The sequence below is a fragment of the Hemitrygon akajei genome, chromosome 30 (genome assembly GCF_048418815.1).
Source record: "Hemitrygon akajei chromosome 30, sHemAka1.3, whole genome shotgun sequence".
Lineage (NCBI taxonomy): Eukaryota > Metazoa > Chordata > Chondrichthyes > Myliobatiformes > Dasyatidae > Hemitrygon > Hemitrygon akajei.
In genome coordinates this window covers 8929996-8990810 of record NC_133153.1, presented here as the reverse complement: position 1 = coordinate 8990810, position 60815 = coordinate 8929996, and the positions used below count along the sequence as shown (strand labels likewise).

The following is a 60815-nucleotide window of genomic DNA, read 5'->3' as shown; positions in this document are numbered from 1 at the left end:
ATAAGATGATGAGATACATTGTGTGGATATCCAGAGGTTTTTTTCCCAGGGCTGAAATGGCTAACATGACGGGGCATAGTTTAAGGTACTTGGAGGTAGGTACAAGGGGGATGTCAGAGGTAAGTTTTTCACACAGAAAACTGTGGGTGTGTGGAATGCACTGCCAGCAACAGTGGTAGAAGCGGATGGAATAGGGTGTTTTAAGAGACTGTTAGATAGGTAGGTTGAGCTTAGTAAAATAGAGGGCTATGTGGTAAGGTAACTCTAGGCTGTCTCTAGAGTAGGTTACATGGTCGGCACAACAATATGGGCCGAAGGGCCTATACTGTGCTGTAGATTTCTATGTTCTATATAGATCAAACGAGGGCAATGGAACTAGCTTGGGGTGGGCATCTTGGTCAATTGTATCTATGACAAATACCGACCGTGGGTGAATGTAGAGTCCACAGCGCCCGCCTATCCCACAATGCAGGAGAATACGCGTCCAAACTATAAAACGCAGCCGGTCGCTGCCTTAAAATTCCAAAATAACTTGGAAATGGAAACAGTGCCAACGTGGAGCATGCGGCCAAAAGTCGGCAGGGGAGTGTTTCCGAGACTGGCCGGTGTGGATTTTAGCTTCTCATTAACTACCGCAGCCAGTAACCCGGGCAGTGAGTGGCCGGAGGGCAGCGGCGGATCACCGGACTGGCTGAGGCCGAGAGCTGGGCGGTGCGGCACCCCGCGTCGCGATTAGTCCTTCCCGGTTTAGTGTTCACCGGCGCCGCCGTGCTGTCACAAGTGCCACCATGTCCTTCCTGAAAGTAGCGGAGAACTCGGACTTCCCCATCCAGAACCTTCCTTACGGAATATTTTCCACGGCAGACAATGTAAGTGTCATTTCACGCGGGAACGAGGTAGTTGATCTCTTTGGGTCCACAACTGACGCAAGTTCTCGCCACAACTCGGTTTCAACTTCCAGCCGCCGCGAACATCTGGGCGCAGGACACCAGCTGAAATAGAGTTTCCCAACCTTTTCTTTAACCCAACGCCCCCCTAAAGGATCTTCATATTTGCCGATACCCCCTTACTTTCCGGAGCCCCCATACTGTAAAAGCATGCTAACAATAGAAAAATGATTCTGCTTTAAATTTTTATTTGTCTTTAAACCTCGCTTACGCAGTACCTGTGCGCTGTACAGCTGCTTCAATATCAATGTGATCCTTGAGCTTGATGGTTTTTAGCAAGAGTTGAAATATCTGGTTCAAGTTGAGACAGCAAAAGCCTGAAGTCCCCACCTGTAACAATGTCCAAGCAGGTTCTGAATTTTGTGAGTATGTGGTTCACTGCTCTGAACCCTTTTTCAATAAGGTAGGAGGATGGAAATGCAATGAAGAGCAATTCCGCTCTTCTCCAAAGACCCAGACAGCGTAGCCACATATCACAAAAGCCGACATTTTTGAAAAGCATTTTTGCTTCGTCATCATTCTGAATTTCGATCATTTCTTCTTGCAAGCTCTCTCTCTTCCTGTTCTTCCGCCTCGCAAAGAAATGGGTTTATTACCCAGTTTGGAATTTCCAGATTGCTCAAATCCTTGAATCATTTGAAAACCCTTCTTCAGTGACTGCAGGTGTAAACAGTACTCTTGCAAATCACCATCTTTGAAAGAGAATGCCATACTTTCCATGCAGGGAATCTGTGAGAACATTCTTCTCCCAATGATTTGCTTGTATATTTGCAGTGTTGCAATAAAAACGGACACTCCACTTTTGGCCTGGATTCTCACCTTGCAGTTTCATATTTAGAATGTCTTACAGATCGGCTAGGTATGCCACATCTCTATGTAGAAGTTCAATCTTGTTTCCCAAGCTGCTGTGGACTTCGAGCAAAAATTCAACCACAGTGACAAAAAGATCAAAGAAACATTTTAAGCAGCAACCCTTTGATAGCCAATATGCTTCAGTGTGAGGAAGCAAACATTCAAACTCTTCGTCATTATCTTGGCCTAACTGGGGAAATATTCTGCTCTTTAATGGACGAGCTTTAATTTTGTTGATAGCAGATATTACAAGATCGAGCAGATGCTTGAAAAAAGACACTGGCTGAGTTTTTTGGCAGCAAGATGTTGACGATGAATTATACAATAGATTGCAAACAGACTTGGAACTTCTTCTTTCATAAATGTCACTAAAGCAGCGTGGTGACTTGTCATATATTGTGCACAAGAAATCATATTGCTAATCAGAATACTTTTATCCTCAATATATGTTCTGTGCTCATCGTATATTGATTCTCCGTTGATATTTGTTTTTAATTTTTTAAGAGAATCTCTTCATAAACTTTCCATTTTTGATAAAATGTACATGTGCCGTTAGCAATTCCTCATTGTCTCACACAGTTGAATAATTCAGTTGTATCCTAAATTCTGATTTTTGTAGCTCTGCGCATAGTTGATACTCAATGTCTTCACTCATTTCATCAATACGACAAGCTACAGTTGTTACTCAGAAGAATTGATTTTAAAATACTGGCAACACACACAAAATGCTGGTGGAACGCAACAGGCCAGGCAGCATCTATAGGGAGAAGTGCAGTCGACGTTTTGGGCCGAGACCCTTCGTCAGGACCCAAAATATCGACTGTACTGCTTCCTATAGATGCTGCCTGGCCAGCTGCGTTCCACCAGCATTTTGTGTGTGTTGCTTGAATCTCCAGCATCTGCAGATTTCCTCCTGTTTGCATTAAAATACTGGTGTCCATTATGAGAACAGTGGTGAGCACTTCTGACACCAATGATCAGATTTTCCACACTTTGCTGTCATTTTGGAAATGTTATAAGAAGCAGTGAGACCCCTATCCAGGTCATTTTTAGCTTTCTTGGCAAATAACACGAGTGTGCAATGCTTTTCCAATGCTTCTTTCATCTTCTGGAATTCAGAAATACCACAATTAGGCTTTTCAGGATGTCTTTTATGGAAGTGTTCCTGCAATCTTCATGGTTTCATTAGACAGTAGAGTATTACAAATAAGACACATGGGGCGTCAATGATCTGATGGGAACAGAATAAAACCATTGTATTGACAAACTTTCTGTAGTTTCTGTTTCTTAGCAGGATTAGAATTCAAGGCTTCACTGCCTTCAGACTTGTAGAGATCGCGCAGTTCATATTTATCCATCATTAATAAAAAATTAGCACCAACTGACGATAACAGTGAGTTGAGACGGATGGAATGATGGTAGCGGCACACAAAGGAACGGCGAGGTGAAAATGAAGATGATCACAACAGCGAACATTAGGGTAACAAGGATTCAGATTGGAATCTGAGTGTTAGTCGAGATAGAGCTGGTGTTCAGCAAATGACCTTTATACTGTTCCAGTTAGTGTGATTGACCAATCACATAAGGTCTCATAATCTCCAAAGAAGTCTCTTGACCACCTCAAGAGGAATCCTCATGGTCAGCAGGTTCACTGATCGGCTGTATTTCACCTTTCGGTTTTGGCCAGTGCTGTATCGTTGCGCGACCTGTTTTCTGTAGATCTGTTGAGAGGGTGTACTTGACCTACCAACTGTTAAATTGCATGAACTGGTTTTGTGCTGCGGGTCAAGGGGAACTGTTGGGCACCCAGGTTGCTAATTCGTGCATCCCCAGTAAATTCTGGTTGGTAAGGTGGGATGAGATTGCCGAGTTTCAGGCACGTTGTGACGATGAGAGCTCACCGCCTGCAGAGCTTTGGTTCTTCCTGTGTCCCAGTGCCTCATCCTTCTCTTTGGAAGTGCCTGCTCCACTAACAGTTGGCCAGGTCTTGTGCCTCAAGTTAGGGTGCCACTTACCGCCCACTCCAAGAATCTTGAATGCTCCCTGATGACTTCTCTTTCCCCCAATGCCCCCTTAAGATATGTAACTGCCCCTGTGGTGGGGGGGGGGGTGAGTCTAACTGCCCTCCTTGGGAATCACTGAGTTAAAGTAAAACCAGCAACCTCCAGAAACTCTCGGTGTGTCAGGCAGGATCTGTGGAGGGAGAATCGAGGGTAACATTTCTTCTGAATTCCTGCCTGGTGTTATCAACACTGTAACACTGCAGGATAGAAATTACTCAGAGTACAGGGTGATCTTTTAAAATGTTAACTTTTTAAATCTACAATATTAAAACCTTTACAACCAGTTTGTTTATTTTTGTTTCTAAAGTCAAGAGTTTTAAAACGTGCCCTTGCTAGAGATGTAGGTCTGTGTACAAAGATGAAAGTGAAGGCTTGTAAGGAGGCAGAATTTTCATATCCTGACCAAGTACAATCTCTCGTCCTGTCTGGTTCCTGTAATGGAAACAGAAATTGCTGGAAAGTGTGGGGAGTCAGGCAGCATCTGTAGAGAGAGGAACATGCCACTTTCAGGCCTATAGGGGCAGGGCAATCAGATCCAAGTGGCGGGGAAGCAAATGATAATCTGCTTTCTTTCATGTGATGCTGTTTGAGTGGGAAATGTTGGCTCGGGCTGGGAAAGAGCTATTACCGACTTTCTCTGAAATAGTCTCCACTCCAGAAACGGCTGAGACCACAGGTGCAAGGGAAGCAGTTTGGACTCTCCTAGTGCTGGCGGGCAGGATTGAAGTAGCTTTGCTTGGGCTGTCCATCCTCAGAATTTTTTCATTAATCCCAGAGCTACTGTCGACCAGTTAGAATGGAGACAGGCTACATAATGTACAGTATGAACATTGTGGGGAAGGTGTGCACCCTTCACATACAAGAATATCTGCTATATATCATTGTCTTTCATTAATTAAACTGCATTCAGTGATGAGGTATCCTGAGATAATTTTGAGAAATGGTGAAAGAAATTTGAAGTTGTTAGGCAGAGACTGCTGAAAATGTTCATCAGGTCTGCAGAGAGAGTTAGTTAATATTAGGTCAATGCCCTTTCATGAGAACAAGGAAAAGTAAGTTGTAAGTGACAGAAAAAGTGGGGGCAGCTGGACACCAAAGGGAAAGGTCCGACGGAGTGGAAGTGAGGACGTTGAATGGGATAGATGGTGAAGGAGGCTGCTGTGAGACCACAGTGAAGGGCAGTGATTAAACCTGAGCTGTGTCTGATTAAATTACTGTAAGAAAGGCAGAGAAACAGTGACTGCTAGAGATGTGAGATTAAAAGATGGAATAGTTGATGAAATGAAGTTGCAGAATTGCAAGTTGATACCAACAGGGTGTGTAATAGTGGACGTGAATGATCAACGTAACTCCAAAAAGTCAGACATCTTTAAGGATTGTGACTAACCACTTTATAGGTTCCAGCAATGTTCTTTTGTAAATTCTGAAGGCTGGCTTAAATAAATGAGCTCTCCCATAGTCAAACATCTGTAAATGTAAATGTTTGTACGTTTGTCGTACAGGTTAGAACCTCATTGTGGTGAGTCTTTGAGGCTGATGTTCAATCGAAGGTGTTCAGATTGGAGGTGAAGAAGAAAGGGAGCATTTATAAAGATCTGAATTTTAAAACAAAAAGAATTTTCAGTCTTTATTTCAGAATTCCAGCATCTACTATTTTTTGATGTTCTCCTTCAAAGTATGGTATGAACATGGCAGCTAAGGTCAAAGGAGAAGACAGACACAAATGTTGCCCTGGTCACACCTCAACCATGATGAGAATCTCAACAGTTGCAAGCAATGACGGAGTCCTTCCATTCCAACTGGCCAAGTAATGCCATTAAAGGAGAGACTAAAGGTGAATGTGTTGACCTTCAGGGTGAGAGAAAGGGAGAGAGATCTGAGCAGGACTGAAGCAAGCACCATTTCATGCATGCCACAGAAAGGTTCACATAACTGGGAGCGATGTGGGTTCCCTTTGCTACAACATTGATTTGGGAGCAAGTGTGAGGACTTAAAGGGAAGTTGTTCAATGTGAGAATAAGTTCAGCCAGGTGAAGGAGGATTGTGAGGCAGGAGGGTGCATGGTGAAGACAGTGGCTGAGTGAGGAAGACGGTGGATGATGAGGGTTTGGCTGAAGAGAGAAATGTTGGGTTGGGGGCCGCTGGGTGAGGAGGAGGGTGGGTCATGAGAGCACTGGGTTGGGGGGATGATAGGAGGATGATGGAGGAACTGATTGGTTTCACTACTAGGGAGAAACAAAGGGCCATCAGGCCATCCTGTTGTGGGATGGAGGTGTAGAGGAGAAACAAAGCAAGCTTCAGGGTGTAGATTGCTCAAAGTGCAATCCAATTAGGAGTACATCTGGTCCAGCAACGTGTAGTCAGAGTGTGCAGTAAAGTGATACTGAAGTGGTTAAACTGGAAAGTTTATGAGCGACCCCACTGTAGTAATCAGTGACCGCATTTTCAGTGAGTGCAAAGGCTTACTGTACTTTGCCAAAGAGCGTTATATAGTTTGCAGTGTAAGTTTTATCTGCTGGCCCATTTGGGACCTTGATCAATGTTGATCTGTTGGCCTTGGATTGATCATCAAGGGTATATGTCCTCATCAATCATTGTCAGACCAGTCAACAAAAACTGCTTGAAATAAGGGAAACTGCAGGCAATATGTAACTGATTTATACCCCTGATGGACCTAACAGGCAGAGAATATAACTGCTAAACTATTCAGTCTATGAGACGAAAGTTTCCTACGTCTAAACCTAGAAAATACTTAGTCTCGAATGCAAGGGATTCTCCAGATTCTGGAAATCTTGAGCAACACACACAAATTGCTGGAGGACCTTAGCAAGTCAGGCAGCATCCATGAAACAGTCGACGTCTTGGGCGGAGACCCTTCTACAGGACTTAGTACTTACGCTTGTTCAGTTTACTCATGTAATGATTGAATGAGTATTCTGTCTAACGTGAGTGAGATTGTGATGTTTTGCATCATCTGAAATCACTGAAGCTGATGTTGGGAGAGGAATCTCTCTGTGGTGCTGCTGTTGCTTTTCACGCCTTCTGGCACATCAGGCGGCCTTCTTGCTGTTCCTGTGGTATTTGACCCTCAACTCAGCACAGACAGAAAGCGTGCAGGAAGCCGGCCGGATTCGAACTCAGGACCATTCACCTCGAAGTCCGGTGCTGATGCCACTACACCATCGACCGGCTTTGCAGTGCTGTTGAAGAGAAGGAAAACATCGGGTACGTTGGACAAGGGGGGAGAGTGCTGAAGGCCTTCCCACAACACCCAGTCACCAGTAGTATCACAAGCTGTTGTATTATCCAAAGCATAGGCAGGTGGGCTAGGGGAGTCAAGGGAAAAGGTGACAGCAGAGCAGCAAACGGCAGGATTGATCAAATGATGGATGGCGTCCAGCTGACTCCCATAATAAAGGCACTCACCCTGATCAACACCACAGGTTAGTTCCTATTTATAAAGATATGCTGCATAATTCTTTAGGTTTCTTCTTCATGCAACAGATGGTGAGGTAATTTAACTCCCAGAAAGAACAACACTAGGTTTTTATTTATTTAAACTTCATCGGGCAATTAGAAAAAGAAGTTTCCGTTCACGTCACTTTTTTCTGAAAAGCCCAACCAGAATATGTTGCAATATTGGGCAGATTGGGAGAGGCAGGTTCACTGGTCACACAGTTCTGAAACAGCCCCTCAGTTAACTGAGCCCATGCTGACCCTGAAGGATTAGTCCCGTTTTCAGTCCCAAAAACTACCCCTGGCACCTTCCACTCACACACAAGTGGAACAATTTGTGACAGTCGGTTGAAGTACTAACCGGCGTGTCTTTGGGATGTGGGAGGAAGCTAGAGCAGGCACACAAAACCCACATGGTCACTGGAGGAACGTGCACACAGTTTGGAGATCGGGATTGAACCTGGATCACTGGAGCTGTCGGCTCCGCCCTCTCCTGCTGCAGCCACTGCGTACAAATAACTCCAACATTTTATCCCCATTACAACAGCAACTTCTTGAAAACATTTAAAAGATACTTCGCACGTTAATCTCTTTTTCACTGCTGCAGTTAAAGCCTACCAAGTTTAACTAGTAACCAGTGAAAGGGCAGTGTTTATTGCACATTTATCTACTTCCAAGAGGACTACAAACTTGTCACAGGGTTTGGAGGGTTGCGTGCCTCAATGGCCCAGAGAGCTCTGTTGGCTGGAGTCGGGGCCTTGTGCTTTAGCTCTTGGTGGGGTCACCCATGCCAAACAGGTCAAAGGGTAGAGGCCAGACTAAGAATGGTGCACTGGTCCTCCAGGTTCCGGGGTTCAGCACAGGGCTAACAACCCTGACTGGTCAAAAATATTGTTGTGGAAACAGCAATGAAAAATCCTTCTATATCTACGTGCAACTAAGGATACTGAACCATCCCAGGGGATGACCAAAGACAAACGGAGGTACAGGATCTTCATTGCAGTGCAGCGGGCAGTAAGTATTAGTTACCTTGAACTGTCCACATTGTCCTCACAACAGTGTTGTCCACATCGCCCAGAGTTTGTGTCCACCAACACATCTCCACTGAGCATCCCTTCCAGTGGGACATTTTGGAACTGCTGATGCAGATGATGGATTCCACACTTAAAGTTTTCTACAGGCTTTTTCTCCAGGAGGATGGGATAATTGGAGCAGAAAAGTCTACATTAAACTTTCTAAGTGTTGCAATGATCAGTGGAGTTGGAATCACCTTCATTAATTTGTCTCAAAGGACACCCAGGTCCCTCTGAATAGCCGTACCTGTCAGTCTCAGTGGATTGCGATGGCAACTCCAGCTTTTCCACACGCTACATTGAGATGTGGTCACGGTGTTTGTTACCTGCCGCTGTGCCGGGCTGTGCTGTCTGGAAAGGCAGTGAAATGATCAGTAATGGAAGGGTGCATCTGCAGTGATGTGAGCTGCACATATTTTTTAGAGCAGGGCTGGTCTCCATGTGGAGAGAGGTCTTGACCACTTTGAACATTCTGAATGTTGGTGGCTTTAATCCCATAAGATATCAGAGCAGAACCAGACCATTTGGCCCATCAAGTCTGCTCCATCATTTCATCATGGCTGATCCAATTTTCCTCTCAGCCCCAATCTCCTGCCTTCTCTCCATAACCTTTCATGCCCTGACCAATCAGGAATCTAAAATCAAGAATCCCGCCACTCTTCTGTTGTAGATTTATTAATGTCTGTCTTTTATAATCTCTACATTTTTATCTTGTCCAGCCTATCCATAGAATTGGTGTTGCCATTGGAGACCAGATATTGGACCTTAGCATCATAAAGCATCTCTTCACTGGCCCTGTTCTGTCCTCAAGCCAACATGTATTCACTCAGGTAACAACTGCATGAGGCACAGGTCTTGGTGCAAAATAATTGCTGGTTCTTTGGATCTCATTGAAAGGGTGGTTTTACTTTTGATGCAGAAGTCTTACGGGGTTGTGCAGCAGTGTAGCTGGTGGAGTTTGGAGAGCATGATTTCCCTTGGTCCACTTTCCTATCCATCCCTCCCCCATGGGAGTGTGGCAGAGGGTCACGGGTCAGGGTTTGACTGGAGACAAGGGCAGGGTGTCAATGGACAGGCAGAAATTACTGCTCTCTCAAGATATGTTGGAGGACAAAGGTGACCTGGGTCAGATGTCAAGGAATTCCAGGATGGGAGCGTCCTTCATTGGGGATTGGAAGCTTTGTCCTTTCGGGGATCAGGTGGCTGGAATCTAGGGACAATGCCTACGGTTTGGGACCCTGGCTAGTGAGCTGGGTGTGACTGGCTGAATGGTTGTTGGGGAGAGAAGCTGGTTAATTATATTCCGAGCAGGTTTAAAAGTCAAACAGGTTTGAAGTTGCAGTGAGGGAGGAAGGGTGGAAAGAACAGCAGTGATCTGTTGTGTAACCATTTCTTCAAATACTAAATAATTCAAGCAGCACTCTTGGATGATTTATTTGTGACTCGGACATTTGCAAAGGCATTCTGATGTTCCCAGCAGAGGGCACCCCAACTTCATATGACAGCGTATAACCTCCTGTAATACTGACGACGGGCCCAGCACTGCGAACAGACTGTGTTTTACTGTACATCACATGCAAGTCCAGCATTTATTACCCGTCATTAGTTACCCTTCTGAAGGTGGTGGTGGGCTTCCTGCAGTCCTTTGGGTGAATTGTTTCAGGACTTAAACCTGGTGGTGGTGGTGAACTCGAGTGCTCGTGTTGCCACCAGCAGGTGGTTGTTCTCCAATGCCCCTGCTGCCCTCGTCCTTCCTGATACACTGAGCTCCTGGGTTGGGATGTGCTGTCAGGGTAACCTGGGTGGGTAAGTACAGTGAGTTTTGTAGCCCACTCGCCAGTAGTGCAGGGCGGGAGTACTTAGGGTAGTTGATGGAGGGTCAATCAAATGTCCTGGATGGGGTTGAGCTTCTAGAGTTATTGGTGCTGCACTTGTGGAGGGAATTCCACCAGGAGGCACAGATCAGGAAGGTGAATGACAGTAAGTCTTTGGGGTGTCAGGAGGTGCGTCACGCCAGAGAATACCTGGTCTTTAACCTTCCCTAGTACTCGATGGCATTTAGGTGCCTGCTTCAGGTGTGGGAAATGGTGACATCAAGAGTGGGTGGTCAAAGATGCTCCTCGTTTGGCATTTTTGTAGAATAAATATTACTCTTCACTTATCAGCCATGGCTGAGTGGTGTGTGTGTGTGTGTGTGTGTGTGTGTGTGTGTGTGTGTGTGTGTGTGTGTGTGTGTGTGTGTGTGTGTGTGTGTGTGTGTGTGTGTGTGTGTGTGTGTGTGTGTGTGTGTGTGTGTGTGTGTGTGTGTGTGTGTGTGTGTGTGCAGAAGTATTGGTGAGGAGTTGCAAACGGAGTTGAGTGTTGTGACCTTTGAAGGTTTGTGATGATGCTGGTTTAGTCCAGGACGCTGCTGTGAGGAGCTGTTCAAGTGGATGGAGTGGCAGTGGGAGAGCATTTGGAGAAAGCGATCATAACTCAATGCATTTTAAAGTGGTCAAGGGTAAGGATAGGCTGGACCAGTAATAAAGGTTGGGATGGACAATTTTACTAACACGAAGGAGTACCTGCCAAAGGTAGACCGGGAGCATCTATGTGCAGTAAGTCTACAACTACACAATTAAAATTATAACAGAGCTGATGAGTGGATCTGCTGGTTGCAGTTTGCTGCTCCAGGGCTGTCTTGCCACAGGATGGGAGGATTCCAAAGGAGAACTAACAAGAATTCAAGGCCCAAAATGCCCCTTTAAGGGTAAGGGCTCAGGATAGGGAATAGGAAATAGGTATGCAGAAACCTGGATATTGAGGGTCGAATAGGAGAGAGGAGGGACGTCAGACAGGTTTGGGGACCTAATTGCAGAGGAGGCCTGTCAAGAGAATAAGCAAATGGAGGCGCTCAAATAGAAAATTTAGAAGGCACAAAGGGGTCGTGAAAGCTCAGTGAGAGACAGAGGGTGTTCAGAGCAAAAGGGTAACTGAGGCAAGAGTACGGCCCATCGGGGCAACTTGAGTAATCTATGCATGGACCCAGAGACACAGGTGAGGTCCTAAATTAATAATTTGTTCAGTGGATTCCAGTTATTTGGGAAACAACGGGACCAGTACATTTTGGCCCAATTAAGTGGCTGCCCTAATTAGTTGAAGTTTCATGGAAATTGTTAAAAAGGTATATAAAACTACTGAGTAATCAACTAACAAGTTATGTATTTAAATGAAATGCAGAACAAATTAGCACACCACCAATGCCATTACAGTACTATAAAACTGATAGATATCGATGGAGGAATTCATAATGTGTACGCTGCCGTATTCTTTTGACCGAGTGTAAATGAACGAAATCAGCACAGACATCTCGTGCAGGTAGTGGACTGCTTTCACACCATTGCATCCTCCAAATTTTCATTTTAATCGTAACATTCAAGATGAATATTGTTACCTTCAATATATTCGTAGTTCCTAACTTGTGGAAGTTGTTTCATTTTCACTCCCGGCCGTTTCTGGCATCTACAAGCCTCAAAGCTTGAACGAGCAAAGCTGTTTTGAATTGTTTTTGTGCTTATTTCTCATCAACTATCGGTGACAAAGCTCACTGCTTTTTTGAACAGAATCACATGCGACAGACTATTTGCTCTAGGCACAGTGTAATGATTAATGCCACACAAGTGAGTGTGAGTGATGCTAGTTAGAAGTTGTTCAATACCAGTCTTCTGTCCCAGTTAAGCAACATGTGTCCCAAATAAATGAAAGGAACCCCGGCTATTTTCCCGATTTTTGTTCTTTAAGAATTGTCCCAAATAAACAGCGGAGCTGATTAAACAATGGCCCAATTAACTGGAATCTCGTGTATTTGGAGAGTTCGGAAAAGGGCAAAGTGAAAATCTAGTGCAGGTTTCCATAAATAAAGAGGAGGTACTCAACACCTTGAACTGAAGGTGGATAAATCCCCAGGACCAGATGGGGTTGATCCTAAGTTATACGTGAGTGAGGGGAAGAGGGTGCTGGGGTTCCTGCTCAGTTCTTTAAATCCCTGCAGCCTTGCTCTGTAGCAGCTCAGCCAATTAATTTCCAGGGTTCCCAGGAAAAAAGATGTTGCATCTGTACACACTGGAGGGTTATACTTGCACGGACTTAGATCCACAGTAGGCAGGAGGTTACTTGACTCATTGTTTCCTGGATTTATTTTCCAGCCGACTCTGAACTCCTTCATGTCTCTGGGACGGGATGCCTGGAGGGAAGCTCGATCCTTTCTCCAGAAACTCCTGTCAGCCAGTGAACCAGCTCTGCGGGATAACAAGGAGCTGAGGAAGAAGTAAGTTATGGACCTGATCATAAGATGATTTTGATGCCGGTTTGAATCTGATGTAGCCTGTTATGGTAACATGAAGTTAGGAACTGCAGTGTAAACCCACACAACTTGTTACTCCTTTCATTAATGCTGCAAAAAGAACCAAAATTTACTATTTTGTATTTAGTATTAGCAAACTAAATTTAGTGCTGGACTATGCCAGGGGAAATTAGATACCATGAACAGAAACTAAGTTTAGAGACAGAAGTTTTGACGAGGGGGAGGGGGGAAGGTGTGTGTGTGTGTGTGTGTGTGTGTGTGTGTGTGTGTGTGTGTGTGTGTGTGTGTGTGTGTGTGTGTGTCTGTGTGTGTGTGTGTGTGTGTGTGTGTGTGTGTGTGTGTGTGTGTGTGTGTAAGAGAGAGAGAGAGCTGGCAAGGAGAAGTTAGTTGTGTGGTCTTTGGTCTTGGTATCTGAGAATCATAGAATTACACAGAGATACAGCAGAGACAAAGGCTCTTCACCACTGAGTCCACATCTATCTTCAACCACTCACTTTTGCACTAATTCCAAAATAATTTACCTTATTTTTCCCACATTCCCATTAACTCTTCCAGATTCCACCTCACATCCACACTCTAGGGCAATTGACAGCAGACAATGAATTTACCAGCCCACACAGATGAGGGAGGAGACCAGGGCACATGGAGGACACACACAGTCACAGGGAGAATGTGCAGACTCCACACAGACATTACCCGATTGACCCTGAGAGCCTGGCACCATGAGGCAGCAACTCCACCAGCCGCGAATGTGGGCTGTCTTTACAGTGCAGCCACTAATGGTGATGGTATCATAGTCCAAGGTAAGAACTGAGACACATCGACATTGTGAAATTCTGTAGGTCAGTGGGAGATGATGGAGATGGAAGGGTACTGACGAGCTTGAAATGTCGAGCTAGCGCTGAACCAGAAGGCAATACTGGTCGGTGAGGAGGTGGTAGTAAGATTTGGTGCATTTTGAGAATGATCTTATTGGGTGCATTAAAACACAAACATGACCTTGTATTCAGTCTGTCTGTTGAGTTCATCCAAAGATAAGATTGCTCCTCTCCATTGCTCTCAAAGCAAGGCCATCAACCACTTTGCCTCAGTTACTTCCCGCCAATCTATTGTCTCAGACTTGTCCTTGAACCCTCCCCACCCCTTCTGCTCCTCCTCACTGTCAAGGGTAACCTTAAAACCAGCCAACCTGTGCATCTTTGAGATGTGGGAGGAATTCGGAGGAAATGCACACGGTCAGAGGGAGAATATAAAAGGCCCACAAAGACTAGATCGGAGGTTGGAATTTAATCCAGGTCACCACGGTTGTGAGGCATCAATGTTTGGGATTTTCCTCAGCACAGGAGGACAGCTATAGCTGAGTGGCCCTCCTGTAGTCCTCCTCTCAGTGGAATAAAACCCGGGAGAGGAAAAGGAAGAGGGGACCAACAGGATTGACTTTGGAAAGTTGTAGTTGTGAGTTTGAGAGGAGGAGGAGGAGGAGTGTGGGGAGTTGGTGATGGATGGATGTCGGAGAAGTTGGAATTGGAAAGGGAAACGACATGCCTCTAATGTGTGAGAATGTTGGAGAGAAGTGTTCTGCAGCTTTCTGAATGTGGGATCTGTCCGTGGGGAGAACCAAGATGTTCAAAATATGTCCCTCTCATTGGGGTCTGCACCCCAGCCACACATGTGGGGTTAGATCTAAGATACTGCTCACGTTCTCTGTTGAGTGGCAGGGTTGGGTCCAGCAAAGGATCTGAACAGTGTCTGGCAATATCTTTTCTGATGGGGGACAGTTCAAAAATCCGCTGTCTGAGAGTGGTGAATGCTGGATCATTAGAATTAGTTAAGTTGGAGATAAGATAAATATTTTTTAGATGAAGGGACTGAGGGTTTTGGGGAATTGGTAGAGAGGGCAGTTGACAGCAATATGGATTAACCGTCAACATGTTGACTGCTGGGGTAGGTGTGAGGAGACTGGGGAACACTGCTCCATTTAAACTGTGTGGCTGTGCAGTTGTGTACTAGCTGAAATGTTCATGCGCACGTAGTTCTTGCTGCAGCACAGCTGACATTTTCTTAGCATTTCAACTTTTAAAGTGCTATGCAGTTTTCAGGACATGTAAAAATTTCCTGCCCAGAGCAATGCTTGGTTAATGCAGGGGCGGAAAAAAACATTGGAGGGTATGTTACTGGTGACTCACCCCTGTCCCTATTTCCTTGCGTTCTTGTGTCCCATGGGTGCTGACAGCACCCACTCAGAACATTCAAATTCCACAGGAACACAGACATTTACAGCACAGAAGGCCATTCAGCCCGCAGTACTCAGTCCAGCCAAGCACAGGCGAGGTTAATTACCTTTCCCAGCTCTCTGGCCATTACCCTGTGGATTATCAATCTTCAAGGACACTGTCAATCCGGGCCCTTGAGAACAAAGCGAATTAGAAGGAAGGCAACCTTTCCCGTTCACTGTGAGTGGAAGGATAGGTTGAAATTCTGGGGCAACCAAGATCCACCATTTGATCCAGGGGTACAAGGTCCACCATTTGATCCAGGGGTACAAGGTCCATCATTTGATCCAGGGGTACAAGGTCCATCATTTGATCCAGGGGTACAAGATCCATCATTTGATCCATGGGTACAATGTCCATCATTTGATCCAGGGGTACAAGATCCACCATTTGATCCAGGGGTACAAGATCCACCATTTGATCCAGGGGTACAATGTCCACCATTTGATCCAGGGGTACAAGATCCACCATTTGATCCAGGGGTACAAGGTCCACCATTTGATCCAGGGGTACAATGTCCATCATTTGATCCAGGGGTACAATGTCCACCATTTGATCCAGGGGTACAAGATCCACCATTTGCTCGAGGGGTACAAGGTCCACCATTTGATCCAGGGGTACAATGTCCACCATTTGCTCGAGGGGTACAAGGTCCACCATTTGATCCAGGGGTACAAGGTCCACCATTTGATCCAGGGGTACAAGGTCCATCATTTGATCCAGGGGTACAAGGTCCACCATTTGCTCGAGGGGTACAAGATCCACCATTTGATCCAGGGTACAATGTCCACCATTTGATCCAGGGGTACAATGTCCACCATTTGATCCAGGGGTACACTGGGTGAACTTGAAGATTGCACTGATTTGGCACCGTGGCTTCATGTGAAGCACGATCGTTTCACGTTGAGGGCGCTACATGTGTCAGACCTCAGGAACCCAGGCTCTCTGACTGGCTGACTGCCCCTGGGTCCTGACCCCCATCCACAGGGCATCCAGTAACCTCAGTGTAAGGGGGTTTCTTCTTTTGTGGGTTTTTTTGTGTAAGGGGGTTCTTTTGTTACTGCGTTTTGTTAAAACAAGGCATATATAATAAGTTTGGCGCCTTTTCTTTATTTTCTTTTCCTTCATATATACGATATCGTTATTAATCACTTAGTTTTAGTAATCTCTATAAAATGTAATCATTTAATCGCATACGGTGTACTGTCTGTTTTTGGGCGAGGCGGGGACATCACACAGCATCCACACCAGCTGATTACCCAGTTTGGCGGGGCCGAAGGCTGCTCCCCCTAGACGAGAACGAGCTGAGCGAGCCTGAGGCGACCCAGGGGGTTACATCAGTGAAAAGAGACAGTGATGGAAGCAGAGCCCGCCGGACGTTCAGGCTGAAACCCGCTGCCCGGGGTGACCCACAACACTGAATATGTCGGGCCTCTGGCAGTGTTACCCCCAGGCCTGAGTAAAACACAGACTGGAGGAGGGTGACAGCTTTGCTCAACAATGTAGAAATGAAGTTTTGACCTGAACTGTGAAGCAGGACAGTGGGACAAGGTTTCACGTGTGAAGGGGTGTACGTGTGTGTCACTGAGCTCTGCCTGTTTTTTTACAGGGCGTTTATCTCCCAGGATTCGGCAACTATGCACCTTCCAGCAGACATTGGTAGGTTGGGCCCTGACAATTCAATCCAGACATGAGGGTTGTGGCTGTGGGGAGCATGGAAGCCAGTGTAGACAGATGAGCAGAATGAACAATTCCTGATTCCAGTGACCGAGCACTCGCCTCTCCCTCAGCCCGTCGAGTTACAGTGGGCTCTCTGCCTGCCCGAGTTGGGCTTCCTCGTGGGCGTAAGTAGAACTTCCACACAAGGTCAAATCACATCCAGCAGGGATCAAGCTTAACAATGATCTTATATTGCATTTAAGATTTTTAGCTGAGAAACTGAGAAGAGAAATAGTTTTACTTCTTTTCTGACTTACAAGCTACAAAACAACAGAAACCTCAGGAAACAATCAGCATCTGTGGAGAGAGAAACGGAACTACAAAACTCCATCATAACCAGAAACCACAACTTCACAGGTTATTTTTTGTTATTGAGAACCAGGTTATTAGGCTGAGAACCCAGCCACTGACCGCAATATTTTTTAATGTGATAAACCCATTTCCGAAGGGTGTGTCCGAATGCAAATGCAGGGTATGTTCAGACTGTGTCTGCAGGATGTGTTCAGACTTTGCAGGCTGTGATCAGACAGTTAGCTGCAAGATTAAGTTTTTCTTCCTTTGGTTTTTAAACCTTTAGCTGACTTCCATCATCATCATCGTTTCATTCAAAGGACAGTATTTTCTGTGACTGTCTCTATTTTACTACTTGGACTGCAGTCTGTGGGCTGCATTCAGACTGCCATCTGCGAGGTGCATCAGACTGCCGTCTGCGAGGTGCATTCAGACTGCCGTCTGCGAGGTGCATCAGACTGCCGTCTGCGAGGTGCATTCAGACTGCCGTCTGCGAGGTGCATCAGACTGCCGTCTGCGAGGTGCATTCAGACTGCCGTCTGCGAGGTGCATCAGACTGCCGTCTGCGAGGTGCATTCAGACTGCCGTCTGCGAGGTGCATCAGTCTGCCGTCTGCAGGGCACTTTCAGACTGCTGTTTGTAGGGTGCTTCAGACTGTGATCTGTGGGGTGCATCAGACTGCATCTGCGGGTTAGTCTTGGGCAAACTCTCACGTTTGTCTGCCTGACACTAATATATGTTCCTGGATGCATCAATTAAAGCCCTGCCGTATATGATCTGAGATGGGTACATTTTCTGCAATTCCCCCAGGCTGGCCACTTTCGATATGCTGGTCCAAGCCCAGTCCCTTTCCCCTCCACATCACTGTCAGGACCACCCTCTCACTTGTCTAAGGGGGCTCACTAAAAGATCAGGCTGTGGAGTTAATGGCAGTGAGCAGGGTGTCCCAGAGGAGGGTGATGGTACCACTATCGGAGGGGCTCCAGGAGGCGCATAATCCACACAAAAGCCTTGGTATGTGTCCGTGTCCTGAATGAAGCTGTGGACAGAGCCCCACCCATCCCACAGGTCCTGCAGCTCTGAAGCGGCATCCGATCAAAACCTCAGTTTCCAAAAATAATTGGTTATTTATGAGAACTTGATTGGTTCTGATTTGTTTGAACATTGCAAGGGTTTGGTTGGCCAAGGGAGCTCAGCTACAGGGTCCGATCTCCACTAATAAAACTGACAAGATCACACTGCCGTTCACAGATCCCATGTGTCTGTTTGGGATGTTGTTTTATTCCCTGGGATATCGTCACCGAGTGCGAGGGAGAGGTGAGTGTTGTGGCAGGTCGCGAGTGTTCTCTGCGTGGAAACTTCCCATCAGTCACCGAATGTTTCTGCGGAGATCACCTCTGACCCAGCCGAGGAAGTGCCTGAGTGAGAAGTACGTCCTCTGACTGATGCTTATCAGTCCCTGCGGGCAGAAATGAGCGTCAATTCGGTTAGGAAGTGCTGTTCCCAGTGTAATTGCACTGTTTGATTTTCAGGAGATTATACAGACTTCTATTCGTCCCGCCAGCACGCCACGAATGTTGGAGTGATGTTTCGAGGCAAGGACAATGCCCTTATGCCTAACTGGTCAGTGCACCTTCTCTCACCTGCGTCTGTATTCATCCAGAAGTTGTAATGTTATGTAATTGATGTGTAATGTTAGTTATTCCTACATCTGTTTCTCTCTCTGCTGTTGCTGCCTGACCTGCTGAGTTTCTACTCCCCAGTAGTCATGGGTCCAGCATGGACTTGTAGGGCTGAAGGGCCTATTTCTGTGATTTTATATCAGTTATCCCTGAAACAACTTCTACCTCCACCTTAAGAGATACTTGGCTGCGTGCCACCCTCCGTTGTGGCTGATGAGGCAGAACTGAGGGTGTCTGAGAGGCAAAGGGCACAATTAGACTCAACTCATTTCCTTGCAGTCCAAAGCAACCCTGGGCAACCTTACATACCCCCCCCCCCCCCCCCCGCACGAAGAATCCGACCTGGAACTTCAAACACGTGTTTCTGGTTCCTGGTTGTTCCTTTTTTTCTGCGATTTTGATCTGCAGATAACGGACGACACAGCGCAAGATTGATCTGAACTGAGTCGTCCTGAATATACTCTCTCAATGATGACTTTGTGGGTTTTATATTCGGAGTTTTTCACTGTTTTTTTGCCCTTTGCACGGTTTGTTTTTTTCTCTCTGCGTGTCGGGGAGTAGGTGGTTGATGTTTTTCTCTGAACGGATTCCATGGTTTTCTTTGTTTTGTGGCTGTCTGTGGGGAAGATGAATCACAGGCTTTTATAATAAATGTACTTTGAATCTTGTAACATTAATATTACCTTTCATATTAAATCTAAGACATCCCTGGGTGCATGAGTCTGACCTGTTCAATGGACATTTTATTCTTGATTAAAGCAAAAGATAAACTGCTGGACGAGCTTAGCGGGTGGGATCTGTGCAGGGAACGGACGGTCATTGTTTCAAATGAAGACCCTGCATCGGAACTGGGAGTGCAGAGACCGAGGACTCCTTTCAGTTTAGTTATTTGGCTGTGTTAGCCACTTAATGCATTGAATTGCTCTTCAGACGCATGTGAAAGCCCTTTAAGTGTTGTTCTGTTCTGTACTTGTTTCCTTGGAAACTGGCTCTTTCTGTAACTCTTTGGAAGGACAAAATGTTGAACAAAAACAGCCTCAAAAAAATTGCTGATTAAAGAGCCGTAACCTCAGGGTGGTGAGCAACAGAATGGCTGGGTGGGGTGTCAATCAGTCTGTCACTTTAATTGGAGCAAGGAACTGGCTGCCTGAAATCCATGAACAGAAATTGGGGGGATAGACAGAGGGCTGGGCAGTATCTGTGGAGAGAGGGAAAGAAAAACGAGTTTAGCTTTTTGGTTGAATAATCCTTTATCGGAACTGGAAAGGAGAGAAGGTAAGTATGTTTTAAGTTCCAGAGCTGAGGAGGAGTGGATACAGAAGGAGACCAAAGATGACGTAGTTGGTCAGAGAAGCTGCCTTAACCCTCTGGAATGCTGATAATCGGCTCCTTGGCATTTTTCACTTTGCTGGTTCACTGACTTCCCCAGTAGAACCTCTTTGTTAATTCTAATTTCTTCTATTTCCGCTGAACCTTTGCCTCTCCAGTATTAACAGGAGACTTTTCGTGTCTCGATGAAAACACATAAAATACCAGTGCCATTTCTCTGTGATTTTGTTCCTCCATGTAATGACATTTTTCCACCCTCAAGGACCCACACTCGCTCTCCTTTTCCATCATACCGACAGAAGCTTTTACAGTCTTTTGATGTTTCTCCTTTATCAATTTTGTGGCCCTTGTTTGATGACTTTGTGAATTCTGCCAGTCATCAGATGTACTGCCTTTCCTGGCAGCATTATAAGGCTTTTCCTTTGATTAAACAATAACTTCCATTACCCCTGTAATTTAATAAGATACCAGAAAAAGAGGGGTATAGATATCTAGCAAGATCTGTGAGGCAGGAGATGAGAGAAGGAGGGGCTGATGAGGCTGAAGAGGGATTTAAAGAGTGGAGCTTGTGGCCGAGGTTCCCCTGATGCAACAAAACTTAGCATGACGGGCAGGTGAGGTTTGGAGGGGGAGGGGGGTTTTGAATGTCCTTACTTGATAGTGGTTACACAGAGGGAGGCAAGGGAGTATTAGTAAAATTCAGATAGTTTGAACTTTCCAGGCAATATAGAGTATCCCATGGTAGATAGTATTTCTACAGATTTGTGAGTACAGGAATAGGGTAGAGAGAAGGAGGGTGCAGTAGAGGACTGGGAGAAGGGCAGGAGTACATGAGAGAGATGGGGGCAGGAGTAGAGGAGAGGGGGCAGGGGAACAGGAGAGAGAGGGGGCAGAAGTAATCATATAACCATATAACAATTACAGCACGGAAACAGGCCACCTTGGCCCTTCCAGTCCGTGCCAAACGCTTACTCTCACCTAGTCCCACTGACCCGCACTCAGCCCATAACCCTCCATTCCTTTCCTGTCCATATACCTATCCAATTTTTTTTAAATGACAAAATTGAACCTGCCTCTACCACTTCTACTGGAATCTCGTTCCACAAAGTACTGGAGAGGGGGGGCAGTAGAGGACAGAGAGGGGGCAGGAGTAGAGAAGAGAGGGAGAGGGGCAGGAGAACAGGAGAGAGAGGGGGCAGGAGGAGAGAAGAGAGGGAGAGGGGCAGGAGAACAGGAGAGAGAGGGGGCAGGAGGAGAGAAGAGAGGGAGAGGGGCAGGAGTACAGGAGAGGGGGCAGGAGTAGAGGAGAGAGGGGTCAGGAGGAGAGAAGAGAGGGAGGGGGCAGGAGACAGGAGAGAGGGGTAGGAGTAGAGGAGAGGGGGCAGGAGGAGAGAGGGGTAGGAGTAGAGAAGGGGGGACAGGAGAGAGAGAGGGGCAGTAGAGGAGAGAGAGGGAGGGACAGGAGTAGAGGAAACAGAAGTTTAGGAGTATACGAAAGGTAGCAGGTGAGCCCATTACCACACTGGTGTTTCGTGCAGCATTGAAGGCCCTTCATATCTGGCGGTGTTCAGAGCTTCTTTCATCGTGCCAGTAACTTCTTCTCAGTTTTCACTACTGTCAGTCATACAAATTCCGGGTGGACACCCAGGAATACCATCGCACTCCGATGTGAAAGGAATGTTCACTGCTGTTTCTGTAACAGTTTTGTTTTAGTTGTTAGCCCTTAGCTGAGCCCCCGAACCCGGAGGACCAGTGGACCACTCAATCTGGCCTTTACCCTTTGACCTGTTTGGCCTGGGTGACCCTACCAAGAGCTGAAGCGTAAATCCCAGACTCCAGCCAACACAGCTCTCCGGGTCATTGAGGCACGCAAGCCTCCAAACCACGACAAGGTTGTGGTCCTCTTGGAGGGAGAGGAGAGGTAGAGGGGTTACTTAGGAGAGAGTGTGAGGAAGGGGAAGGAGAGAGAAAGGTACACAGGAGTAGAGGAGGGAAGGATCATGAGCAGGGAAAAGAGAGGGCACAGGCATTAGAGAGAAAGGAGTATGGGAGGGAGAGGGCTGCAGGAATAGGGAAGAGAGAAGGAAGAACAGGTGTAGAAGAGTAAGGGAGTGCAGGGGAGGAGATGGCCTAACCATTCGAGGCAGCTCACTCATTTTCACATGTAGAAAGTAGTAGGAATTTGGAGTAAACACAGAAATTGCGTGGAAACACTCAGCCAGTCAGGCAGCATCTGAGGATGGAGTAACTGAGTTTGTGCTTCAGGTGGAAAGCTCTTGGAAGTTTGGAATAATCTACAGCAAGTGAGGAGAAGGTGGGCTGCGGAGTCAGGTTCTCAGGTCTGAGGAGACTTATTTTCATTCCAGTCTTATGAGTTCTATAAGGCCATAGCCTCCTACAAAGTTAAACATTGGGGACATAGAAACATAGAAAATAGGTGCAGGAGTAGGCCATTCGGCCCTTCGAGCCTGCACCGCCATTCAGTATGATCATGGTTGATCATCCAACTCAGAACCCTGTACCTGCTTTCTCTCCATACCCCCTGATCCCTTTAGCCACAAGGACCAGATCTAACTTCCTCTTAAATACAGCCAATGAACCGGCCTCAACTGTTTCCTGTGGCAGAGAATTCCTCAGATTCACCACTCTCTGTGTGAAGAAGTTTTTCCTCATCTCGGTCCTAAAAGGCTTCCCCTTTATCCTTAAACTGTGACCCCTCGTTCTGGACAGTAGAGCTTCGCTTCCAGATGAGCTCGATGCCCCCTGTGCTCGCTTTGCTCATCAGAACGTGTAGGAACCATCACGCGCCCATGTCTCCTGATGATCCTTTGGTCTCAGTATCAGAAGAAGATGTGCAGTCTACCTTCAAGAGAGTGAATTCATCTGGTCCGGACAGAGTACCTGGTCAAGTACTGAATACCTGTGCTGACCAGCTGGCTGGTGTGTTTTTGGATATCTTCACCCTCTCACTCCGGTCTGAGGTAAGCATATTATTCAAGCAGGCTTTAAATATACCGGTGCCTAAGGAGAATGTTGTAACGTGCTTCACTGACTCTTGCCCAGTGGCACCTCGATCCACAGTGATGAAGTGTTTTGAGAGGCTGGTGTTGTAGCATATTAGCTCCTCCCTGAGTGGCAACTTGGATCTGCTCCAATTTGCCTACCGAAGCAACAGGTCTACAGCGGATGCCATCTCATTAGCTCTTCACACAACCCTGGAACATCCGGACAGGAAGGAAGCATACATCAGGATGCTCTTTATCGATTACAGCTCAGCATTTAACTCCAAGTTAATCAGTGAAGTCCAAGCCCTGGGCTTCAATATCCCCTTGTGCAATTGGATCCTGGATTTCCTCACTTGTAGACCCCAGTCAGCTCAGTTTGGCAAAAGCATCTCCATGATCTCCATCAGCACAGGAGCACCACAGGGATGTGTGCTTAGCCCCCTGCTCTGCTCAATTTACACTTATGACTGTGTGGCTAAGTACAGCTCCAACACCATAAACAAGTTTGCTGATGACACCACTGTTGTGGGCTCTATCAAAGGTGGTGATGAATCAGCATTGGAGAGAAAGCTTGAAAATTTGGCTGAGTGGTGTCATAATGACAATCTGTCACTCAATGTCAGCAGGACCAAGGAACTGAATAGACATCAGGAGAGGGAAAGCAGAGGTCCATCGGAGGATCAGAGGTGGAGAGAGTCAGGAACTTTAAATTCCTGGGTGTCACTATCTCAGAGCACCTGTTCAGGATAGAAATGTAATTGCAAAGAAAGCACAAAAGCATCGCAACTTCCTTAGAAGGCTGCACAGATTTCGCACGACATCTGAAATCTGGATAAACTTCTATAGATGTGAGGTGGAAAGTGTGCTGACTGGCTGCATTCTGGCCTGGTATGGGAACACCAATGCCTTTGAACGGAAAATCCTCCAAAAGATAGTGCATTTGGCCCAGTATATATGGGTAAAACACTCCCAACCATTGAGCACATCTACATGAAACACTTCGGTAGGAAAGCAACATCCATCATCAAAGGTCCTCACCATTCAGTCCAGGCTCTTTTCTCACTGCTACCATCAGGTAGAAGGTACAGGTGCCTCAGGACTCGCACCACCAGGTTCAAGAACAGTTACTACCTATCAGGATCTTGAACAGATGAGAATAATAACGTTTGTTAATTGAGACATCCCCATAATCAATTATCACAATTTAAGGACTCTTTATCTTGTTATTTCATGTTCTTGTTATTTATTGCTATTTATTTATAATTATATTTCAACAGTTTGCTGTTCATTGATCCCATTTACAGTTACTATTCTATAGTTTGTTGAGTATGCCCACAAGAGAAAAAATCTCAGGGTTGTATGTGGTGACGTGTGCGGTACGTGCTCGGATAATCTCAGGGTTGTACGTGGTGATGTGTGCGGTACGTGCTCGGATAATCTCAGGGTTGTACGTGGTGACGTGTGCGGTACATGCTCGGATAATCTCAGGGTTGTACGTGGTGACGTGTGCGGTACGTGCTCGGATAATCTCAGGGTTGTACGTGGTGACGTGTGCGGTACGTGCTCGGATAATCTCAGGGTTGTACGTGGTGACGTGTATGGTATGTGCTCGGATAATCTCAGGGTTGTACGTGGTGACGTGTGCGGTACGTGCTCGGATAATCTCAGGGTTGTACGTGGTGACGTGTGCGGTACGTGCTCGGATAATCTCAGGGTTGTACGTGGTGACGTGTGCGGTACGTGCTCGGATAATCTCAGGGTTGTACGTGGTGACGTGTATGGTATGTGCTCGGATAATCTCAGGGTTGTATGTGGTGACGTGTGCGGTATGTGCTCGGATAATACTTTGAACTTTGAATTTCTGAGGTGACTGATGAGGCCAGTGTATGAACTGCAGACTCTGCCACCATGGAAACGGGGTGAATGATGGGATGTGCTTGTGGAGCCTTGTGATCTGCCGTGTTCCTGCTGCACTTACACAGGGCTCTCTGTGTGTCACCAGTGCCCGCGCCCAGCGTTCTGAATATCAGCCTCGATGCTCCTCGGGTCCGAGATTCACACAAGTCAGTGGAAACGCTCCTAGTTTTCAAGGAGGCTTTGGAAATAAAAAAATTTTAAATTCTTGAGATACAGCAGAGAACAGGCTCTTCTGGCCAGAACTCCCCTGATTTAACCCCAGCCTAATCATGGGGCAATTTACAATGACCAATTAACCTACTAATTGGTACTTCTTTGGACTGTGGGAGGAAACTGGAATAAACCCACGTGGTCACAGGGAGAATGGACAAACTCCTAACAGGCAGTGGTGGGAATTGAACCAGGGTCATCTAAACTGTAAAGCATTGTGCTAACCACTATACTATCATGCTACCTGTGTCTTGAAATGTCTGCTGTCTGCCTGGAATACTCTTCCTATGGGAGAGCCTGGAGTAGAGTTTCTGTCTTAGGGATGCAAGTGAAACGGCCTGCCAAATGCAATTGGCTGAGTATTACAAGGGCATCGATGCTGGGGGTATTGACCTGGGGGAGGATACCGATGTTGGGTAACTGAACTGCCAGTAGATATGAAGGATTTTGGAGCGGCAGCATTAGTGGCATCTCTCCTGAGCCCTGAAGTGTCTGCTGTAGGCAGTATAAGCCCAGAAACAAAGGGGCAGCAATCAGTCTTCCCAGCAGAATGTGAGTTTCTGTTTCACATTTGTGTCGTGATGGCTGGAGAGGACAGGGTCACAGATCAGCACTTTCTACCGACAGATACTTTATTGATCCCAAAGGAAACTGCAGTGTCTCAGTAGCATCACAAGTTCAGAGACAGACAAATGTTAGAAGAGAATTAAGAAAGAAATAAAAATAAGTTACCACCAACAATCTGTGGGGTGGGGGGTCATCACTTCCCTGGCTATAGGTTGACTCACTATAGAGCCTAATGGCCGAGGGTAACAATGACCTCATGTAGTGTTGTCTGGAGCAGCACAGTTGTCTTAGTTTGTTACTAAAAGCACTCCTCTGTTCAGCCAAGATGGCATGCAGAGAGTGAGAAACATTGTCCAGAATTACCAGGATTTTCATTGGCTTCTTTGTTCTATCACAGCCTCCAGTGTGTCCAGTTTGACTCCTATTGTCGTTGGCCGTTCCCCTTTAACACTTCCTTCTCCCTGATTATGCCCCAATCTCAGTCATTTGATTTCCATTTGCTGCTAGTTTGCCCAATTACCGTACACCTGGCTTTCATCGGAGACTGGGAAATAAATACGATGGCGACACTATCACAGGTTGCCAGTTTGTTGGTCTATTCTCGTGTGATACTTCGTTCCCTTGTCCGATTAGAACTGTTAGTTCCAAGTTCCACTCTAGTTTCTAGGTAGTCCCTGTAAACCCCGTCTCCTTGTCAAGATTCCTCTGGTTTCCTGTTCTACGTTCAGGTCTGCGCCAGCCTCTCCAACTCAGTCGATGTGCCGGTGTCCTACACGTGGGTTCTCCTCCGTCGCCCCCGTGTAACTCCTGTAACAGAGCCAACTTTTCTAATCAGTTTATTGAGCCTATGATATCTCCCGTTTATGGTTCTAATGGAATGACAGGACATAGTGAGGCCTGGTGTAAGAATACACATTGCTATATGAAGTTTGGTGTGTAGATACAGAAGCATAATTCAAGAGTAAGAACGAAAGGGGGGGGGGGGAACTTAGCTTTCTGTTTTTAAAAGATATTTCTGATTTGAGGGTTTATAAAATGGTTAACGATTGCCAACATAGCATGCCTACAGTTAACCCTTACCACACATCTTTGGAAAGTGGGAGGAAATTGGAGCACTCACAGGTTTAAGGTGAGAGGAGAAAGATTTAATAGGAACTTGAAGGGCAGTATTTTTACACAAAGGGTGATAGATATATAGACACACACACACACACACACACACACACACACACACACACACACACACACACACACACACACACACACACACACACACACACACACACACACACACCCCCCCCCCCCCCCCCCCCCCCCCCCCACCAGAGGAATTGGTGTGGTAACAATTTTTAAGACATTTGGGTAGGTACATGGTTTAGAAGGTTATGGACCAAAAGCTGGCAAATCAGATGAGCTAGGATTGGGCAGCAGGGATAATTTTCCACGTGGTATATCCCTCTGACTAAACACAGGACATGATTTAGGTTAGATTCATCGATGGGCTGAATTTTGTCCTGCTGGCGTACGTTGTGACTGACATACTTGCCACGTGCAGGAGTCCAAGGTCAACTCCGCTTATGATACATGATCACAGTGTGAAGGTGGGCATTGCAGAGTTTAAACCAACACTCTGTGTGGTACCTTCTCAGGTTGTATTTACCCGTCGGCTACCATGGCCGTGCATCGTCCGTTGTTGTGTCTGGGACCCCCGTCAGAAGACCCCTGGGACAGATGAAACCCGACGACAGTGAGTATGAGCCGATACAGAATTAATTTCAGTGAGCCCCTGGCTGGTGACAGCGCTTGATGAGCAAAAGAATGCAGTTTAAAAATCATCGTATGTTGAAGGTAACTCAATTAATTGAATAATTTTTCGAAGGTGACTTCAGAAAGGGCAGTCCAAATTTGGATTATAGTAGCTTTATTGATTATGTTGAAACTGTATTGGCTATTGTCACTGATGATAGATCTATGTGACCCCGTGAAATTGATTTTATGTTTGGAATGCCCTTCAGTTACTAATGAAGGTACAAGTTTTTGAGCATTGGATGCCCTTTAATAGAAAATTATCTTCATAATTCCAAACGCTTGCGATAGAGCAAAATAAGTCAGCTAACCATGCACAGTGTCCGAAATAGCTTGCGTTGATACAATGCATCAGGCAAGATTTGGTGCCCAAGGACAGTTCGGCAGAAGCTGAGTCAGAGAGGTTGTCCCTGGCGTGCTTTGGAGGAGAGCCAGAAATGGAGAGCAAGACGGTTTAAGGAGGGAAATCTGGACATGTGGAAGCTGAAGGCGTGCCTGTTCATTACGGGTGGAGTGAGTTCAGGGATGACATCTGACCAGGAGCAGAGCAGTGCAGATATTTAAGGCTGGTGAAGGTCCCATGAATAAACGATTAGGAACAGGAAGAGGATGCACAGCCCAACTAATCTGCTCACCGGTAAATAAGGTGACTGCTGATGTGTTACAATTTAATTCTGCATTCTCCACCCTTTCCCACCCACTCTCCATGACAACCTTTTACCTCCTAGTGTATCAAGAATTTCTATACTTCTGCCTGGAAGGTTCCTGAACTTCCACAATCCTTTGAGGAAGACAATTTGAAAAATTGAACCTCGTTCTAGATTCTCCCACAGGAACAATCCTCTCCACGTCCACCCAGACAAGAACTGTCAAGGTATTCTGTTTCAATGAAGTCTCCTCTCACCTGTCTAAACTCCAGTGGGTATAAGCCTTGCCTGTCCAACCTTTCCTCATATGCCAAACCACCCAGTATTAATCTGGGTGTTAATCTAGTCAACCTTCTTTGAACTTTGAACGCAGTAACATCCCATCCGGTCCACAGTCCTGCAGATGTGGTCTCACCAATGTCCTATATATGTGAAGTATAACTTCCCTAATTACGTATTCAATTCCTCCAGCTGAAAGTAACCAGACGGGGCTTGGAAGCAAGTAGGTATAACATGGTCATTGTAAGAGTGGTTGTAAATGATGAGAAGCAGCAGATTTGGGTCTTGGTGATGGGGCATGTGTATACTCTGGATGGAAGCCATGGTTGCAGTTGATGTTTTGCCTTTAAATGGGGTCAGGAGTCAAGGAGTCTTAGAGAGATACAGCAGGCAGACAGAACCTGTGGTTGCTTGAGTCCACGCCAACTATCAACGACCCGTTTACACTGATCTTACAACAACGCCTCACGTTTATCCTCCTCACTCTCTCATGAGCTCTTGCCAGACTTCACACTTGAGGCCATTTACAGTGGCTGATTAACCTCCAGAGGACACCCAGATAGTGACAGGGAGAACGTGCAAACTCCACTCAGACAGCACCAGAGGTCCCGCCACTGCGAGGCAGCAGTTCTACCCATTGTGCCACTACGTTGCCCTCAGTGGCACTGCTTCCCAGTAAGGTAAAGTATTGTTCCATCACAGCAGTCACGATCTCCAGGGGCAGACTGCATTGAACCAACAAGAGGATCAGCATCGATGAGTATGCGCGATCTGTGACTGGGTATACAGAGAAGCGCATTGAGGTTGTGACCAGAGCTCTGTGAAGGCAGGAGCCATGGCTAACAGCAGAGGTCCCAACACACTGAATGATCGGAATGTGGGATAAGATGGCTCTCACGTCAGCATGAGTTTGGTTTTCCTGTGCCGTCAGGAAGGCGAGACAGGATTACTCACAGAGAATATACAGCCCCTTCTGTGACACCGAGCGTGACAGGACAAATCCACCCTGCTTGTTAATGACGATGAACTCTCTCGTCCTGGAAGGCTGAATATCTTTTACGCTCAGTTTGATGCATGGAAAGGCATTCTGGCAAGGAAGGCCCCCCCACCCGAGCATCAATGTCTCTCTAGGTCAGTCCACTGTCCCCACAGGCTTCAAGATGGCCACCATCATCCCAGTGCCCAGTGATCTGACCCAACGACCAAACATCCACTGGCACTGACCTCAACAATAATGAAGCGCTTTTGAGCGGCCAGTTATAGATCGGATTAAATCCCATCTTTTTGCAACATTGGACCCTTTCTAGTTTGCCAGTCGCTTAAATCAGTCCATTGATGATGCCATAGCCACTGCACTCCATCCCGTTCTGTCCCACCTGGAAAATGATGCCTCATTCGCCAGGTTTGTGAACTTCAGCTCAGCATTTGATACGATCATCCCTCAGAAGCTGGTGGGTAAACTGCCCTCATTAGTTTTCAACACCTCTCTCTGTAACTGTATCTTGGACTTCTTGACAGAAAGGCCACGTTGTCAGAAAGGTCTCTAGCTCCATCACATTGAACATCGGTACTCCCAGGGCTACATGGTCAGCCCATGGCTGGAGTCTGGCTGCATTGCCAGATCCAGTTCGAACCGAATCATCAAAATCGCTGATGACGTAACGGTGTTTGGCCTCATCAACAATGACAATGAGACGGCATACAGAGAGGTGGTGGAGCAGCTGGTAGAACAGTGTGAGCACAACACAGACAAGACCAAGGAGATGATTGTGGACCTTTGGAAGTTGAAGACAGGCCACTCTGCTTTGCAATAAATGACTCCTCTGTGGAGAGAGTTAAGAGCACCAAGTTTCTGGGAGAGCACATAATGGATGATCTCACCTGGTCCCTCAGCATCATCTCTTAGGTCAAGAAAGCCCAGCAACAACTCCAGTTCCTGAGGAGATTGAGACGAGTTCTGATTTTTACAGTAGTGCCATAGAGAGTGACCTACCAGCTACATTTCTGTCTGGTACATCTGACCCCAAATCCCTAGAAAGGCTTGTGAGGAATGTTGAGAGGATCATCGGGGGCTCCCTTCAGGATATTTATCAGGAGTGCTGCATACGCAGGGACTTTAGCATTATAAGTGATCTCCTCCATCCATCCAACAACTTCTTTGACTTCCTACAATCAGGTATGAGATATTGTAGCATTAGTACAAGAAGAGTTAGAATGGGAAACAGCTTCTTTACCCAGACTGCAATCAGCAAACAAGAAACAGCCAACCCAGGCGCTTTACAAATCATTGTTGGGGGCTTCAATCAGGCTTGTTTGAAGAAATCTCTGCCCAGTTGTCATCAACATATCACCTACAGCACCAGGGGTCCCAACACACTCGACCACTGTTACGAACGATTAGGAATGCCTACCACTCCATGCTTAGAGCACATTTTGAGGAATCTGATCACTTAGCTGTCCTCCTTCTACCTGCAGCAATGCCCCAGAGACAAGGACAACAAAGAGGTAGTTGCAGGAGACAGAGGAACCAGCTATGGATTTCTACAAGTTGGTGCACTTGGCCATGTTCAGTGACTCATCACAGAATCTGAATGAATACACCATGGTTGTCAAAGACATTATACAAACAGTCGTAGATGAGTGTGTCCCCACAAAGTCATTCAGAGTCTTCTCTAACCAGAAGCCCTGGATGAACCATGAGGGCCAGATCAGTGGCATTCAGGTCTTGCGACCAAGTTAAGTACAAGAGGTGCAAGTGTGATCTCCAGAAAGCCATCTCACGGGCGAAGCGGGAATTCCAGCCTAAACTTGAATCCACAAGGGCTTGAATACTATCACAGACAGACAGACTTTATTGATCCCGAGGGAAATTGGGTTTCGTTACAGTCGCACCAACCAAGAATAGTGTAGAAATATAGCAATATGAAACTATAAATAATTAAATAATCATAAGTAAATAATGCCAAGTGGAAATTAGTCCAGGACCAGCCTATTGGCTCAGGGTGTCTGACACTCCGAGGGAGGAAGGAGGGAGGGAGGAGGCTGATCACCTCCTACAAAGTGAAACCAAGCAGTATGGGTGAACAATTGGCTTTGCTCCAAGATGAGCTGTATGTTTTTTATGCTTGCTTTGACCATCAAATAATTGAGGCACCTTCAGGAACTCCCAAAGCACCGGATGAGGCTGTGATTTCAGTTTCTGAGGCTGACGTGAGGGCATCCTTCGGGAGGGCGAACCCATGGAAAGCATACGGCCCAGACGCGGTACCTGGCTGAGTACTGAAGCCCCGTACTGATCAACTGGCTGGAGTGTTCACCGATATCTTTAACCTCCCACTTCAGCAGTCTGAGGTGCCCACATGATTCAAGCAGGCTTCAATTATACCGGGGCCCAAGAAGAACTTTGTAACTTGCCTCAACATCTATTGTCCAGTAGCACTTACATCCTCTGTGATGAAATGCTTTGAGAGGCTGGTGATGAAGTTTATCAACTCCTGCCCGAGAAGCTACTTGGATCCCCTCCAACAGGTCAATGCAAGATGCCATTTCATTGGTTCTTCACTCAATCCTGGAACATCTGGACAGTGAAGATGCATACATCAGGATGCTCTTCATTGACTATAGCTCAGCATTCAATACCATCAACTGATCAAAACTAATCAATAAACTTCAAGACTTTGGGCTCAATACCTCTTTGTGCAATTGGACCCTCGATTTCCTCACTTGCAGACCCCAGTCAGTTCAGATTGGCAACAACATCTCCACGATCTCCATCAGCACAGGTGAACCACAGGGCTGTGTGCTTAGCTCTCTGCTCTACTCGCTTTACATTTATAACTGTGTGGCTAAGCACAATGCCATACTTAAATCTGCTAGCGACACCACTGTCTTTGGCCGAATCAAAGGTGGTGACGAATCAGCGTGCAGGAGGGAGATTGAAAAACTGGCTGAGTGGTGTCATAACAACAACCTGTTAATCAATGCCAGCAAGACCAGGGAGATGATTATTGACTTAAGTAGGAGGAAACCGGAGGTCCATGAGACGGTCCGCTTCAGGGGATCAGAGGGGGAGCAGCTCAACGACTTTAAATTGCTGGGTGTTAGTATTTCAGAGGAGATGTCCCAGGTCCAGCATACAAGTGCCATTATGAAGAAAGCAAGGCATGCCTTTACTTCCTTAGAAGTTTGCAAAGATTCAGCATGACATCTAAAACTTTGACAAGCTTCTGTAGATGTGTGGTGGAGAGTTTATTGATGGTTGCATCACAGCCTGGTATGGAAACACCAATACCCTTGTACAAGTAAGCCTACAAACAGTAGTAGATATGGTCCTACCCATCACAGGTAAAGGCTTCCCCACCATTGAGCACATCTGTATGGAGGACTGTCACAGGAAAGCAGCATCCATCATCAAGGACCCCGACCACCCAGGCCATGCTCTCTTCTCGCTGCTGTCATTAGGAAGAAGGTACAGGAGCCTCAGGCTCCACACCATCGGTTCAGGAGCAGGTATTTCCCCCTCAACCTATTTACTTAGGGGGTTGTCATCTGTGATCCTCACCATCAGCAGCCGACTATAATTAAGCGTACTAAGAGGTGGTCGCGGGAGGCAGAGGAGCACCTTTGAGTCAGTGGACTGGGCCCTGTTCAAGGATTCATCTGTGGATCTGAATGAACACACCTTGGTTGTAAGAAAAGCATGGTGACCTGCCTCAGTGACTATCCCCCGTTAGCACTTACATCCTTAGTGATGAGAGTTTGAGAGGTTGGTGATGAAACATATCGACTCCTGCCTAAGAGGTAACTTAGATCTGCTCCAATTTGCCTGCAGGTCCACAGCAGATGCCATGTCACTGGCTCTTCACTCAACCCTGGAATATCAGGACAGCAAAGATGCATACATGAGAAAGCTCTTCATTGACTGTAGTTCGGCATTCAATACCAACAAAACTAATCGATAAGTTCCTAGTCCTTGGCCTCAAAACCTCCTCGTGCAAATGGATCCTGGATTGCCTCACTTGCTGTGTGCTTAGCCCTCGCTCTGCTCACCTTACACTTATGACTCCATCTTGTGCACTAGCCTACAAAGTACCCAGGACACCTTTAGGGAGCGGTGTCTCAGAAAGGCAGTGTCTGTTATTAAGGACCTCCAGCACCCAGGGCATGCCCTTTTCTCACTGTTACCATCAGGTGGGAGATACAGAAGCCTGAAGGCACACACTCAGCGATTCAGGAACAGCTTCTTCCCCTCTGCCATCCGATTCCTAAATGGACATTGAATCTTTGGACACTACCTCACTTTTTTTAATATACAGTATTTCTGTTTTTGTGCTTTTTAATCTATTCAATATGTGTAATTGATTTATTTGTTTATTTTTTTAAAAAATTTATTTATTATTTTTTTCTCTCTGCTGGATTAGGTATTGCATTGAACTGCTGCTACTAAGTTAACAAATTTCACATCACATGCCGGTGATAATAAACCTGATTCTGATTCTGACTGTGTGGCTAAGCACAGCTCCAGTGCCCTGACGACACCACTGTCATAGACCGAATCAAAGGTGATGATGAATCAGCATATAGGAGGGAGACTGAGTGAGAGGTTGTTGATGTGAGACCATTCAGCCAGATTTTCAATGTCAGGAAGACCAAGGAGCTGATTATACACTTCAGCAGAAGGAAACCAGAGGTCCATGAGCCAGCCCTCATTGGAGGATCAGAGTTGGGGAGGGTTAGCAACTTTAAATTCCTAGGTGTTTTAATTTCGGAGGACCCATCCTGGGCCTATCATGTAAGTAAAATTATCAAGAAAGCTCAGCAGTGCCTCTACTTCATTAGGAGTTTGCAGAGATTCAGTATATCTAAAGCTTTGACAAACTTCTTTAGATGTGTGATGGAGAGTATATTGACTCACTGCATCACAGTCTGGTGTAGACATACCAATGCCCTTGAACGGAAAATCCTACAAAAAGTAGTGGATGTGGCCCTGTCCATCATAGGCAAAGCCCTCCCCACCTTTGAGCACATCGACATGAAATGCTATTGCAGAAAAACAGCATCCATCATCAGGGACCCCACTAACCAGGACATGCTCTCTTCTTGCTGCTACCATCAGGAAGAAGGTACAGGAGCCTCAGGGTCCAAACCACCAGGTTCAGGAACAGTTATTACCCCTCAAACAGCAGGCTCTTAAACCAAAGGGGATAACTTCACTCAACTTTACTTGCCCAACATTGAACTGGTCCCACAACCAATGGACTCACTTTCAAGGACTCTTCAGCTCATGTTCTTGATATTTATTGCTTATTTCTGTGTTTTGTATTTGCAGTTTGTTGTCTTCTACACTCTGGTTGAATGCCCTAGATGAGTGGTCTTTTATTGACTCTGTTATGGTTATTATTCTATAGATTTATTGAGTATGCCCACAAGAAAATGAATCTCAAGAGTTGTTTATGGTGCCATATGTGTACTTTGAAAATAAATTGACTTTGAACTTTTACTGAACTCCGTGCCACCACCCAGGTCTCATCATGTATGAAGCACCAGGAGTGTTATACTGTTTACTTTTTAACTTGTGAGTGCACCTTATGTAACCCTCTCACCGAGGAATGTAACAAACTAGGCTCGTAAGCTAACTCTGGCTACCAGCCACGTGAGTTAATATTGGATGGATAAGCAACACACATCTAGGGTCGGTGTGATTCAGATTCAATTAAATAGGAAAGTTGTACTGTTCCATTGAGGGAATGAAAATTGGGTGAATGCTGTGTCAATATTGCCCCATGCAAGGTTACCATTTGCCAGGAAATAACAGACCTTATACCAGCATAAAATTATAAAAGTGGAAGTATATTTCCAGATATTTCAACTTTAACAACAGTTAATAGAAAAAGAAAAGAATGGGCCCATTACAGTTAAACCAGTCTAAATATGCAAATAAACATTGGAGCTTGTTTCTGAAGTAGTCGGGTGTATTGTTTTAATTACTCACAACGCTGAACCCATGTCACCAGCCACAGTACGAACTCCCCGTGAAGAAAGTTATCAACAAACTGCTAACACGGAAGTATTGGCACTTCCTGCTCGGAACCATTTGTCTGCATAATGCACTTCTTACAACAGGGTCTCCCCTTCGGGCGGGATTCAGCGAGCGTCTTCCCTTCTGCTCCTCTTCGCACCTCTTCCTTCTTCCAACACCTGCCAACAAAGGTTCAAAACCAACCCAATGTTCCTCAGAAATCTGATCCTGCCCAGCTATCTCAAATGCTCATGGCATCCCACTGGACAGCACATTACCGAGTCAAACATTCCTAAGCTGAGCCAATGCCTCCTTATCTTAGCGGAAACCAAAATAACTAGTCTATGAAGCTTAATTACCGGAACTCACTGCGTTTTACAGGAAAGCTGCTGAAATAAAATACATAACAGCATAGCAGTAGGAATACAATAAAACATGTTCTTAACCAGGGCATTACACATATTTGTAATACAGGTTGTGTACCCCTTAACCGAAATTCCAAATTCCAAAAACCTCCAAAATCTGAAATTTTTTTGGAGCATTGACATGATGTCATAAGTTCCACAAAGCACTGGGAAAGTCCCCAGGCAATGCGCAAGTTTCTGCACACTGCGGACAGTTCTGAGAAGTGACCTCACATATGTAATGATGAGAAGTTAATGAAAGATAGAATAGTACTGCATAAAGTGAAAAATGAAGATCTCAATTGTGTATTGAAAGAGTGAATCCATCAGTGTAGGAATGAACATCTGCTGCTTAATGGTATGCTGATTGTGAAATAAGCTAAGATCTATCACGCTGAACTGAAAATTGAAGGTAGTTGTGAATGTTCAGCAGACCGCAGAAATTTAAGAAAAGCCGCAGCATTAACATTTTAAAGATTTTTGGTGATAAAGTGCCTGTTGATCATGAAGCAGCAGAGAAATTCATCGATGAGTTTGCTAAGATAGCCACTGATGAAAACCTAGCCTGCTGAACGGCTGCATCACTGCAAATGTGTGACGAACAATGTTCTATAAAAATGTTTTATAGATTCAGGAACAGTTCCTGCTGACTGGAGGGTGGCTAATGTTGTCCCACTTTTCAAGAAAGGAGGAAGAGAGAAAACAGGGAATTATAGACCGGTTAGCCTGACGTCAGTGGTGGGAAAGATGCTGGAGTCAATTATAAAAGAGGAAATTACAACACATTTGGATAGCAGTAGAAGGATCAGTCCGAGTCAGCGTGGATTTATGAAGGGAAAATCATGCTTGACTAATTTTCTGGATTTTTTTGAGGATGTAACTATGAAAATGGACAAGGGAGAGCCAGTGGATGTAGTGTACCTGGACTTCCAGAAAGCTTTTGATAAAGTCCCACATAGGAGATTAGTGGGCAAAATTAGGGCACATGGTATTGGGGGCAGAGTACTGACATGGTTTGAAAATTGGCTGGCTGACAGGAAACAAAGAGTAGCGATTAATGGGTCCCATTCGGAATGGCAGGCTGTGACCAGTGGGGTACCGCAAGGTTCGGTGCTGGGACCGCAGCTGTTTACAATATACATTAATGATTTAGATGAAGGGATTAAAAGTAACATTAGCAAATTTGCTGATGACACAAAGCTGGGTGGCAGTGTAAAATGTCAGGAGGATGTTATGAGAATGCAGGGTGACTTGGACAGGTTGGGTGAGTGGGCAAATGTATGGCAGATGCAGTTTAATGTGGATAAATGTGAGGTTATCCACTTTGGTGGCAAGAACAGGAAGGCAGATTACTATCTAAATGGAATCAAGTTAGGAAAAGGGGAAGTGCAACGAGATCTAGGTGTTCTTATACATCAGTTAATGAAAGCAAGCATGCAGGTACAGCAGGCAGTGAAGAAAGCTAATGGCATGCTGGCCTTTATAACAAGAGGAATTGAGTATAGGAGTAAAGAGATCCTTCTGCAGCTGTACAGGGCCCTGGTGAGACCCCACCTGGAGTATTGTGTGCAGTTTTGGTCTCCAAATTTGAGGAAGGACATTCTTGCTATTGAGGGAGTGCAGCGTAGGTTCACAAGGTTAATTCCCGGAATGACGGGACTGTCATATGTTGAAAGACTGGAGTGACTGGGCTTGTATACACTGGAATTTAGAAGGATGAGAGGAGATCTGATTGAGACATATAAGATTATTAAGGGATTGGACACGCTGGAGGCAGGAAGCATGTTCCCGCTGATGGGTGAGTCCAGAACTAGAGGCCACAGTTTAAGAATAAGGGGTAGGCCATTTAGAACAGAGATGCAGAAAAACTTTTCACCCAGAGAGTGGTGGATATGTGGAATGCTCTGCCTCAGAAGGCAGTGGAGGCCAATTCTCTGGATGCATTCAAGAGAGAGTTAGATAGAGCTCTTATAGGTAGCGGGGTCAAGGGATATGGGGAGAGGGCAGGAACGGGGTACTGATTGTATATGATCAGCCATGATCACAGTGAATGGCGGTGCTGGCTAGAAGGGCCAAATGGCCTACTCCTGCACCTATTGTCTATTAGCAAGTGTAAGGCCAAGACTGATTACCGGTAGCACTTCAATTCAGTCAGGAATGATGGCGATCCCAAGCTAAAAAGAAGGAAGAGGTGTGAAGAAGAGCAGAAGGGAAGACACTCGCTGAATCCCGCCCGAAGGGGAGACCCTGTTGTAAGAAGTGCATTATGCAGACAAATGGTTCCAAGCAGGAAGTGCCAATACTTCCGTGTTAGCAGCTTGTTCATAACTTTATTTATTCAAATATGCAAACTCTTCTGTCCCCAGATATTTTGGATAAGGGGTACTCAACCTGTATTACTTTATGTGTTATGTGTGAGTTATCTATTGTGCACTTTGGTCTGGAGAAACTGTTTCATCTGGCAGTGTACTGTACATGTATTTGTATGTTTGAATGAAAATAAACTGAACTTGATTTTTTTTGTTGACCATTTGTATGAACTGCTGAGACCCTTCAACAGTTTGTAGGTACTGCTGAAGAAATTTCCTACACGTTTACCTCAGTGGCCTTTCAGGAGATATTGTTGCTGGTATTTGTACAGTTTCACACCGGATTGTTCAGAAGAGACACAGTTCGCTTACTTTCTCTCACCATGCAGTGGTGTCCGTGTGACAATCCAAGTATTGTCTACTGACAAGTATTCACTACCAAGTGATGCATCCCAAAATTTCAAGGTCATCTCATTAATGCCTTTCCTTTCTGTTCATTCAAGTGAATGCCTGCCAAGTTTGATGAATGGTGTACGTTCCTAATTTTGACAGGATGTACAATCTCATTACTTCTCTCAAAACCCCATAGCGCGGCTTTATCCGGGCCTGACCAGAGAGACCTCTAGTCCCATCTTGCTGCTGTGAACCAGACTCACTCAGACTTCATACTGGTTATTTGGGAAGGCAGTGCCACAAATCCCGAGTTCTTGGTGATGGGAACATTGACTGTGACATTTTAATTCGTTATTTACTGAGATACACCACGGAATAGGCCCTTCTGGCCCTTTGAGCACCACTGCCTAGCAATCCCCTGATTTTAATCCTAGTATAATTGCAATGACCAATTAACCTATCAACCGGTCCGGCTTTGGACTGTGGGAGGAAACTGAAGCGCCCAGAGGAAACCCGTGTGGTCACAGGGAGAAGGTACAAACTCCTTACAGGCAGCGGTGGGAATTGAACCCAGGTCACCTGTACCGTAAAGTGTTGTGCTAGCCACTACACTACCATGCCACCCCAATTTGTTTGCTTTTTAATCCTCTTTATCCATCATTAGGGAATGGAGAGTCTGCAGTGCATTAGACCGAACGTGGGCATCCACTGCACTCTGCCCTACTGTAGTGACTGAACCATTATAACCCAAACCATCCATTGCTCACTAATGATCGCGGAGTTGTAGAGTTACATAGCGCAGAAAAAGGTCCTTGGAACAATTAGTCTATGCCAACCAAAATGCCTCTCTACGCTAGTCCGCACTTGGCTCAGATCCCCCTAAACACTTCCTTTCCAGCCAGCTGTACAAGAGCCTTTTTGAATGTTGTTAATGTCCCTGCCTGGACAACCCCCTGTGGCACCCTGTTCCATATCTGGACCACCCTCTGGGTGGAAAACGTTGGCTCTCAGGTTCCTGTGAAATCCCTTCCCTCTCACCTGTGCTAGTTCTTGATTCTCCAACTGTGGGAAAAAGACCTAGTCACATTCTCGCTGAGTTGAAGCCCCATGCAACGGGTACCTAGAAACAATGGAAATAGTAGCAGAAGAGGCCATTTGGCTCTCGGGACATGGCCCACTTCAGTACTCCGTTCCCAGCTTCTCCCCATATCCCTTGATGTCTTGAAGTATATCTATCTCCTTCCTCAATATATTTAAAGACTTGGCCTCCATAGCCTTCAGCAGCAGCCATCGGGAACATCCTCCCTGCACCCAACATACCATCTCTGTGCCGGACACCTTTCAGTAATGTTATCACTTGAACGTGTCTGTACAAATTATCATGCTTAAAAATTCCAACACATCTAACGCTTTGAAAAATATTTCCCATGGTGACGTTTACAGCTGAAAAATGTTTCCTTTCAGCCAAGCCGCCCGTGTTCGGAGCCTGCAAACTTCTGGACTTCGAGTTGGAGATGGTAAGTCTGGTCCGTTCCTTCTTGGCCCGCAGCAGAACCAGTGAGGCTGATGTTTAACCTGCTGTGTCAGGCAGCGATTGGAAAGCAGAGCTGATTAAATATGGGACACAGAGCTTCTGCTGACTAGGGCAATCACTTTGAAACAAGTCCACAGTCTGCGAGGACGGTGGACACAGAGACGCTCACAACAGTTGGGAAGAATCTAGGTGGATCACCAAGGCAAGGAAGGCAATGGGCCAGGAGCTGATAAATGGGATTAATATGGATGTGTACTTGATCAGCATGAAAAATGATGGGCTGAATGGCCTGTTTTATGCTGTGTGACATTTGACTCTGTCTTCATGATTGAAGCAAGCATTAAAAGGGGCTGGAAGTATGGCAGTAGAGGAGTGGTTGAATTATTGCATCAGTCAAACAGGCCTGGGATTACACTGCAAAGATATGTTGAGATCCCACCAGGACATTATCTGGAACTGAAAGTGAACTCATTAGTTCATTCGTTCATTATGTGCTGTGTGATATGACACGGGTGATGATGGTCTTTTCATGACCATTATTGTTCTTGGTGAAGTTTGTACAGAAGTGGTTTGCCATTGCCTTCTCTGGACAGTGTCTTTGCAAGGTGGATGAGCCCAGCCATTATCAATACTCTTCAGAGATTGTCTGCCTAGCCTAGTGTCAGTGGTTGCATAACCAGGATTTGTGATATGCTCATACGACCATCCATCACCTGGTCCCGTGGCTTCATGTGACCTTGATTGGGGGGAGGGGGTGCTTGGCAGATGTTGCACCTTTCCCAAGGGTGATAAGGGGCGCCTCACTCCTCCTTTGGTAGAGATGCATCTCCACCCCGCCACCTGTAAGCTCATGAGGGGTAGTGAAACGGAACACTGGGTATTGGCTTGTTGCCAAAGCACACCGGGCTCACATGTCTCCCCAAGAGAAGGAAATCTGTCCTCGGGTGATCGAATGGAAATGCATGATTAGCAAGGAGGGGAAGAGAAATGATAATGCCGAATGTTCAAAAGTGAAAAAGCAGCAGAAAGACAACATTTTACAGCTTCACAAGAGAAGCAAGGAGAGTGGGACTATTTCAATTGCTCCTACATTGAGCTAGTACAGACTCAATGGGCCAAATAGCCTCCTGTGTTATATTTTACTATGATTCTGTAGATGAAATGCGTTTATTCCAGGAAATTGCAGTCAATGAAGGGAAATCCTATCATTACTTGATGCAATGAATCGCAGCCATTTTGGAGGTGTGTTTTCAAGTGAGATTAGAGAGAGCAACACACACAAAATACCAGAGGAACTCAGCAGGTCAGGCCGCATCTGTGGAATTGAATAAACAATCAATACTTTGAGCCAAGGCCCCTCATCAAGACTCAGCCCAAAACATCGACTGTTTCCTCCCTTCCAGAGATGCTGCCTGACCTGCTGAGTTCCTCCAGCAGTGTTGCTCTGAATTAATAGCATTTACAGAGTCTCAAGTGCTTTAACATTAGAAAGAGATTTGGTCAGGAACAGTGGTGTCACAATTTCCCATGCTCTGATAGGGGCACGGTGAACCATTCTCTTTAAATGCTTCAAAGCACGGAGGCACAGTGATCTGGTTCAATGTTGACATCCCGTGTTACCTGTATGGAGTTCGTATGTTCTCCCTGTGACCGTGTGTATTTCCGTGTCATGTTGAAATAGGATCATGGGTTTGGTGAGTGAGGTAGAAAACATTAATTATGAATGTATATTAATTATTTATTTACAATCAGTAACAAATTCAATCAAACATTTAAGTTCCCACAAGTTACACAGATGACAGAACAACATTTTCAACAAAGAGATTCAAAGTGGGCTCAGAGCACATCTTCCCGATGGTTCTGTGAGGCATGCAGAGGGAAGAGAAAGAGGGGGAGAGGGAGGGAATTTTATATCCTCCACAATGTGCCTGGAACTAGAAATGGGCCCGTAGCACACAAACTGTTACTATATATATATATATATATAGTATCCTGAATCGCTGAGAGTGTGCTTTCCAGTCTCTATACCTCCTTCCTGATGGTAACAGTGAGAAGTGGGCATTTCCTGGGTACTGGAGGTCCTTAATGATGGACCTCCTTCCTGAGGCACCACTCCTTGAAGATGTCTTGGCTAGTACCCGTGATGGTGCTGACTAATTTTACATATGTAACTGGTTCCTGACTATTACTGTGTCCTATCCACCATCATTTTTTAGGTCTCTTTTGGCGACTCTCATCAATTTTTACTGTCTCTTTGCTGCATCTTAGATCGAGCAATGCTGACTCTATTTCTTAGTCTTCTGAGCCAAGATCCTTTCTGTGTAATCGCCTTATCTCATCTCTCTCTCTACTCTAAAGGTTAAGCATCTTGGAATAATTAATTCCGAGCCCTGGTCACTTTGCAACCCTAATGGCTATTAGACCATTTACTTAGGTATACTTGTGCCATCAATTTGTCTCGCTTATCACAAATCCTGCATGCATTTAGATAAAGTGCCTTCAGTTTTGTTTTTATTTACCGTTTTCCTCACTGTGACTCTACTCTCTATAGACTCTCTGCCTTCCTGGCTGATTCCAAAAATCATTACTCATTTCAGTGCAGCTACCCATCAGTTTGTCCATTCTCTTTAACTTTATAAACTTCCCTCTTTATCCTTCACCCTTCACTTCTCACAACCAAGCCACTTAGTTTAAAGCCTTTTCTGCACCCCGAGCTGATTTGATAGGATGCTAGTCCCAGCCCTGAACTTTCCCCAGTACTGGTACCAACATTTCATGAACTGAAGGCCATTTTGCCCAAGCCAGTTCCCAGGACACATAGTCAACTTTCCAATCGTATTGGCCTTTACCAATTTACACATGGATCAGATAGTAATCCAGAAGTTATTGTCTTTGATTGAATTTAAACCTTAAACGTGTAAAATATCTGAACAGAGCTCCACTGCTGTTCTTTCTGTTATTGGTTCCTGCGTGGACCACCACATCTGGAACTGAATAATTATGGTGAATAGGACATAATAAAGGTCAGGAACTAGTCCATTACAAATTCTTTTCCTGTCCCAGTTGTCAGTCTTGGCACCAGTTGGGAAGTACTGTTGGCTCGGACAATTCAATAACCCAATCGGCCTGGACAATTTGTGAAGTGACCCAGCCCGGTTAGCCAATTTGGCTCAGGCAAATTGCTAACCGATTCTGCTCCAGCGATTCATGCACCAAGTCCAGCCCCAATGATTTGCTGACCGACTCGGCACTGACCAACTCAGCTCTACTGCCGTTGGGATTTATGTTCATGCCTGTGGGTGTCTCTCCCCTCTAGATATACCATTCCCAGCACTGCTATATTTTACACCTTGACAAGGCGAGTGGTCACATGTACTGCGGTGCTGTGAACAGTTCGCTCATCATCCCTGGAGTGACTTCAAGAACTCCATGGCTCAGACACAAGTAAAGGGGGTGAGGCTCTCCTTGTATGTTGCCTTCTGCCATGTCTGCATCCCTTGCAGTCGCACTTTCCAATCCTTTCTACTGACCACTTCGGCAGCACTGAATCAAAGGGGCAAAGCATCCCAACAACTGCACCCCTCCTCGAGCTTCGGTGTTCAAATCTCAGACTCAAGCTCGTCGACTCTGGGCTGAAGTTGCCTGAGCTGCAGATGTGGTTGCCATGGGCGACACCCGTCTCCGTCAGTTTGGTGGTCTCCAGCTGCAGCTCAGCACTTTCTCAGTTCCAAGGGTCTGTGGCACATCAGCCGCCCTTCAGTTAATTGCTCAATGTACTTGGCTAAGCAATTGGTTATCCTCTGGCTATTTATACTTTGTCTTTTCACTAATTCTGCTTCGAGATGCAAGTTTTAATTAAATGTGTGTAGTAGGTTAGAAATTAGAGCAAACCCCTCAAAGATGGAGCGAAGACTGTAACCACACCAGCCAAATGGTCCCAGGTTCACCATCAGGTTATCTCGGTGAGTGAAGGAGTTGCATTTAATCCAAAATAGGGCCTTTAAGTAAATACCATGCCTCACCGAGACTCCTCTCTACACACCGGAAGAACAGCAGATGCTGACTGCTTACCCTCCAATCTGAAGTCCGGGTTAGCGACACGTCTGCACCACACTGGCTCTGCTCACCGCTGCTGAGCAAAGAGCATAAGTCCCAGCTCCTGAGAATCTGTAGCAGCATAAAAATGCAGAAACCACGCCAGAGTTTCCAAGTTTGACAAATTCTATTAAATATTTGAGATCTGTTTGATTTATTGATTCCAGTCCAGATGAAGGGTCCTGATCCAAGACATCGGCAGTCCATTTTCCTTCACAGATGCTGACTGACCTGCTGAGTTCCTCCAGCGACTCGTTAGTTGCTCCAGGTTCCAGCGTCTGCAGTCTCCTGTGCCTTGCTCCTAATTAATCCAACCTCCTTCAAAGACTGCATGCTCTTATCTTATCTGAGCTGGTGTTGTATTCTGAAGCTCTTTTGCAGTCTGGAGCTCTGATGCAGGGCCAAAGGTCTGCTGCCCTATCTGCTGTGACACCCTGTGAATGGGGCACTTAACCCAGGATCCTCTTCATGTGACGTAAGAAGATCCAGTGCATCTGTTTCAAGAGAGGGCCAAGGGAGGTTGTTTTGTTTCTCCACTAGTGTCCTCACATCTGTACTCCCAGAGTCCAGGATACCACTGGCGGCTTATTTCACTGTGAATTTATTTCTGAGGCAGAGCTTTTTAAAGGGCAAGTAACAGCTCAGTTCTGTAGGTGACAGGACACTGAACTTGTCAAGGTACCAGGCTGCCTGCAGAAGTTAGTTAAACATGCTTTGTGCTTGTGATTACCAGAAGGAAAGCAAACTGTAACTTTTCATCTTTCTTTCTTCCTAAATTAGGGCTTCTTTGTAGGACCAGGCAACAAGTTGGGAGAGCCTATCTCCATATCCCAGGCACATGAGCATATCTTTGGCATGGTTCTTATGAATGATTGGAGTGGTAAGCTGACCATTTTGTCATCGTCTCCCCAGTCAGGTGCCATGTCCAGTGTGGAAAAGACCCAGGATGTGCATGAGTAAGAGCTTTGTCTAAGTTCGACGCTCAAAACCGTAATCATAGATTCCTATGTCACTCTGTTCGTGCTGCTCTGAAAGTTAGTTCTGGATGTCTAGAATGGAAAGGGCAGAAGGCTGGGCAATGCCCAGCAGGTCATTCGCTGCTGGAAACAGGAAGGTTGATGCATCATATCTTTCTTCCTGGTGTTAATGGAACTAGTTAGAACTTATGAAGCCCCTACAGAACCTGTGCTCCCTACACCAGTGACCGGTCCCAATCATGTTCTCTCATATCGTCTGTTACCACCAAACTGGTGCTACTTAATTGTTGGTCTTCTTCAGTTATCAACCCCAGAACTGAATCTAAGGCCCGGCTCTTTCTGGGTTAGTTTTCCCTGCCTTGGGCCTGTTGCCCTATTTAATAAGATCTTGACTTCTCTGAATGTAAACCTCAACTCCACACTCCTGCCAACCTCCCAGAAGCCTCAGCCACAGCCCACAGCCTCAGTAAGTAGACAAAATGATGAGAGGGGTCTGGACACTGGGGAGAGGTGGTTATAATTTCCTTCAGCTCCTCCATTCCTTTTGATTCCTAATTGGAGGTATTATAATGTTACTTGTATCCTCCGGAGGGAAGGTTAATGATCACTCAGTACAACCTCCATCTACTTGTCTCTCAAAGTTAATTTCCCACATTTGCTTTCTGTAGGACCAATGTTCACCTTGTCAACTCTTCTTTTTAAATATCAGTGGAAATTCTTACTGTCATATTTCTGGCTACCTTTATATTGTGCTCTGATTTTGACTTGAACTTCTATCTTCATTTTCATCGTGGAACTGATCCTCCACCCAACTTCTCATCTCTATTCTCAGTCCACATCTTCAATCCTCCCCACCATCCATTCTCCCACCCCCACACCTATCTGCAGCCTGTATTCTCACTCCCAACCTGCCCCCATCCTTGCTCACCTCCTCTTTCCTATGCTATGTGCATGCTATCATTCCAATGTCATTCCAATCTTCCCGCCTTTACTCAGAATGTTGGGCTGAGATTACTGGATGCATGTACACGTCCTGATCCTTTCCTATTGTATCCACTGTTCTCACACTCAACCAGTGTTTAAGCCTCAGTCCATCCAAAGGTTGTCTTGCCTTGTTGTCAACAATGTCACTGTTAAAACGTGGTTCATTCAAAGGATTGTAACTTGGTAGAACTTGGAGAGAGAGATAAGTGCCAAGGCTGTTTCACCTTGTTGTTGCTTGCTGCCGTCAGCCTCATACTGGTTTTCTATTTTACAGCCCGAGATATTCAAAAATGGGAATATGTTCCCCTTGGACCATTTCTGGGGAAGAGTTTTGGAACAACCATCTCTCCCTGGGTCGTAACAATGGAAGCCCTGCTGCCCTTTGTAGTGGCCAATCCAGTACAGGTAAATGGCAAGGTTACCAGGTAACTGGTTTAACCACAACAATATTCCTGATTTACTTGATTAGAATGAAAGCTTGGCTTTGAGGTGTGGCCTCTGTTGTAAAAGATTGCAGTTAGGTAATTTAATGCAGCAGTTTGCCACAGGCCACAATGAAATCAATATCAGGTTTCAGCGATGGTGGTGGAGGATGAAGTAATGTTTGTTAGATAGTGGACAGCCATCAATGCTCTCTGGGATTGTACATTGGAATATTTATTCTCTGCAATGTTCTTGGTTTGACGTTCCTTGCCACTGCTTTCTTCAGCAACACAGAGCCAGTCTGGATCTGTGCTCGGGTCTCTGCTTTTGGAACTTGGACCCATGTTGTGTTGATTTCAGACTGGGAGTGTTTTCCTTGAACCACTACCGAATTCTCTATCCATTTGGCCCATCACTGCCTGTGGAACAATCCCATCACCTCCCCTTGACCTGCTCTTGCCCCATAAATCCCTATTGAGTTCCCTGTCAAGAACTTCATTAATTCTGTTTCCACTGGGCACTAAGTTCTAAGCCACCACCACTCTCTGTGTATATTAAAGTTTTGTTCACAACTACCCCTCATCCTGCCTTGTATGTTTGCTCAAAATTCTTACAGAGTGTCCCCATTCTTTGAACCACCCATTTATGGGAACGACTTCCCTCTGTTTACCCTGAATTAAACTGATGACTCTGTTGTCCTCCAGAAGAACGACCCAACTTCCCATGTAACCCTGGAGCTGAGATGCCCCACCCTGCAATCTCACCTTCACATCCCCTTATAGATGGATGATTAGAATTGGAGACAATAGTCTAGTGTTGAGCTGACCAGCACTTTACAACTGCTCAGCTAAAGCCACTTCTGGCTTCTTCCCCCTTCCTCTCCAGTCTGATGAAGGATCTCGGCCCAAAACATTAACTGTTCATCCATCTTCATAGACGCTGCCTGACCTCCAGCATTTGGTCTGCATAGCTCAGCTAGACCTTCTACTCGTATACTCTGTGCTTGAGTTGTGAATTCTAGATCACCATGTGTTTTACAAACATGCCTTGCTACTTTCAAAAATGCAGATGTACCTACACCCTGTACAGACCCACACACCTTCTGGATCTATGCCACCTCATCTCAACTCACTAGTGTCCTGACGTCTGCCAAAAAGATTCTACCTGCATATCCTGGTCATCAATATGCATCACAGAAAGCAGAGTGTCAGCACTGAGCTCTGGAAAACACCACAGGCTGTCTTTTCAAGGCTGAGGAATATTCCCTTCAACTCCACGCACAGAATGCTGGAGGAACTCCCCAGGCCAGGCAGCATCTATGGAAAAGAGTACAGTCGATGTTTCAGGCCGAGACCCTTCATCAGGACTGGGAAAAAAGATGAGAATATTCCCTTCTTCTTGCTTTGTTCCCCAATCAAAGGGCTCATTCAGCCTTACACATATACACTTTGGAGGACTTTTATCAACTCTGGCTTCTGCAAATGCATATTAGCATTGTTCATTTTAAAGAGTAAACACAAGGAAATCTGCAGATGCTGGAAGTTCAAACAACACACACAAAATACTGGTGGAACACAGCAGGCCAGATGTCCTGACGAAGGGTCTCAACCCGAAACATCGACAGTGCTTCTCCTTATAGATGCTGCCTGGCCTGCTGCGTTCAACCAGCATTTTGTGAGCATTGTTCATTATACTGTTTCTAAATGAAAAGATTTATTTTTTCACCACTGAAGTTGAATGATCATCTTATAATTGCCAGGCATGACCTTGAACTTGGCTTTGAGCAAGGGTAGTGAACCTCTTTTGCAACTCCCTTGTGTCCAGGCAGAATTGGGAGATTGTGCTGCATCTTTCTATAGCCACCTTCGCACCTTCCTCAATATTGCCAGTTTTTTCTGCACCTTCTCCTCATCATTTTTCCCCATAATTATCTCTGCCGTCTTCTTTCCGCCCAGAATTTGGTGCAACCCTACTTCTTGGCAAAAACAGATACTTACCTGGTATTCCAGCTAAGCCCCCCACCCTTTGCTAGCCCAAGTAGACATCACATTACTGTGCTTAAGCACAGAATCAAGACTCTGAAGGAGGGGGTGTTGAGTTTTAAGTATCTAATGCAGCTTGGACTGTCAGCTGACTTCAGTGTGTTGATGTTTGGATTGTGTAGGATCCCACACCTTCGCCCTACCTACAGAGTGAAGTTCCGTACACATTTGACATCAACCTTTTTGTTTCCATTAAAGGTGAGTTACAGAAAACTTCAATGTGTCATGAGTCACTTTTTAAATTTGGGGCAATGATATCAACTGATAATTCTTTTAAAAAGCAATTCAATATCATAACCTTATTTATCAACATAATCATTCGTAACTACAGGCTGTTCCCAGCTAACAAATGGGTTCCATTTTAACAAGCACCCATTAGTCCAAAAGTACTGCAAAGCACTCAGTATGGTAACTGTCCCACTACAGTACCTCCAGAGGGTGGGGAGAGGGAGAGAGCTAGTTTTGTCACTCGTAGGAACAAACATAGGTATGTACGTCACACACTTTTGAACTTAGTAACATCATGGGAGCTTGCTTATAAATACAGTGTCTATAAGTTGGCCGTTTCTAACCTGGGGACATCCCTTTACCTGGTGAGAGTGTTTCATTTCAGTTACTGATGGAAGGGGTTGGTTCCTAATGAAGAATAAGAATGGGAACTTGTACATGAACTCTCAGGTTGGTGTTCAGGTGCTGAGCGAGTACTTTGCAACTGTTATTACCCAGGAGGAGGGTGCTAATAAAGTAACAGTGAATGAGGGGGAAATTGAAACACTGGATGCTTTAAAAATTGATAGCATGAGATGTTAGAAATACTGCCCAAAGATATTGACTCGGAGATGAAAATTTCATGAAGAGAGGAATTAGAAGCGCATTTGAAAAGGATTAATAATTGGAGGAAAGTTCTTGAAATGGGAATAGGGAAGATATGCAGATAAGATTTAGCCAATGTCCAGTCAAATTGGGCTAAATAAGTGTCCCAGTTATGCTTCTTGTAACCACACACCTGGAGCTGACGTTTTACCTCACTGGATTTATTGGAAGTGAGTTGACCGAGAAAAAGGCCTTTTGTTTTGTTGGAAGCTCTTGTCTCAGAGGGAAGAAACTGCAATTTGTTTTAATGGAACAATCTATTTTCTAAATGTACAAAGCATGATGTTTGCTTAGGGGATGTAATATATCAATTACTTCATAAGGCTAAATGTTCGCCCTTTGTGTGCAAGAATCTGTTTAAAAGTACAAATAAAATTCTATGAAGCATTTTTGCTATTCCATTGACTTTTTAAATCCAGTATTTCAACTAATCAAGCTATTGATATTTGATCTGGTTTCAAGAATTTTTTTTTGTGTTGGTGCAGGTGAAGAGATGGCTGAAAAGGCAACTATCTGTCGCTCCAACTTCAAGGTGAGATTGGTGCCCTGCATCCTATTGTTTTCCAGTCACTGGATCCTACAGCCCCACAGCAGGCCAATCAGCCCATCTTGTCCCAGACAATTACACAACCTGTTTTGCATTTTACCAGCAACGGTGTCGAATTTTCTGATTTATGTATACTTTCAGTTGTTCAAGTTAATGACAGAGAATGTATACAGTATACAGCCTGAAATTATTACTCTTCACAGACATCCACGAAACAGGGAGAAAAAACAAACCCAAAGAATGAATGCTAGAGATCATGAGAACCCCAAAGCTGCCCCCACGCACAAGCAGCAGCAAAGCATCAACCCCCCCCTCCTCCTCCTTCCACTTGTTCCAGCAAAATGCTTCAGACTCCCTGAGTCCCACCCCCACCCTCACCATGCAAGTAATAGCAAGCCCTCGGAGACCATGATCAAAAATCCGTCAAAGACCACTGTCCATCCCAACACCTGGACATCTCAACATCCCTTCTGAAAATTACAGCTGAATCTGCTTTATCATTCCCTCCAGGGGAGTGTCCCTGACCCTAGAAACACTTCTAGTGCTGTCCGGGACTCCTCAGCCCTGAATCCTCTGGTTACTGAGCCTTCGGCCTCTAGACATAGGCTAGATTGCACAGAAATCTAATTGCACTAAGGTTGGTATTGATACCAAATCTGTAGCTCCAAAGTAATCATGAAATTGCTGGAGGGAAACTTTGGTGTAATTGGCACTTACAGTGGAGGGCGGGCAAGGAGTGTGGAAGTTCTAGTGGTGCGTTACTGAGCAGTGGAGCAGCTGCCGTTGTGCAGGGGGAGCAGCAACTGCAAACAAACAGGAGAGATCAGAAGCCAGGATCGGGTTCAAGGGGGCAGAGAGCCACCGTGGAGCAGAGGGGGTCCGCAGCAGTGACGGGGCAGGGGAGTCACAGGTCAGGAGGTGTAATGGGGCAGAGGGGGCTCGTCATCAGTTTCGAGCCGTGGAGGCTGGAGCAGAGGGGGCAGGGAGTAAGTTGGGTGGGGAGGGCACTCTCAGACTATGCACGAGTCTGGTTTGTGATCCAAAACTCTACAGTGGGTCATCAACACTCCGATTAAAATAAAACTCAGCTGACACTGAGACCGCTTCGTGTAAGGAATGCACCAGCGATACCCTTTTAAAACAAGCAGGTTTCACTACTCACAGAGTAAAGTATCTCTTGTTGAACTGAGTGCAAATGATTAAGGTCATAAATCAAAACCTGCTGATTCAAAGCCTGCGTGTAAGCAAGTGCAACGTCACCTTGTGTCCAGAAGATGATGCAAAGGGAGTTTGGTATGGGGCTGAGTCAGACCAGGAGGCACCCGGTCCGAATTCCTGAGGGCCGGGATTCACAAGGAGATACATGCCCACCCCGTGCTACACCCAAAGCCACCTGCTATGAACTTTTGCCAAAAAATGAGACACAAATGGATTTTCCCTCATCCAGATAATATGCAACAATTAACACCATTACCAACATATTGAATCCTAATCACCGTGATGAAATATTCATTACTTTTACTGTTTTGAATAGATTCCCAACTCCACTTGTCTGTCACATTATTGAGGTTCTAAGTGCCAGGTCTGTTAGATCTTCTCCGTGCCCTCTCGAAGTTCTGCCTTACTTTAAATTTTTCTGATATTGGGTATCCGCATGAACACCCCTGTGTGCTCTGCAGTGGAGACTGTACGGTCTATAATGGCTAATGAAATGAGTTCAGAAACTCGACACAGATTTTCTTGCTCTTTCCCTGTCCTCTGGTCGGGTACCTTCACCCCCTGTCCCTCTTGTGAGACAATTTCGGCCCCTGTCCCTCTGGTAGGTCCCCTTCGGAGCTCCAAGCAAACAAAGCAGATATAGAGTGAGCTCTTGTGATGGGCGACTGAGTAGCCTCAGTCTCTAAGGATTAAGTGCATGGAGTGAGATTTGGATTAGCACTGCTGGTGCAGAGCTTGCCTCATCAAGAGCAGTTAGAGAAAACCTGCTGACATTCCATCAAATACCTAGTCCAAATGTTGTGGAGCTGCAGATTTCACACTGTCATCTACATTGATGGACAATCCTGCCCACCTGTACATGGTCACCATCCTTGCTTTCGAACACCTCCATGCCCCTACTCAGAACCTCTTCCAGCTCCCCCACTCCCCAGTATCCCTGCCTTCCTGGAGTTCTGCTGTTTTGCTCATCCCTGGTGATTACATTCCTCCTTCCCCACTGTTACTCCATACGTGCTTACCATGCTGTCAGCTACCCAGCCAAAACCATGAATTTCCTCCCCAGTTCCTTCTCTTTGCTACATCCTTGCATTCATGTCCTAAGACCCGCCCTCCAGTTACTCGTGGCTTCTCCCTGTCTCCTCTGGTGGCACTTTCCAGGATGGCCTTCCGACCTTTCGGCACATTAACAGTTACCAACGTACGTAGGGATTTGCTTTTATAGAGTTTGCTGAATACGCATTTTTTAAAACAGAAATTAATCTGTTTTTCGGCCCGAAACGTCGTCACTACCTCCTCCCATAGATGCTGTCTGGCCTGCTGAGTTCTGCCAGCATTTTGTGCTTTTATTAATCTGTTCTAATTCCATTCTTCACTTTTCCCCAGAACATGTATTGGACGATGAAACAACAGCTGGCTCACCATACAATTAATGGGTGCAATGTAAGACCTGGAGACTTACTGGCGTCTGGAACGATCAGTGGCTCTGTGAGTATCAGTCTCTTTCTCCTGCCTCACGTTTCTAACAACTGACTGGAGGCCACTTGGTCTATTAAGTCTATTTTGGCTCTCAGATCAATCCCCCCACCACTTATTCCCCTTTAACCATAAACTCTTCCCCAGTTCTTCTGCCACCCACCAAGACGAGGGGGAATTCAGAGCACCCCGGAGAGTCTGACATCGTCACTGTGGAAACATGCAAACTCCACACAGACAGCGTCCAAGGTCAGGATGAAATCCAGGATGCTGGAACTGTGACGCAGGCTGATCCCTGTCTTACCCAGTGGCAAAAGAATTCACGGATATTCACAGATCCAACAACACTGGAAAATAATGTGAATTACACACATTCTTTGCCACATTTATCCGTTTAATATGAACCTGGAGCTGACTTTGCAAGATTAATAGTTACAAAATGGCCGCAAGATGCTGGGGGTTATGAGCAGAGCCACGTATTCCCCTGTGAGTATCAGGAGGTTTGGGATTCCATGCAACTTTGTTGGCAGCTCTACTCCGAGGCTTTCCCATCTATGCTGGTTGCTACTGTGTGGTCAGAAAAGACACGATGGGTTGAAGGGCCGCCTTCTATGCTGTATGAGTCTGTAACGTATGGGTGGTTGGCACGGAACTGGCTGGCTGAAGACTTTTTCTGTGCTGTCTCACTCTCCGATACGTGGTGCACAAGCTCACTACAGTTACACTGTGAGAATGATGAGCACTGGTTAGCACATTACTTATTACTTATTTCAGATCAAGCTGTTCAATAGTGTCTAAGATTTTGTTTCTTTTGATAATAATTTTAGTTTTCTTAATTGATATTAATTTTTAATAGCTTTTAAATGTTCTTGAACATTGTGTCATGGAATGTATCTGGTCGTGTTCTCTAGAGCCCAGAGAGTTTCGGCTCAATGCTGGAGCTGTCGTGGAAGGGAACGAAAACCATTGACCTGGGCAATGGGCACAAGCGCAAATTCCTTCAGGATGGTGACGAAGTTATCCTGACTGGTAAGGCCACAGAGAAACCGGTATTACAGGGACTGGAGGGCTGTGAATCCAGACTGGCTTGCATCAGGTGTAAAGAAATCGGGGGCCCCATATCCCCTGAAGCTGTTGGTCTGTGTGTGCTCGTCTCTGCAGCTTCTGTGCCTCATCCTTGGGCTATGCCCATGCCATGCAAAGGTCTGCATAGGAACTCAAAATTGTTAATGTTGGCTCTCGTGAATCCAGCCTCACCTTATTTACCACAGCCGGAGATTATACAAGAAACCACCCAGTTGAGTGAACATAGAACATAGAACAGTACAGCACAGTACAGGCCCTTCAGCCCACAATGTTGTGCCGACCCTCAAACTCTGCCTCCCATATAACCCCTATCTTAAATTCCTCCATATACCTGTCTAGTAGTCTCTTAAACTTCACTAGTGTATCTGCCTCCACCACTGACTCAGGCAGTGCATTCCACGCACCAACCACTCTCTGAGTGAAAAACCTTCCTCTAATATCCCCCTTGAACTTCCCTCCCCTTACTTTAAAGCCATGTCCTCTTGTACTGAGCAGTGGTGCCCTGGGGAAGAGGCGCTGGCTGTCCACTCTGTCTATTCCTCTTAATATCTTGTACACCCCTATCATGTCTCCTCCCATCCTCCTTCTCTCCAGAGAGTAAAGCCCTAGCTCCCTTAATCTCTGATCATAATCCATACTCTCTAAACCAGGCAGCATCCTGGTAAATTTCCTCTGTACCCTTTCCAATGCTTCCACATCCTTCCTATACTGAGGCGACCAGAACTGGACACAGTACTCCAAATGTGGCCTAACTAGAGTTTTATAGAGCTGCATCATTACATCGCGTCTCTTAAACTCTATCCCTCGACTTATGAAAGCTAACACCCCATAAGCTTTCTTAACTACCCTATCTACCTGTGAGGCAACTTTCAGGGATCTGTGGACATGTACCCCCAGATCCCTCTGCTCCTCCACACTACCAAGTATCCAGCCATTTACTTTATACTCTGCCTTGAAGTTTGTCCTTTCAAAGTGTACCACCTCACACTTCTCTGGGTTGAACTCCATCTGCCACTTCTCAGTCCACTTCTGCATCCTATCAATGTCTCTCTGCAATCTCCGACAATCCTCTACACTATCTACAACACCACCAACCTTTGTGTCGTCTGCTAACTTGCCAACCCACCCTTCTAACCCCACATCCAGGTCGTTAATAAAAATCACAAAAAGTAGAGGTCCCAGAACAGATCCTTGTGGGACCCCACTAGTCACAACCCTCCAATCTGAATGTACTCCCTCCACCACGACCCTCTGTTTTCTGCAGGAAAGCCAATTCTGAATCCACCTGGCCAAACTTCCCTGGATCCCATGCCTTCTGACTTTCTGAATAAGCCTACCATGTGGAACCTTGTCAAATGCCTTACTAAAATCCATGTAGATCACATCCACTGCACTACCCTCATCTATATGCCTGGTCACCTCCTCAAAGAACTCTATCAGGCTTGTTAGGCATGATCTGCCCTTCACAAAGCCATGCTGACTGTCCCTGATCAGACCATGATTCTCTAAATGCCCATAGATCCTATCTCTAAGAATCTTTTCCAACAGCTTTCCCACCATAGACATAAGGCTCACTGGTCTATAATTACCTGGACTATCCCTACTACCTTTTTTGAACAAGGGGACAACATTCACCTCCCTCCAATCCTCCGGTACCATTCCCGTGGACAACGAGGACATAAAGATTCTAGGCAGAGGTTCAGCAATCTCTTCCCTTGCCTCGTGGAGCAGCCTGGGGAATACTCCATCAGGCCCCGGGGACTTATCCATCTTAATGTATTTTAACAACTCCAACACCTCCTCTCCCTCAATATCAACATGCTCAAGAACATCAACCTCACTCATATTGTCCTCACCATCATCAAGTTCCCTCTCAGTGGTGAATACCGAAGAGAAGTATTCATTGAGGACCTCGCTCACTTCCACAGCCTCCAGGCACATCTTCCCACTTTTATCTCTAATCGGTCCTACCTTCACTCCTGTCATCCTTTTGTTCTTCACATAATTGAAGAATGCCTTGGGGTTTTCCTTTACCCTACTCGCCAAGGCCTTCTCATGGCCCCTTCTTGCTCTTCTCAGCCCCTTCTTAAGCTCCTTTCTTGCTACCCTATGTTCCTCAATAGACCCATCAGATCCTTGCTTCCTAAACCTCATGTATGTTGCCTTCTTCCACCTGACTAGATTTTCCACTTCACTTGTCACCCATGGTTCCTTCACCCTACCATTCTTTATCTTCCTCACTGGGACAAATTTATCCCTAACATCCTGCAAGAGATCCTTAAACATCAACCACATGTCCATAGTACATTTCCCTGCAAAAACATCATCCCAATTCACACCCGCAAGTTCTAGCCTTATAGCCTCATTTTGCCCTTCCCCAATTAAAAATTTTCCTGTCCTCTCTGATTCTATCCTTTTCCATGATAATGCTAAAGGCCAGGGAGCGGTGATCACTGTCCCCCAGATGCTCACCCACTGACAGATCTGTGACCTGACCCGGTTCATTACCTAATACTAGATCTAGTATGGCATTCCCCCCTGTCAACATACTGTGACAGGAATCCATCCTGGACACGCTTAACAAACTCTGCCCCATCTAAACCCTTGGAACTAATCAAGTGCCAAATCAATATTAGGGAAGTTAAAGTCACCCATGATAACAACCCTGTTATTTTTGCACCTTTCCAAAATCTGCCTCCCGATCTGCTCCTCGGTATCTCTGCCGCTACCAGGGGGCCTATAGAATACCCCCAGTAGAGTAACTACTCCCTTCCTGTTCCTGACTTCCACCCATACTGACTCAAAAGAGAATCCTGCTACATTACCCACCCTTTCTGCAGCTGTAATAGTATCCCTGACCAGTAATGCCACCCCTCCTCCCCTTTTTCCCCCCTCTCTATCCCTTTTAAAGCACTGAAATCCAGGAATATTGAGAATCCATTCCTGCCCTGGTGCCAGCCAAGTCTCCGTAATGGCCACTACATCATAATTCCATGTATGTATCCAAGCTCTCAGTTCATCACCTTTATTCCTGATGCTTCTTGCATTGAAGTACACACACTTTAGCCCTTCTACCTTACTACCTTTATACCCTTTATTCTGCTGCTCTTTCCTGAAAGCCTCTCTATATGTTCGATCTGGCTTTACTCCATGCACTTCTTTCACTGCTCTATTGCTCCGGGTCCCATCCCCCTTGCAAATTAGTAGGCAAAGATCTGGCAAATGGAGTATAATGTGAGAGAACGTCAAATTGCCAGGAAAAAACCTCAAAAATATAAAGGATAATGTCTAAATATTGAGAAATTGCTGATCCCTGTCTTATATCCGGATCCGGATATTCTTCAATTTAATATCAGATAATGCATATAGTGTACAACCTGAAATTCTTACTCTTCGCAGACATCCACAAAACAGGGAAAAACTCCAAAGAATGAATGATAGAAACATCAGAACCCCAAAGCCCGCCCTCCCCTACACACAAGCAGCAGCAAAAGTTTCAATCCTCCCTCTCCCCCTCCTCCCACTTGCACCAGCAGAAGCATCAAACCACCCCCCCCCCCCACTACCCACTATGTAAACCATAGCAAAGCTCCCAAAGAGACCATAATCTACAGTTCATCCTAACACTTTGGCATCTCAGACAGTCTCTCTCTCCCATTGAGGGAGGGAGGTGTCGCTCCTGCAACAATGAGAGCGGAGACTAGCAGGAGACTGTTTCGATGTTACTATCTTCTGCCTTGCTTCTCTGAGAGCCCCGTAAAGCTGATCCCCAGGTATTGCAGATGTTATCATTTAGTGTGAGAGGAATTGAATACAAAAAGTAATGCTTCAGTTATATATGGTATTGGTGAGACCACATCTGGAGAACAGTGAACAGTATCGGTCTCCTTATTGAATATGTTGTAAGTGGTTCGGAGAAGGTTTACTAAACTCCAACCTAGAATAAGTAGGTTGTTTAATGATCTGAAGATTGGATAGGCTGGGCTTGTTCCCGCTGGAATTTAGAGAAGGTGAGAAAAAGTTTGATTTAAACTTATAGGGTCCTCAGGGTGATGGATGTAGAGATGTTTCCACTTGTAAGAGAATCTAGAAATGGGTGTCGATATTTAAAGATCAGAGGTCATCTAATTAAGAAAGAGATGTGCAATTTTCCTCTCAGATACCTGTGAAACTTTGAAATTCTCTTCTTCAAAGTGTGCAGAGAGATATTCTAGATGCAAAGTAGTATCTAGGTGAGATGGATCACTGATAAACGGGAGTGCAGAGTTGGGGTTACAATCAGACGTGATCAGTGGAGCAGGGTTGAGGGGCTACGTGGCCTTTTCCTGCTCCTGATCCCAATGCTTGTCACTCCTGTCTGGTTTTGAGTTCTTCACTGACAAGTGCTGGCCTTCAGGCTTGAAGTGAAAAAAAAAGCTTTAATGCTGGCCTGGGTTTTCCATATACAGTAATGGAGAAAAGTCAAGTTGTCCCTGGAACTTGTAACTTAAGGGTGATCCATTTACACTCTGGAGAAATTACAGGCAGATAACTCTTACAAAGCCATACAACACAAGGAAGGGTAGGGAGAGAAATAAATAACACCCTGTATACAGGAAGGAATATAGAAAGGTAGGTGCTTGCCCGAGGTTCTCATAAGGAGGGTGGTCACCTACCTTACCCTCGTTCTTCACAAAGTAGATGGTATGTACTGTTTATGGAAGGAGTTGCCAGAGGAAGTGGTTGAAACAGGTACAAGAACAACATTTGGACAAATACGTGAATAAGAAAGGTTTTGAGGGAAATGGGCTAAATGTGAGCAGATGGTCAGGGGGACCTCCTGCTTGCTATGGACGGGTTGGGCTGAGGGGCCTGTTTTCATGCAGTATCAGTCTAGGTCTCTATTTCAGCATCTGCAGTGCCTTGTCTTTCCAAACAAATATACTGGCTAGGTATCCTGCACTGAGTGACTCACCCGAAAGCCTTTCCACCATCTGCAGGGCTCAAGTCAGGACTGTTTTGGAACACTCTCACCTTGCCTGGATGGTCTAAGAAGTACCACACCATCCAGGACAAAGCAGCCCAATTGACTGTGATGGGAATAAGGGGAGAGTAAAATGTGATGAGTGCAAATGAGTGTTGTATGCCCCTTTACAAAGGATGGTCAGCATGGACTTGATGGGTCGAAGGGCCTATTTCTGTGCTGTACGATCCTATGCAGATGATGGCCAGCATGGACTTGCCATGAACCCTTATTCCCTCAGCCAGTGTTCCACAGCAGCGGCAGAGCTGACTGAAGCAATTTGCTGAGGGCTCTCAGAGCCTTTCCTCACCTACTGCGCAAGGACAAGGACAGGTACGAGGGAACACTACCTCCTGCTGTTCCTCTCCAAGCTGCACACCCCGGATCTGATCTGGTAATGCAGTCTTCGTCACAGGTCTACAACCTGCAATCCCCACCCCAACATCACTGCAGGGGTTCTCACAGAAAGAAGGCACAGCGGGTTCCAGAAGCTGCCTCACTGCCCCCTTCTCCTGGTCAGTAAGGGCCGGCTTTGTCAGTGACACCCTCATTCTATAAATGAGAGAAAATCCCAGCAGAACCTTGGAAATGGTGGAAATACTTTATACTCAGCCTCTAATTCTTTACCTTACGCTGTGAGTTCAGTGGGTCATACAGCACACAAGCAAATCCATGCTGACTACTCGAGCACTCACTTGCAGGAATCTCACTTTATTCTCCCCACGATCCATCTCCCCCCGCCCCCCCTGCTCACCTACACAACAGGGGCAATTTACAGAGGCCGATTAACCTACCAACCCCCATGTCACTGGGATGTGGGAGGAGCTTGAGAAGCAGGCAGCACGTGTAAACGCCACACAGACAGTACTGGAGGCTGGGAGGGAACCAGTCACTGGGGACGGAGGCAGAAGCTCCTCTGCCTGTGACACTGAGGCCACTTTTGGTAACTGGATAAGCAGAGGGGCGCTAGCAGTGAGTGGGCATCCAGCAACAGCCCCGGTGAAGTCACGCCGTCTTCAGGCGCTTTGTATATTGAGCTGGCAGCTGAGCCTGCCCCACCTCTCCTCAGTGTGTCCAAGGTATTACCTGGCATCCGTGCTGTCTGAGAGAGAAAAGCAGGGAGCGCTGGTTGGCGAGGAAGTGGGAAACAAGGGGAAAACCACCCCTCAACGAAGTGCGTTCACTGTGGAAATGGGTTCGGCCGCAATCTATAATCTGAGAGTAGTTCCATCTTGTTTTAGATACGTTTGATGCAGTTAAAAGCAACATCAATGCGAAATGAAAATCAGACTGTTGGAGGAGCTTAGCAGGCCGGGGGGCAGTAGTGGAGGCAGAGGGATGGGCCTGATCCACTGAGTTCTTCCAGCACTTCCTTGCTCCAGATTGCAGCATCCGTCATCTTATGCGTCTCCCGTCTCCTTTTGTTTCTAGGTTTTTGCCAGGGCAATGGTTATCGAGTGGGCTTCGGGGAATGCACTGGGAAAGTCCTTCCAGCAGTTCAGATGCTGTGACTGAAGACTGAGGACTGGAGCCCAGCTTGGTGGAATTGGTCTTGACTGACTGCTCATCTGTGTCCACATTTACTGCTCATCTCGTGATTGAATGCTGTGATTTGTAACGCTTTTAAAACAGGGGTTCCCAACGTGAGATCCCCCGACCTCTTGTTGAATGGTACTGATCCAAGGCACAAAGCAGGTTGGGGACCCTTGCAAACACTATGCTTTTAAAGAAAATCCTAATGATGTTTTATTGTGAGGAAGGGATACGTTTATTCTCTGCTGAATTTTGAGCCAAACATTTCAGAATTAACTGTTGTGAAATGATATTATAATAAAAGCTGTCATTGAAAGGATGAATGTGTCTGCAGCTTGAACTAGATGTAACTAAGAAATCCTTACATTTCTATATCACCTTTAACGATCCTTCAGATGCTCCAGAGCGCCTCACAAGATCTGACGTACTTCTGTAAGAGTTGTAAT

General features: G+C 45.8%; 1 protein-coding gene across 1 annotated transcript; it reads left to right on the top strand.

Moving 5' to 3' along the window:
* The first annotated feature begins 655 nt into the window (after positions 1-655).
* On the top strand, positions 656-60374 carry fah (fumarylacetoacetate hydrolase (fumarylacetoacetase)). The gene is made up of 14 exons (XM_073032956.1): positions 656-869; positions 9111-9221; positions 12576-12697; positions 16616-16665; positions 18549-18639; positions 27376-27473; positions 40047-40099; positions 44992-45091; positions 46447-46577; positions 48760-48835; positions 49996-50042; positions 52659-52760; positions 53660-53777; positions 60268-60374. Exons 1-14 carry the CDS (start codon positions 789-791, stop codon positions 60345-60347), a joined length of 1260 nt encoding a protein of 419 aa, XP_072889057.1. The 5' UTR covers positions 656-788; the 3' UTR covers positions 60348-60374.
* Positions 60375-60815: the final 441 nt, after the last annotated feature.

Bases quoted from the DNA above. Each gene is read 5' to 3' on its own strand.
- fah (XM_073032956.1), top strand. From the start codon at position 789: ATGTCCTTCCTGAAAGTAGCGGAGAACTCGGACTTCCCCATCCAGAAC. The intron at 46,578-48,759 runs GTAAATGGCAAG...TGGATTGTGTAG, and splicing joins TAGTGGCCAATCCAGTACAG to GATCCCACACCTTCGCCCTA. The intron at 48,836-49,995 runs GTGAGTTACAGA...GTGTTGGTGCAG, and splicing joins CCTTTTTGTTTCCATTAAAG to GTGAAGAGATGGCTGAAAAG.